This window comes from Alnus glutinosa, chromosome 1, assembly GCF_958979055.1.
Source record: "Alnus glutinosa chromosome 1, dhAlnGlut1.1, whole genome shotgun sequence".
NCBI classification, from domain to species: Eukaryota; Viridiplantae; Streptophyta; class Magnoliopsida; order Fagales; family Betulaceae; genus Alnus; species Alnus glutinosa.
The window spans coordinates 32,392,072-32,464,160 of record NC_084886.1 but is presented as its reverse complement, the minus strand read 5'-3'; the positions used below and the strand labels follow the sequence as shown (position 1 = coordinate 32,464,160).

Here is a 72,089-nt window from a genome sequence, read left to right as displayed (position 1 = left end):
GGACTTAGAGAATGTGGTAATCCATCCCTATGTCATGCTAAGTGCACTTCAATTAATTAGCTGACAGGGCAGACTTGTGGCCACAATTTACCTGCCTGAGGTCACAGTAGACCGCGCAACCCTAGTACACAGGGCGTAATAGTGTACATGGGCCCTATATATGAGAAGTCTTAATTGTTGACGGGTATTTTATGTGTTAAGTAAAATGCCGAATTTTGATTTGTGTTTTAGAAATTTAGATTTCAAGTGTATTTTAATAATTGTTTTAAAGAAAATGAAGTTAACTCAACTGTTTTATGGTTGAGGGTTGTCTTATTGAGCATTTCTCGCTCACCCCTTATTTTTGTTTTGTTTTCAGGTTATGAGCAGAGAGACCTAGGCGGCCGGGATGGGATCTAGACTAGCATTAGGACATTACATCTCAGTACCTTAATAAGTGCACTTGCACAATAAATTTGGTTTTTCTTTAGATTTTCAATTATTGAATCAAACATAATTAGTCTTTTTGAAATAACTATTTCCGCATTTATTAAAGCTCTGAGTTTTAAAATTATTATTATTCTCTTTATTTATTTTATTTAATTCAGCATATTAGCTAGGTTGTTGGCAGACCTTACGAATCTTTGTAATTTGGTGTATAAAAATGGACGAACCTAACCCTTAGCGGTTTGGGGGCGTTACAAAAGTCATCCACAAATCACCAAATCAAAACTCATCTCGAAACCCAAAATTTATTTTCAAATAAAATCATCCATTTTCAATACTGAAACCCAAACCGAAACTCCCCATAGACAATACTGAAACAAAAATGAGAATTCCTAATTTATACTCTAAAACCAACCTCAAAATCACCATACCCATTTAGTCATCAAAGCACCCAAAATCAACATCCATTCAGTCTACTACAAAAAATCCAAAAGAAAGTACCCAACCGGTTTCATCTCCAACAAACCCAGAATTTAACACAGAAAAGTCAATCCAACAAACACAAAATCTCCAAATTGCCCAATGTCCATTTGATTTTTTTTTTTCCCAAATATTTCGGTACCCACTTTGTGTTTTCTACCGAGGCCCCCATAATACAAAATCCAAAATCACATTACCCATTCGTTTTTCCAAGTTCAGCCCTCAATAATTCTCAAACCCATTCGGTTCCTCAAAACCCATCAATTGAAAATCAAAGTTTAAGAATTCTGCTTACCTAAAATGATTTGCTCTTGATTTGGGTATTGAGAAATCACCGGAAATCGAGCTCCCTGTGGCTTCACCGGCGCCAAGCCGTGGCCTACCGGCCCGGCATTCCTGTCCGCTCCAACTGGTAGCTGACCCACTGGCTCTCTCGTTCTCCCTATTTCAGTCTCTCCCTCATCACTGTCTCTTAGTCTCTCCCTCGCCTCTTTCTTTTGGTGTGCGGATAGAAAGGAAAAGAACGGGAAGAAGGGAAAGCAAGGGAGAGGAAGATAAGAGGATGAAAAAAAAAGAAAAAAAGAAGAAGAAGAAGAAGAAGAAGAAGAAAAGGAAATGGGAGACACGTGAGTGTTTATGTGGCTAAAATTTGCAATAGTGTGGTGCATGTTTGAAACTTGTCAAAAGCTTGGGACTAGATATTCCACTTGTCCTAAAAAGGCTTTCTTTTTCTTTGTTCTAGGGAATTCCGTAATATATGGCTTTACAACATACAATTGCTTTATGACCCTTGAAAAAAAAATTAGTTGCCTTTCTTTGATTTAGGTTATAGCATCAAATGTAGTGGATAGGGTGCAAAAATAGAAATTACGACTAGCGAAGAGAAATGAGGTGAACAATATTACAAGCAATCTTATTATTACAATATATATATATTTAGCAAGTGCCCTTTTAAACTTCTTTTAATAATATTTAATATTAAAAAAAATTTCTTTGGGTTCTTAAAAAAAACTAAATTTTTTGGGGTGTTATATTATTAGGGCTTCAATCGAACCCTAACTAAAGTATTAGTTACAACTAATATCGACTAAAATTACATACATACAGAAAATAAATAAAGGAAGAAAGAAAAACCAAAATCCTTCTTGAAGTAGTCTCCAATTCTTCCTCAAAGCTTATGTGTTTTCTTTTCAAAGGTTAGAGGCCTATTTATAGGGATTAGAGAAGCTCTAAAAGCCTTAGAAATCTTAGAACAATTGTAAATAGGTCTCCTAATCTAAATAGAATAAGTAAAAGTCTTTTCCTTTTCTGAAATTTTAATCCAAGTAGGAAAATGATTCCAAATTCATACAAATTTGCGATTCTTTATTGCGGGGTGATTTTGGCATAGTAAACATCCAAAATAGGAAAAATCTATTTGTGACATATTTGTTTCATTTTTTATTAGCCTTCCAACGCCACCAATTTTGTTGCAATATGATACCTCATCCAAAAGTTATGATTAAATTATAGAGACATGCTCATTCTAGATTCTTTCCAAAAATAACGAAGAATGAGAAATTCAAGAAGAAGTTCTCTGAAAGACTGAAGAAGGCCCCCAGAACAAGTGGAGAAGAAAGATCCAAGAGGTCCCAGATATTTTGAGTGCTCAGGCTTTGGGCAATTGCGGGTTGACTATGAGAATCTCAAGCAGGCTAAAAGGAATGCCTACAACGCTACTCTCGGTGATGAGTCAGAAGAAGAAGAAGAAACTCCGGGTAAAGATCAGAAATTTCTAGCCTTTGTGGCTCCACATGAAGACCAGAAGGATTCCCAATCCTACTACTCAAAACGTAGCGATGAAGATGGGGAAAAACTCAAAGAGGCCTATAAAGTCCTCTATATAAAGTTCTTGAAGCTAACGGAGACTCGCCAACAACATGTGCATGAGCTGAACAGTCTGCAGACTGAGAAAAGTTCCTTACTACTCAAGATTCAAGATCTAGAGGAGAAGTTAATGGAGACACAGGTATAGGTGGAGAGGGTCACTGATGAGAAACTCACTCATATGCTATCAATTCAAAAGTGTCCAACTGAAAAGATAGAACTCGGGTATGTAACATCTATCTTTGATATTCCCTCTACTTCAAAGACTGTGTTTGTCAAGCCCATAGTCTTCGAGCCTCCACCCGCCTGTGTGGATAAGGGAAAGGCTGTCATTGGAGGAGAAGGTTCGGTTGATGAAGAATCATTAAATAGCCTCATACCAAAAGAAGCCCTCCCATATGCCACCACTGTGGTGTAAGTGGTCACATCCGACCCAGGTGTCCTCAGTGTCAAGGTTAGAAGAAGCTATCAAGACACGCTACATCAGGCACTAGACCTCCAGCAAGATATCAAGCTCCACAACCCAGCATCAATAGCAGAGATTTCTTCCTGTCAATCAAAAATGGATCCTAAAGAAGGACAAATCAGGACACTACAAGGACACGCTGCAGATGCCCAAAAAAGACCAATTTTATGAAGGGCAGCCTCTTTTCAGTAGTTTTATGCATAGCTTGCTGAGATGGATGGAAAATCAGTTGAAAGATTGACAACCATCACCACAGGGCAGGGTAGGGACAGAAAGGATGAGGACACTCACCTCTCGAGGGGGAATGGACCCACCTAGTTGGTGAGGTCACACATGCCTAGGATTTTGGTTCCTAATCCTAGAGCATGTCAAGCTTGCTTTCATTGCATTGGGTTCTTCCTATCTTATATCTGTTCACATGCTTTGCATTCTAGGAACCATATTTTTTTTATCCCCATATTTTCTCTTGTTGTCTTGAGGAAAAATTTCTTTAGGTATTTGATGGGGATGACAGAAAAAGCACGTCTGGTGGCTGCTTTTCTATCTTGGTAATTATGAATCTCTGTCACCGAGGACAGGTTTGATCTTACCACACATGTTGGGTTTAGATTCTAGTTCTTTACCACAGAGCATTTTTTTTTTCTTTTCATAAAAATAAATAAATAAATAAATTAGGGGAGAAGACGCAGAATTTTTATTTTTTATTTTGATAGCTTTTCAAATATTGCATGTATTTTTGCCTGATATCTCAGTCCGTTGTGCTTTTATTAAATATGTTTATATGTGATTGAGAGTTTATGTATGATATTTGTTAAGTTTTCTTGTTGCATCTTAATGCTAGGTAGTTACTTTTTCTCATGCAATGAAAAATTGTGCACTATCCAAAGTTCCCCTAAGGTACTTTTTTTTTTTTTACTTTCTAGTTTTTAGCTTCTGAAAATTATGATAAGAGATTTTTATTTATTTTTTTATTTTTGCTAAGATGATCAAATTGACCAACTCGCTAGATGAACTTAGAACTCATAAATTCTAACATTCTTTCTAGGTTGCAGCACTAAGTGATAAAAAGCATTTAAATTTCAGTAATTATGGATAATTAAAAAAGATCCATTGCTTATTGTACTATAAATCTGTTCTTAAACTTGTCCCTATAGAAATAGTCAATGACCAAATCATTGTGGAAATAGACGATCACTAAAGGACTAAGTAAAAGAAAAGTACTGCATCTTATGGGAAGTGTATTAGATGGGGGTGGCTCGGCCCTAGTAATATAAGGTTTGACTTTTGACTCATCTAACATTGATTTTCTCTCTTGTTTAGAAAATTCAATTGCTTTAAATTATATCAGCAAACATTATACCTTATTGAGAAAGTTTTCACACACACACACACACACACGTATAGCATGAGTTGAGTAATCTATTTAAAATTTCTAGTTGCAGGGAAATTTCTGCTTATTGAATACTTAACTGTCAATTATATCTTTGCATATTTTTGAATTGCTATTTGACTGTCATATTAGTTATTTATACATGAGTTGTTAGTTTTGTTGGCTGGATTCGGTTGACAAAATCACTATTATGTATTGTTGCTGTCATAATCAGGGATGCCGTATATTTCAGAGTCTTTAAAGATATTTCAAAAAAGTTATTTCAAGTGTTCAAGGAAGATTCTTTGTAGATTCCAACTCAGAGAAGTCCGATCCTATGTTTCTGTCCAGACAGCCCAGTCATGTGTTCGGACGCCCATCAGTGTCGGGAAAACTTCGAACAGTTCAAGGTTGCATCCGTCCGGACGTCATGGTAACACGTCCGGACGCAATTTAGAGTTCAAGAAGATTCCAGCTCTCTTTTGCAGACATGGATTGGGAAGACCGCTTGCACCCGTCCGGATGACAGTGCAACACCGTCCGAACGCCGAGATCCTTGATAAGGAAATTGCGTGCATACATTCTGCATCCGTCCGGATGACAGGGCAACACCGTCAAGACGCTGTCATTTTTATGGCAATTACGTGTAGACAGAGTGCAACCGTTTGGACTCTAGGGCAACACTGTCGGGATGCGGCCTTAATATGAAAATGCGTGAAGCACATTTTGGAAAGCTGGTTGCATAGCTGACCGTTTGAAAGCTAAATCCTTTCGTCCGGACACTGCCTAGAGAAATCAGAGAGAGACTCGATTTAGGTCTTCTTAGCCTATAAATAAAGGCCTCTAGGCATGTATTCTTTATAGAATTCGGTATTGAATTTTCTATTACCTAGAGAGGGTGTTTAGGGAGATATTGTGCAGATCTGCTAGCTCTCAAGCTATTGCCGATGTGTTGTTGCTGTTTCGTGTGAAGTCTATCTTTGGGAGGAGCCCTAAGGTAAAGGAATCCATTAAAGACCCTTCAAGTAGGTGACTTGGTTGGGAGGCGTTCAAGTTGGGTTACGTGTCAGAGTGCAAGATACGATTGCTGCATGTGAGTGTTACTGTCTTTGTACTAGCTTTGTCTTTTGAATAGTGGATTTCCTGGGTTTGGCTGCCCTGAAGTGGTTTTTATCTTAATTGAGTTTCCACTTCGTTAACAAAATATCTATCTCATTTAAATTCCGCACTTTCGATATTTTGTTACACATTGCACACACACCGTAAATTTAGAAGTCAATTTATTTTTCAATTGGTATCAAAGCAGGTACACTCGTGTTTGGATTAATTTCCTGAGTGTGATCCATATTTTTGTTGACTTCTTTTATCATGAATTCTTCTATGTTATCTGAAGAGAATTCTGATAATAACCTTCTTGAGGATTTTCTTAAATTGAGTAAAATTTCTAAAAATTCCAATAAATAGCTCAAAAAGGTTAAGCAAGAAAAAGAGTCTTTAATCATTAAACTGTCTGAATCATATGTGTTAGTATTTTATATTGGCAACATTCTGGTTGACAAAAACACTTTATGTAACGGTTGCTTTTTAAACAGGATTTTCGGTTCTATTCACTTCTGGACGACGAGAACTTTCCGTCCTGACTCCCTTCTGTATCCAGAAGCTTCGAATTGTTCCAAGTTGCATCCGTTCGGATGTCTCAGCAACACATCCGAACGCCTTTCAGTGTTCCACAAGTAAAAGAATTTTCTTTCCAAACACAGATATGGGAAGACAACTGCAACCGTCCGGACATTATCCTTGATAAGGCAAGACGTGTAGAAGATTTACTACCATCCGGACCTCGGTCTACATTGTCTGGAAGCTCTGTCCTTATTATGGAAATTGTGTGTAGTAGAAGTATAGCCGTACGGATGCTAGGGAAACACCGTCCGGATGTGGCTCTATTCAGGAAAGAATTTCAGTGAATTTGGAAAGCCGATTGCACAGTTGTCCGTCTGGATGCCCTCAGCTACCGTCCGAATGCTGCCTAGAGAAAATCGATTCAAACTCGATTTAGGTCTTCTATAGCCTACAAATAGAGGCCTCTAGGCATGTAATTTGTAAGAATTCTGTATTGAATTCCATAGTGCTTAGAGAGTATAATTTAGGAGTTCTTGTGCTGATCAGTTTGCTCTCAAGCCGTTGCCAAAGTGTTGTTGCTGTGTTCTTGTGAAGTCTATCTTTAGGAGTAGCCCTAAGGGAAAGGATTCTATTGAAGATCCCTTCAAGTAGGAAACTTGGTTGGGAGGTGTTCATGTTGGGTTACACGTCAGAGTGCAAGGTGCGATCACTGCATAAAGGTATGTGAGTGCTACTGCTTTGTAACTAGCTTTGGCTGCCCCGGAGTAGTTTTTCTCTTAATTGAGTTTTCATTTTGTTAACAAAATATTTGTGTCTTTTAAATTCCTCTTTTACAATATTTTGTTACACTTTACACACACACATGTTAAATTAGAAGTCGCTTTATTTTTCAATTGGTATTAGAGCTTGGTACACTTTGTTTCGATTTAATTCTTGAGTGTTATCCTTCTTGTTGACTTCTATTTTATTTTAATATGTCTCAAAATCTTACGACTATTCCACCCTTTGATGGCACGAACTATGGCTATTGGAAAGCTCGTATGCATTTCTTCTTAAAATCCATTGATTGTTGGAAAACTATTGAAACTTGTTGGATTGAGCCAGTGGATACTAATATTGAGCTTGCAAATGAAAGTAACGCATGACTTTCTAATGATAAAGCCCTCCATGCTCTATGTCAAGCGCTTTCACTGTCTGAATTTACTAAAATTTCAAACTGTGGAACTGCTCAAGAAGCATGACAAATCTTAGAAACAACGTATGAAGGCACAAAACTTGTTAAATCTACCAAACTTCAAATGTTGATTTCTAGATTTGAAGAGATTAAAATGTTGGATGATGAGACATTCGGAGAGTTTTACTCCAAGATGAGAGACCAAAGAAACTCAATGGTGAGTCTTGGGAAGACCGTCTTAGATCTAAAACTCATCTGTAAAATTCTAAGATCTTTGTCTGAGCGTTTTAGAATCAAGGTGACTACCATTGAAGAAGGCAAAGACTTAGAATAGAGGAAGATTGAAGAGTTGGTGAGATCTCTTCAAACCTATGTGCTGTCCCTACCCACAATCAAGAAGGTGAAGACAATTTCCCTCGAGGCATCTAAAAAGAAATCCAAAGTCTCATCTGAAGAAGACTCTGAGAAAGAAGAAGATGTTGTGGCAATGCTGGCTAAGAATTTCGAAAGATTAATGAGGAATGATCGATTCAAGAAGAAATTCTCTGAAAAACTGAAGAACGCCCCTAAAGAGTCTGAACCTGAGGAAGTTGAGAAGAAAGACCCACGAGGCCCCAGATGTATTGAATGCTCAGGCTTTGGGCATATACTGGTTGATTGTGGGAATCTCAAGTAGGAAAAAGGGAAGGCTTATAATGCGACTCTCAGTGATGAGTCCGAAGAAGAAGAATCTCCTGATCAAGACAAGTTTCTAGCCTTTGTGGCTCCATATGAAGAGGAGGATTCTTACTACTCTGAGCACAGTGATGAAGAAGAAAAAGAACTCAAGGAGGCTTACAAAATCCTCTTTGTAGAGTTAGAAAAGCTAAGGGAGACTCCTAAGCAGCACATGAGCTAAATAGCCTATAGACGGAAAAGAGTTCACAACTTTTCAAGATACAAGACCTAGAAGAGAAGCTACTGGAGACACAGCTTCAGTTGGAGAGGGTCACCGATGAGAAGTTGACCCATATGCTGTCAATCCAGAAAAGCCCAACAGATATGACTGGACTCGGGTATGTAGCTCCACCCTCTGACATTCCCTCTACTTCTAGGACTATCTTTGTTAAGCACACAGTCCCCGAGCCTCCACTCACCATCGTGAACAAAGGAAAGGACATAATTGGTCAAGATATTTCAATCATTCAGAAGCCTCCCACCATTAGATGACCTCCTATATGCCATCACTGCGGCCTAAGTAGGTATGTCCGACCCTAGTGCTCTCTCCTCAAGTCTCAGAGATCAAAGGTCAAAAAAGAGGTGCCCAGACAAATAAATTTTGGCACAAGACCTCCGGGCCAGCATAAGGCTCCACAGCATCAGGCCCCACGGTGCCAGGCTCCTCATCATCAGCGGCCTCAGTAGAGATTTTTTCCTGCCAATCAGAATGGCAAACCCAAGACTAACAAATCAAGGCACTTCCCAAAGAAGCCTCAGAAGATGGAGGATGATCAATTCTATAAGAATTTGCCTATTTGGATGAAGAGCATGATACAGTAGATGGATCATCAGACGAAGTCCTATCAACAACCACCAAAAGGAAGGCAGGAATAGGTCAGAAAGGAGGCAGAAATTCACCCCTTGAAGGAGAATGGATTCATCTAGTTGGTGAGGATTCACATGCCTAGGATTTGGTTCCTAATCCTCAAGCATCAAGTTTGATTGCATTGCATTATTCTCTACATGTCATATTTTTGTTTGCTTTGCAATTTAGGAACCATTGTAATTTGCCACCTATTTTCTCTTGTTGTTCTTGAGAAAATTTTGCAGGTACTATTTGGGGAAGACAGAAAAAGCACGTCGTGCAACTGTTTTTCTATATTGGTAACTTTGATCCCTTCTCTGTGAAGGTTTGATCTTACCAGATGCTAGGGTTATGAGTGTCTTTTTACCCTTATAGCATGTTTTTATTTTTTACCACAAGTTTGATCTTACCACATGTTTTTACTCTACTCATGTGATGAATTTGTGCACTTTCCAAGGCTCCCCTAAGGTACATTTTTTTTTTCTCTGACCTTTTTCCTTTGAAGATTCTTATAAGAGAGATTTTTTTTGTAAGATGGATTAATAAAAAGATCCACTGCTTATTGTGCTATAAATCAGTTCTTGAACTTGTCCCTAAACAAACAGTCAGTGACCAAATCATTGCGAAAATAGACGGTCACTAAAAGAATAAGTAAAAGAAAAGCATTAGATCTTATGGGGAGTGTATCAAATGAGGGTTGCTAGGCCCTAGTAAAAGGTTTGACTTTTGACAGATCTTCATTAATTTTCTCTCTTGTTTAGAAAAGTCAGTTGCTTTAAGTCATATCAGTGAACTTCATACCTTATTGAGAAAGTCTTCACACACACACACGCATTACATGAGTTAATTAATCTGTTTAAAATTTCTATATACAAGGAAATTTGTGCTAATTGAACTCTTAACTCTAAATTATATCTTTACATATTTTTTGCAATGCTATTTGATTGTTGTGTCTGTTGATTATACTTGCGTGTTAGGAAAAATAATTTTTTTGCAAATTTTTCCTTTAGTTTCTGTCTTTCAGTGTGAAGCGTCTGGACAGTAGTCTTCTTCATCTGGACTGGTGCAGCTTAGTCGGCCGGACGGTCCAGTGACATGTCCGGACGCATGCGGTTCTGCCGAAAATGACATGGCAGCCCATGTCCAGACGAGATAAGTGATGCATCCGGATGGTCACCCTACAGGTTTTAAAATCGTATCTCTTTCCCTAGCCGCTGCATTCCACTTTTTTTCTCTCGGGTTTGTCTTGTGCTTTTTGTACTTTTTAGTACTTTTTCTCTAGTTTTTCTCACGAGTTGCATCCATCTGGACGTCATGGCAACATGGCTGAACACATTTCAGAGTCCGAGAAGATTCCAACTGAAAAATGAAATTGACTTCTAAAGATAAACAACAAGTGTGTGCACAAAGTGTCAACAAAAATAAGCACAGCGGAAAGTAAATGACACAAAGATTTTTGTTGACGAAGTCGAAACTCAGTTAAGAGAAAAACCACTCCGGGGCAGCCAAACCCAAGAATTCCACTATTTAGAAGACATAGCTAGATACAAGACAGTAACACTCACATATACCCGATGCAGTGGTCGTATCTTGATCTCTGACGTGCAACCCAATACGAACGCTTTCCAACCAGGTTCTCCTACCTGAAGGGGTCTTCAATGGAACTCTTTACTTTAGAGCCGACCTCTAAGATAGACTTCAGTTGTAGCACAGCAACAGCACACTTGAAAAAGGGCTTCAGAGGAAATATCACGTCTCTAAGCAGTTGTGGAATTCAATACCGAATTCTTGCAGTTCTCAGTGCCCAGGGGCCTCAATTTATAGGCTGGGGGCTCAAATGAGCGTCAGGCAAATTATACCTGGGCGCCGTCCGGACGGTGGACCTGGGCCGTCCGGACGGTGGACCTAGGCCGTCCGGACGGACAACTGTGCGACAAGATTTTCAGAAAATTTCGCGGGGAAATCTTTCCTGTTTAAGGGCCTCGTCCGGACAGTCGCACGTCCGCTGCAAGTAATTTCCATATAAGGCTTTGGAGCGTCCGGACCATGGGGATGAGCGTCCGGACGGCTATTCATCAACACGCAATTTCCATATCTGCAATAGGCGCGTTCGGACCATAATAGACAGTCATCCGGACGGTTGAAGTCGAATCGGCAATTTCCTTCATTGATGCACGTGCATCCGGACCATTGTTGTCAGATGTTCAGACGGTTGATTGATCTTCCTTTTCTTGGAACTTGGAAAGAAATCAGAAACTGATCGAGTACTGGGAGGCATCCGGACGTGCTGCTGAAACATCCAGACGGATGCAAGCTGGCACAGAAACTTCTCGATACAGTATGGGGTCCGGATGGAATGAACACTTCTTCCAGACGGATGATGCTAGTCTGTTTAGCGTCCGGACGGATGATGCTAGTCTGTCTAGCGTCCGGACGGGATGACACATGAGACAAGTGACTATCAAACAAAACAATGAGCAGGGAAAAAACTTTTGTACATGTCAGACTGATGTTTTCACCCACATGTAAGCATAATATATCAATGCTCAACTGACTAGTAAACCAAAAAGAATACATGAAATAGCTGACATACCTTGTGAAAGACTTACCCTGCTATGAAGACTCCCCCTCTTTTTTCTTTTTTTCATTACAACATCATGCTATCAGAGGACAAAGAATTCATCCTAGCATGGAACATCATGTCTAGGACATGGCATAAACACCAATGGCTTTACGAAGAGACTCAAACTTGCTACCATCTAGAGGTTTGATAAGTATGTCAGCCAATTGATTTTCAGTGGGAATGAATGAGAGAGAAACCACCTCAGATTCCACAAGATCACGTAAAAAGTGATGTCTGATGTTGATGTGCTTGGTCCGAGAGTGCTGAACGGGATTCTTTGAGATATTAATCGCACTAGTATTATCACAGTTGATAATCATAGTATCTTGAGAGAATCCGTAGTCCCCCAGTAGTGTCTTCATCCACAATAATTGAGTACAGTAGCTACTTGCAGCAATATACTCAGCCTCAGCAGTGGAGAGAGAAATAGACGCTTGTTTCTTGCTCATCCAAGCTACCAGATTGTTCCCCACATAGAAGCATCCTCCAGAGGTACTTTTTCTAGCCCAATCTGCATCAAAGTATCCTGCAACAACAAGATTTGTTTATCTAGAATACCATATGCCATAAGAGAGGGTATCATTTACATACCTGATGATACGCTTAACTACAGTGAGGTGAGATTTCTTAGGATTTGCTTGGAAACGAGCACAAACACCCACACTGAAAGCAATGTCTAGTCGGCTGGCTATAAGATACAGGAGGCTCCCTATCACACTCCTGTAAAGGGATGGATCAACAGATTTGCCTACAAGATCACTACTGATCTTGACATTGATGCTCATGGGAGTGCAAGCACGACTTTTTCCATCCAACCCAAATCGTTTGACCAGATCCCTAGCATACCTAGACTGAGAAATGAAGATGCCTTCAGCAGTTTGCTTAACTTGAAGGCCAAAGAAGTAGTTCAGCTCACTAATCATGCTCATCTCAAATTCTTGCTTCATTTCCTCAGAGAACTCATGGGCAAGAGAGTCTAAAGTAGCTCCAAAAATAATGTCATCAACATAAATTTGAGCGATGAGTTTGTGAGTACCTTGTTGCCTGATAAATAGAGTCCGATCAGCTTGTCCCCTTGTGAATCCCTTGGCTAGGAGATAAGTGGTGAGACGCTCATACCATGCCCGAGGAGCCTGCTTAAGCCCATATAGTGCCTTTTTCATCTTGTACACATGATGGGGATGATGAGGGTCTTGAAAACCCTTTGGCTGTTCTACATAAACTTCTTCTTGCAGAACTCCATTTAAAAAGGCACTTTTTACATCCATCTGATATAACTTGAAGTCAAGATGACAAGCAATAGAGAGAAGAATTCTGATAGACTCTAACCTGGCAACAGGGGCAAAGGTTTCATCAAAGCCGGTTGCACAAAAGACTGTCCGAACACTCAATGCTTCCGTCCGGACGTCACTTAGAGAACTCAGAGACAGACTCATTTCAGGTCTTGTTAGCCTATAAATAGAGGCCTATAGGAATGTATTATTCACATAATTCGATATTGAATTCTTTATAGCTTAGAGAGGGTGTTTAGGGAGATATTGTGAAGATCTGCTAGCTCTCAAGCTATTGCCGTTGTGCTGTTGTTGTGCTCTTGTTTGAAGTCTATCTCAGGAGGAGCCCTACGATAAAGGAATCCATAGAAGACCCCTTCAGTAGGTGACTTTGTTGGGAGGCATTCACGTTGGTTTACGTGTCAGAGTGCAAGATACAATCTCTGCATCGGGTATGTGAGTGTTACTATCTTTGTACTAGATTTGTCTTCTGATAGTGGATTTCCTGGGTTTTGCTGTCCCAGAGTGGTTTTTCTCTGAATTGAGTTTCCACTTTGTTAACAAAATATCTGTCTCTTTTAATACTGCACTTTTGATATTTTGTTACACGTTGCACACATACACGGTTAAATTAGAAGTCAATTTATTTTTCATTCAATTTTTCATTGCAAAAGAAAAGTAACTATCTAGCATTAAGATACACAAAAAAACTTAGCAGATATCAGTCATAAACTCTCAATCATATACAAGCTTATTCAAGCAATGCACAATGAACTGAGATATCAAACAAAAAGACATGCAATATCTGAAAAGCTATTAAAAGAAAAAATAAGAATTTCTGCATCTTCTCCCCCAATTTTTATTTTTATTTTTATTTTATATATATATATATATATATATTATTTTTATGTAAAAACATCAAAAACATGCTTTAAGGTAAAGAATCAGAATCTAAACCGAGCATGTGTGGTAAGATCAAACCTGTCCTTAAGGAGAGATGTTCAGAATTACCAAGATAGAAAAGCAACCACCCGACGTGCTTTTTCTATCATCCCCAAATAGTACCTGCAGAAGTTTCTCTAGACAACAAGAGAAAATATGGGGACAAAACAAATATTGCTCCAAGCCGCAAGGCAAAAAAAAAATATCAGGGACAAACTAATGCAATGCAAAGCAATAAAGCTAGTACAAAAATAGTAACCCTCATATAAATGGTGCAGCGATCATATCTTGCACTCTAACACGTAACCCAACGTGAATGCCTCCCAACCAAGTCACCTACTTGAAAGGGGTCTTTTATGGATTCCTTTACCTTAGGGCTCCTCTCTAAGATAGACTTCAATATTAGAACAGCAACAGCACACCGACAACAACTTGAGAGCTAGAAGATCTTCACAATATCTCCCTAAACACACTCTCTAAGCTATAAAGAATTCAATACCGAATTATGTAAAGAATACATGCCTAGAGGCCTCTATTTATAGGCTACGAAGACCTTAAAGGAGTCTATCTTTGATTTCTATAGGCGGCGTTCGGACGGTCTTCTCTGCAACCGGCTTTCCATAATGCGCTCCATGCTTTTCCATATTAAGGCCGCTTCCTGATGGTGTTGCCCTAGAGTTCGGACGGCTGCACTTTGTCTGCACGTAATTGCCATAACAGGATTGCGTCTGGATGGTGTTCCTCTGTCGTCTGGACCGATGCAGAGTGAATGCATGCAATTTCCTTATCAAGGAACTCGGCATCCAAACGGCATTACCTTGACGTCCCGACTGGTTCAAGTTGTCTTCCCACTCCGTGTGCAAAGGAAAGTTGGAATCTTCTTAGACTTTGAAGTGCGTCTGGACGTGTTGCCATGACGTCCGGACGTATGCAACCTCAAACTGTTTGGCTTCTTAACATTGATGGGCGTCCTAACACATGACTGGGCCGTCCAGACTGAAACATGGGATCCGACTTCTCTCAGTTGGAATCTGCATAGAATCTTCCTTAAACATCTTGAAAAACTTTTCTGTAATGAAGACTCTGAAATATACGGCATCCCTAATTATGATAGCAAGATTATATGATAGTGATTTTGTCAACAGAATGCAGCCAACTCAAACTAACAAACTCTCCATTTGGCCATTCTGGGACAAAAATCACTTGACCGGTTTACAAATACATTCCCGGTCCAAAATAAAAAATACATACTCGACGGGACAATGGGTAAACAGAGTAGAAAAACCACAGCTATTAAATACTTCCCCTTACTGTCTCAACAGGATATGGGTAAATAGAGTATATAAAATCCAAAGTTACAAAATTTTACAAATATCCAAAAACAGGATTTTAAGTAAAAATTGTCTCAAAATAAACCAATAAAAAACAGTCAATCCCCATCATCATGAGATGGATGATGGTGCTGGAGACAATCCTGGATATCAAGCTGGAACTGCTCAATTCTAACTCTGATAAAGTTGACCTCCCGATGTATAGAGCTGCCATCCCTTTGAATAGAGCTCAATGCAGTCATAACCTAAGCAAATCCAGCATCATAAGGCCGAGGAGCAATGTAAGAAGATAAAGTTCTAGTGGGTAGCTAAAACTGAACTTGAAGAGGCTGAAGAGCTTCGTCTTGACCTTCATGCCACAGTTGGGCATTTGACTTCATGAGTGTCTGAGTCCCATGAGGAAGAGCTTTGTGACCAAGCACACAAAAGGAAGCCCTATAGAGTGATCATCTCTCATCTGAAGCATACGGTTGAGGATGTGCATGCACAAGTAGAAAGGCATCCTCATAGACAGAGCATACAAAAAATGAGCCCTCTTTAGAACTAGATCACTCCTACGAGCTGTGGGCCATAGATTGTTCAAAATAATCTTCGCAAGCAGCCAATGTGGGGGAGAGAAGGCACATATCTTGATGTGAGCATGAGCTCACTCATCACCCTATGGATGAGCATCAAAGTAATCCCTAAGCTACTCAATGCTAGAAAGCTCTATTACCTCTGAGAATGGATTGCCTGAAATAAGAAGCACGGGAACCCCAATGAAGGCACTAATAATCTGTGGGTCAATCTGAATGATGTGCCCCTGAACTGTAGTCTGAAGAATAATCCCTTGGTCATCATCCTGAACTACCTCCAAGAGCCCATTAAATTCACGCTCCAACCGGGGATACGCAGGACATGCACATTGTACAGATAGTCCCAGTGATTTGCCTGGATTTTTTCAGCAATGAAATCCAATGGAGGCCTCATAATATCTGCTCTGAGTACGTTCCTCTCTGGGAGTGCTTGCCTGTTTGCCACTTTAGCCAGGGTGGTAGCCAATCCTTCCTCTATCCTTTGTCAAACTCTGTGCTGGGAGCTGCTAGCAGACATAGTTTTGCAAAAATTTACCCAAATAGTTGACAAAAGATAATACCAATGAAATTAGATTTTATTAGTCCTAGAAAAAATTTCGGCATTATAACGGTAGTAAACTGGATGCCCAAAAAAAATACACATGGAAAAATTACAATCCAAATACATATATAATGTTAAACCAACCCCAACAACAAAAAATAAAAACAATTTAATGCATTATTTATCTCAACAAAAATATTCCAAAAATAGTCTTAATATTCCAACAGTTAAAATAAACTAAAAAGAATACAAAAGATAGAGCAAAATACCTGGAATGGAGACAAAATGCCGAAAAAGACAAAAAAGGACGAGAACTTGTGAGAAGGCACGAGAAAAACGCAAAAAATTGCAAAAACACGAGAAAAACAGTAAAAATGAGAAGCTTGTGCAGCGCAGGGGGAAAAGAACGCAAATTTAAACCTATAGGGTATTCGTCTGGACACATAACTTACCCGTCTGAACGGTCATTGCCATGTCAGCTCTCAGCAAGACCGCACGCGTCCAGACGTGTCACTTAACTATCCGGACGTCTAAGCCGCATGCGTCCGGATGCTTCACACTGAAAATCTAAAACTGGAGGAAAATTTGAAGAAAAATATTTTTCCCTAAAGTTAGCTTCAGAATACACATGTATAATCAATTGATAAAGCAGTCAAATAGCATTTAAAAAATCAGTAAAGATATAATTGAGAGTTAACAATTCACTAAGCACAAATTTTCCTGCAGATAGAAAATTTAAATAGATTACTCATCTCATGCAAAGCGTATGTGTGTGAAAGCTTTCTCAATAAGGTATGAAGTTCTTTGATATGATTTAAAGCAATTGAATTTTCTAAATAAGAGAGAAAATCAAAGATAGATCAGTCAGAAGTCAAACCTTATTTTATAAGGGCCTAGCCACCCTCATCTGATACACTCCCCCTAAGATGTAGCAAAAATTTTCTTTTACTTAGTCCTTTAGTGACCGACTTTTTCCACAATGATTTGGCCACTACAGTTTCATTAGGGATAAGTATAAGAACATATTTATAGCACAAAAGCAGTGGATCTTTTCAAATATCCATATATACTGAAATTTAAATGCTTTTTATCACTTGGTGCTGCAACCTAGAAAGAATGCCAGAATTTATGGGTTTTAGATTCAATTAGCGAGTTGGTTAATTTGACCATCTTAGCAAAAAAAATCTCTCTCATTAGAATCTTCAGAAGCTAAAAATCAGATAGAAAAAAAAAATGTACCTTCAGGAGCTTTGGATAGTGCACAATTTTTCATTGCATGAGAAAAGTAACTCTCTAGCATTAAGATGCACTGGAAAACTTAGCAGATGTCAGGCATAAACTCTCAATCATATATAAGCATAGTCAATCAATGCACAATGAATTTAGATATCAAGCAAAAATACATACAATATCTGAAAAGCTATCAAAAGAAAAAATAAAATTCTACATCTTCTCCCCCATTTTTTTTTTTTATGTTGAGAAAAAAATAGATAGAAAAACAATAAAGACATGCTATAAGGAAAATAAACAATATATAGTCCTAGCATGTGAGGAAAAATCAAACCTGTCCTCAGGGGGAGAGGTTTAGAAATACAAAGACAGAAAAACAGCTGCCCAACATGCTTTATCTGTCATCCCCAAAAAAAAATATCTGCAGAAGTTTCTCAAGAAAACAAGAGAAAATATGAGGATAGAATAAATGGTTCCTCAAATAGAATGCAAGGCATGAGTATATGATATGATAAATAATGCAATGCAAACATACTTGACATGCACTAGGATTTAAGAACCAAAATCCTAGGCATGGTGAGACTGCACCTCTACTAGGTGAGTCCACTCCCCCTCAAGGGGTGAATGGTCTCATCCTTACCCATACCTTCTTTACTTGAGAGGTAGGGTTGTAAGCCATGTCCAATTTGCCCAAACTGACTAAGACATCTTTCATCATGTAGACAAGCCCTTCATAGATCTAAATTTCCATGGGCTTGTGAGGCTTCTCTCTGAAGTATTTGGCCCTGGAGTGGCCATTCTTGTCATTGTGATGGCATGAGGGAGAACCCCTTTGAGGGTATTGCTGCTTTTGCCGAGAAGTATGATGAGGCTTGGAAGGTTTAGCGCTGGACTTACCTGTCTTTGGCTGTTGCTTCTTGATCCAAGGCTTCTCATGCCAAATCTGATGATAGTGTGGCCTTATGTGTCCTGTGACACAACATTGATGGCAAGTAGGCTGTCTTTGTTTGGTGAAATGCTTCTTGACATGCTCTGAAATTTTGGGGTTAGCATTCTTACACAAAATAAAGTTCTTACCTTCTTGAGATAAATGTCTCCCATGGGGTGGGACATATTTATCAGAAGAAGTATTCTCAATTTTGCTTAACCTTTTTGAGGTCTTTATTGGAACTTTTAGAAATTATACTCAGTTTAAGAAAATTCTTAAGGAGCTCATTATCAAAATTCTCTTCAAATAACATAGAAGAATTCACGATAAAAGAAGTCAAAAATATGGATCACACTCAAGAATTTTAATTTACACAGAGTGTACCAAGCTTTGATAACAATTGAAAAATTAATTGACTTTAATTTAACCGTGTGTGTGTGTAACATGTAACAAAATATCAAAAGTGCGGAATTAAAAGAGAAAGATATTTTGTTAACGAAGTGGAAATTCAATTAAGAGAAAATCTACTCCGGGGCAGCCAAACTTAGAAAATCAGTTATTCAGAAGACAAAGCTAGTACAAAGACAGTAACATTCACATACCCATATGTAGCAATCGTATCTTGCACTCTGACACGTAACCCAATGTGAACGCCTCCCAACCAAGTCACCTACTTGAAGGGGTCTTCAATGGATTCCTTTACCTTAAGGCTCCTCACAGTAACAACACACCGACAACAGCTTGAGAGCTAGCAGATCTTCACAATATCTGCGTAAACACCCTCTCTAAGCTATAAAGAATTCAATACTGAATTCTGTAAAGAATACATGCCTAGAGGCCTCTATTTATAGGCTAAGAAGAACTAAAACGAGTAAGTCTCAGATTTCTCTAGGCATAGTCTAGATGGACGCATGGAGCGGTTTTCTGTGCAAAGATAGTTTTCTGTGCAATCGGTTTTCATAACACGGTCCACTCATTTCCATATTAAGGCCGTGTCCGAACGCTGTTGCTCTAGAGTCCAGACGGTTGCACTTTGTCTGCACGTATTTCCCATAAAAGGAGCGCATCCAGATGGTGTTACCTTGTCGTCTGGACGGATGCAGAGTGAATGCACGTAATTTCCTTATAAAGGATCTATGCGTCCAAACGGTGTTGCCCTGATGTTCCGACGGGTGCAAATTGTCTTCCCACTCAGTGCCTACAAAGGAAAGCTGGAATCTTCTCGAACTCTGAAGTGCGTCTGAACGTGTTGCCATGACGTCCGGACGGATGCAACCTTAAATTGTTCAGCTTCTCGACACTGATGGGGGTTCGGATGCATGACTGGGTTGTCCTAATGGAAACATGGGATCCGACTTCTCTGAGTTTGAATCTACGTAAAATCTTCCTTGAACATCTTGAAAAACTTTTCTGTAATGAGGACTCTGAAATATACCGCATCCCTGATTATGATAGCAAGATTACATGATAGTGATTTTGTCAATAGAATGTAGCCAACACAAACTAACACTCTCTGAGTAAAAGGATCGGGAATCCTCCTAGTCTTCATGTGGAGCCACAAAGGCTAGAAATTTCTGATCTTGAGTAGGAATTTCTTCTTCTTCTTCTGACTCATCACTGAGAGTCACATTGTAGGTCTTCCCTTTAGCCTGCTTGAGATTCTCACAGTCAACCCGAATATGCTCAAAACCTGAGCACTCAAAACATCTGGGACCTCTTTGGATCGTTCTTCTCAGCTTTTTGCTCAAATTCTCTAATGGCCTTCTTCAATCTTTCACTGAACTTCCTCTTCAATTTATCATTCTTCATCAGTCTTTCGAAGTTCTTGGCTAGCATTACCACTGCATCTTCTTCATTATCAGAGCCTTCCTCAGACAAGACTCTGGCTTTCTTCTTAGATGCCTTGAGGACAATTGTCTGTCTTCTTGACTGGACGTAGGGAATACTCACAAGTTTGAAGAGATCCTACCAACTCTTCAATCTTCATCTCATCTAGATCCTTGCTTTCTTCAATGATAATCACTTTTATTCTGAAACACTCAGGCAAAGATCTTAGAAATTTTCGGATGAGTTTTACATCTGAGACTCACCATCGAGTTTCTCAGGTTGCCGATCTTAGTGTAAAACTCCCTGAATTTCTCTTCTTCAAGCATCTTCATTTATTCAAATCTAGAAATCAACATTTGGAGCTTGGCAGATTTAACAAGTTTTGTTCCCTCATATATTGTGTCTAAGATTTGCCATGCTTCTTGAGCGGAATCATAGTTTGAAATTCTTCTGAATTCAGATGGTGAAAAAGCTTGACATAGAGCATGGATGGCTTTATCGTTGGCAAGTCATGCATTTTTTTGAGTAATTGGTTTGACAGTTGTAGCCTTTGGCTTAATCCAACCAGATTCTACAATCTACCAAACATCGATGGATTTTAAAAAGAAACGCATACGGACTTTCCAATAGTAATAATTCGTGCCATCAAAGGCAGGAACAAAATTAAGAATTTGAGACATAGTAAAATTAAAGTAGAAGTCAAAAAGATCACATTCAAGAAATTAATCTAAACAGAGTGTACCAAGCTTTGATACCAATTGAAAAATAAATAGACTTCTAATTTACGGTGTGTGTGTGTGAACAATGTCTAAGAAAATATCATAAGTGCAGAATTTAAATAAGACATATATTTTGTTAACGAAGTGAAAATTCAATTAAGATAAAACCAACTCTAGAGCTGCCAAACACAAGAATTCCACTATTTAGAAGACAAAGCAAGTAACAAGACAGTAACACTCACACACCCTTATGCAGCGATCGTATCTAGCACTCTGACACGTAACCCAACGTGAACGCTTCCCAACCAAGTCTCATACTTGAAGGGGTCTTCAATGGATTCCATTAGGTTAGGGCTCCTCCCTAAGCTAGACTTCACACAAACAAAGTAGACATACACCGGCAACAGCTAGAGTGCTAGAGAATTCAATACCGAATTCTGTAAATAATACATGCCTAGATGCCACTATTTAAAGGCTTTAGAAAACCTAATTCTACACTGAATTGAATTTCTCTAGGCCACTTCCGGACAGAAGCATAGATTGTCCGAACGGTGAATTGTGCTACCGCCTTTCCATAACATACTTCCAGACAGAAGCATAGATTGTCCGAACGGTGAATCTGGACAGTGTTGCCCTGTCGACCTAACGGATGCAAGTTGTCTTCCCAATCCATATCTGCAAAGGAAATCCAAATACTTCTCGAACTCTGACTCGCGTCCGAACAATGTTGCCGTTTCGTCTGGACGAATGCACACTAGAGCTATTCAAAAGCTTCTCGGCCGTGATGGGCATCCAGATGCATGACTGGGCCATTCGGACGGAAACATGGGATCTGACTTTTTCTGAGTTGTCAACTATGCAGAATCTTCATGGAACTTCTGAAATTGCCATCTTTGATACTGGTGACACAGAACTTGTCATAATAAGGCTCTTTCTATCCTTAGAAAAATAAACTCTGATAACTGGAGATTCTAAATAATATTGTAACCCTATTTACGACCACAACATGATAGTGATTTTGTGAATAGAATTTAGCCAACAAAACTAACAAATTTGTTCTTCCTGGGTTTGCCATTCTGATTGATAGGAACAAACCGATGTTGTTGCCACTGACACTGAGGAGCCTGATGCTTCTTTGGAGATTTAGTGCCAGGTGTAGCTTTCCTTGGTGACTCCTTCTTGACCTTCAATTTCTGAGCATGGAGAAGTCGACACTTGGGTCGAATGTGACCACTTAAGCCATAGCGGTGTCATCTAGGAGGCTCTCTGTTTGTAGGAGGCATCTGAGTGGGTTCGGCCACAGCTGGAACATCTCCACCAATGACGACCTTTCCCTTATCCATGTAGGCAAGTGGAGGCTTGGGGACTGTGGACTTGACAAAAACAGTCTTGGAAGTAGAAGGGATATTTTAAGTAGAGGCTACATACCCGAGTCTTGTTTTGTATATTGGGCTCTTCTAGACTGATAGCATATGGGTCAGCTTCTCATCAGTTAGCCTCTCTATCTGTAATTATGCTTCCAACAGCTTTTCTTTTTGTCCTCAAACTGTTTAGCTCATGCACGTGCTGTTGGCGCGTCTTCCTCAACTTCAAGAACTTCACATAGAGGATTTTGTAGGCCTCTTTAAGTTCTTCCATGTCTTAATCACTGCTCTCTGAGTAGTAGGATTGTGAAGCCTCAGATTCTTCATCAGGTGCTACGAAAGCCAAAAAATTATGATCCTTATTTGAGGTCTCCTCTTCTTCAGATTCGTTGAGAGTAGCGTTGTAAGCCTTCCCCTTGGCCTGCTTGACATTCCCGCAATTTGCCCTCACATGCCCAAAGCCGGAGCACTCAAAACATATAGGACCTCTTGGATCCTTCTTCTCATCTTCTTCTGGCTTGGCTTCTCTAGGAGTTTCTCGTAGTCTTTCGGTGAACTTCTTCTTAAATTTATCATGCTTCATCAATCTACCGACATTTTTGGCAAGCATGGCAATTGCATCTTCTTCTTCATTGTCTGAGTCTTCATCAGAGGAGGCTTTGTTTTTATTCTTATCTACCTTGAGGGCAATCGCCTTTGCCTTTCCAACTGGGGGCAGGGAATACTCATAATTTTGAAGAGATCCCACCAACTCTTCAATCTTCATCGAATCTAGGTCCTTGCTTTCTTCAATAGTTGTTACTTTAATACTGAAACGCTCCGGGAAAAACCTTATGAAAAATTAAATGACTTCTAATTTACCAAGTGTGTGCAATAGTGTGCAACAAAATATCACAATGCAGAAAATAAAGAGACAAATATTTTGTTGACGAAGTGGAAACATAATTAAGAGAAAAACCACTCCGGGGTAGCCAAACCCAGGATATCCGCTATTCAAAAGACAAAGCTAGTTACAAAGTAGTAGCACTCACATACCCTTATGCAGTGGCTTGAACTCTAATGTGTAACCCAATGTTAGTTTTTGTATTGGCTGCATTCTGTTGGAAAAAATCACTTCTATGTAATGTTGTTGTTTTCACAGGGATGCTGCTTTATCCAGAGTCTACTCTTTAGCTATGTTCTTCAAGAAGATTCTGTAAAGTTTTGAAGCAAGTTTATTTTGGTTCCTTGTCAGCCGTTCGGACGACGTGGTATTCCGTCCGAACGCTCATCAGTCAGCAACATTTGTCCTGACGACAAGATCTTTCCGTCCGGACACCCATCAGTGTCTAGAAAGTAAGAACAGTCCAAGGTTTCATCCGTCCAGACGTAATGGCAAATTGTCTGGACGCTCTTCAGAGTTTGAGAAGATCCCAGTGTTTCAGTGCATCCGTCCGGATGCCATTCAGTGTTTGACAAGCATTAGGGTTTCTGCCTTAAGACACAGTTATGGGAAGATGGCTGCTACCGTCCGGACGATGTGTGATCCCGTCTGGGCGATGTCCTCTATAAGGAAAGAACGTGCATACCAAGTTCAACCATCCAGATGTGAGCCTTCATGGTCCGGACAATCAAGCTTCATATATGGAAATTGCGTGCACCAGTTCAACCGTCCGGACGACCATCCTCCTGGTCCGAATGCTCCAAGCCTTATTATGGTAATTACGTGCAGCCGAAGTGCAACCGTTCGGACGCTAGGGCAACACCGTCCGGACGCGGCCTTGTTATGGAAGCTTTCATCGCTATCTTGGAGAGGCGGTTGTAGTTGACCGTCCGGACGCTCGGCCAAGTCGTCCGGACACCCTCCGGTATTTTGGTCATAAATTTTTACTCAAATATCGGATTGGGACGAAATTGGCGTCGTTGGAAAGCTTAGAAAAAATAATATAAATTGATTGTAAGGACAGCCATTAATAGCTTCCGGACGGCCCTCGTCCAGACAAAAACATCTTGCGTACGGACGGCCCTGCGGAAAATTCTAGAATTACTTTTCGGACAATGAAAACGTTGCCTGTCTGGATGACCCTGGCTCCCGTCCGGATGAGCGTACCTCAGACTCCGTTTTTTACTCGATTTTGGGTTTCCAAAGCCTATAAATAAGAGGTTTGAGGCATGCTTTCAACATAGAATTCGGTGGTGAATTCTCTACAACTTAGAGAGGGTGTTTTGGGAGATATTGAAGACCTCTAGCTCTCTAGCTTTGCCAGTGTGTGATTTGATCAGAGGTAAAATCTATCTTAGGGGTTGGCTCTAAGGTAAAGGATTCCATTGAAAACCCCTTCAGGTAGGAGACCTGGTTGGGAGGCGTTCGTGTTGGGTTACATGTTAGAGAGCAAGGTACGACCACTGCATCAGAGGTATGTGAGTATTACTATCTTGTATCTAGTCTTGTCTTCTGAATAGTGGATATCCTGGGTTTGGCTGCCCCGGAGTGGTTTTTCTCTTAATTGAGTTTCCACTTCGTCAACAAAATATTTGTCTCCTTTAATTTCCGCATTTTATATTTTGTTGCACACTGTTCACACACACTTGTATGAATTAGAAGTCCATTTAATTTTTCACCCAACATGAACGCCTCCCAACCAAGTCACCTACTTGAAGGGGTCTTCAATGGAATCCTTTACCTTAGGGCTAACCCCTAAGATAGACTTCAGTTTTAGCACAGCAACAACACTTAGCAACGGCTTGAGAGTGATCAACTCAGCACAACAACTCTAAAATATAACTCTCTAAGCTCTACGAAATTCAATACTGAATTCTCGCAGTTCTAAAGCCTAGGGACCTCTATTTATAGGCTGCAGGTTCAAATGAGCGTCTGGCTTGAAAAACCTAGGCGCCGTCCGAACGGACAACTGTGCGATCAACTTTTCAAAATTTCACTGAAATTCTTTCTTGATTTGAGCCCTGTCCGGACGGTTGCACCTTCACTGCACGCAATTTCCATATTAAGACTTCGCGTCTCCACACCATAGGAATGATCGTCCAGACAGTTGATCTGATGCATGCAATTTATATATATGTAGCTTGCGCGTCCGGACCAAGGAGAAAGGCGTCTAGATATCTTGATTTTGAATGCCTGACTTGCCTTACGGATGAGCACGTCAGGACAGGAATCCACATCATCCGGACAGTCGCAGCGATTTTCCCATATCTGTGTTTAAGAAAGAAATCCCATAGCTAATCGAACACTCAGTGGCATCCGGACATGCTGCTGAAACGTCTGGACAGATGCAAGTTGGAGCAGTTCAAAGCTTCTTGACATAGAGGAAGGTCCAGACGGATGATGCTTTGGACAGTTAAGCTTCTGGACGGTATGTCACATCGTCCGGACGGCTGCATGGGATTAGAGTTCACTGACTTGTAGACTGTGCAGAATCTTCTAGAAACATATCTCTAAAGATGACTTCCAAAAACATACTGAATCCCTGATTAAAAGCATCATTTTTTATGTTACAGACTGATGATTGTCCAGGCATTTCACTAGGCCGTTCAGACGATAAACTTGGGATCCAACTTTTGCTGAGCTGTAGACTTTGCAGAGTCTTCTTGGAGTCCAAAAATTCCTTTTGACGCTTGTGACACTGATCTTGTCATAATAAGGCCCTTTCCATATCAGAGAAATAAACTCTGAATATTTGAAGACTTTGAACTGATACGACATTCCTGTGAAATCAGCAACATTACATAGAAGTGATTTTGTCCAACAGAATGCAGCCAACACAAAAACTAACACCTTAGAATCTTTTTTATGAGTTTTACATTAGAGACCCTCTTCTCGTGACTCACCATCGAGTTTCTTAGGTCGTTGATCTTGGTATAAATCTCATCGAATGTCTCATTCTCTAGCATCTTAATTTCTTCAAATCTAGAAATCAACATCTGAAGCTTGGCAGATTTGCCATGCTTATTGAGTGGAATCACAATTCGAAATTATTGAGAATTCAGATGGTGAAAGCGCTTGAAATAGAGCATGGAGGGCTTTATCATTGGAAAGTCATGCGCTGTTTTGAACAACAAATAGCTCGGCAGTTGTAGCCTCTACTTTAGTCCAACCAATTTCTACAATTTGCCAAACATCAATAGATTTTAAAAAGAAGTGCATACGAGATTTCCAATAACCATAGTTCTTGCCATCAAAGGCCGTGAAAAATAAAGAGAATTCTTGTTAGTTTGTAATTGGCTACATTTTGTTAGACAAAATCACTTCTATGTAATGATACTTTTAAATCGGGATTCAGCTATTCAGAAGTCTTCTAGAAGATTCTGCACAGTCTACAAGTCAGAAAAATCGGATCCCTTGTTGCCGTTCGGAAGACGTGATATACCGTCCGGACGATAGAATTTTTCGTCTGGACCTTCCTCTGTGTCGAGAAGCTTCGAATTGTTCCAGCTTGCATCCGTCCGAACATTTCATTAGCACTTCCGAACGACACTCAGTGTTCAACCAGCTATGGGATTTCTTTCCAAAACACAGATATGGGAAGATTGCTGCAACCGTCCGGACAATTTGGATTCCCGTTCGGACGAGCTCATATATAAGGCAAGTCGCGCATTCAAAATTTAGACGTACGGACATGCGAGCTACTTATATGGAAATTGCGTGCATCTGATCAACCGTCCGGACCACCATTCCCTTGGTCCGGACGTGCGAAGCCCTGATATGGAAATTGCGTGCAGCTGAAGTGCGACCATTCGGACGACAGGGCAACACCGTCCAGACGCGGCTCAAATCAGGAAAGAATTTCAGCGAAATTTTGGAAACCGATCGCACAGTTGTTCGTCTGGACACCTTATGTCTACCGTCTGGACTGCGCCTAGGTTTATCAAGCCAGACTTTCATTTGAACCTGCAGCTTATAAACAGAGGTCCCTAGGCTTGAGAACTACAAGAATTCATTATTGAATTCTTGAGTGTTTAGAGAGTTATTGTGCTGAGTTAGTCTCTCTTAAGCTGTTGCTGCGCTAATTTGAAGTCTATCTTAGGGGTTGGCCCTAAGGTAAGGGATTCCATTGAATACCCCTTCAGGTAGGAGACTTGGTTAGGAGGCGTTCATGTTGGGTTACACGTTAGAGTTCAAGGTACGACCACTGCATCAAGGGAATGTGAGTGCTACTACTTTGTAACTAGTCTTGTCTTCTGAATAGACAGATATTTTGTTAAAGAAGTGAAAACTCAATTAAGAGAAAAACAACTTCGAGGCAGCCAAATCCAAGAATTCCACTATTTAGAAGACAAAGCTAGTAACAAGACAGTAACACTCACATACTTGGTGCAGCGATCATATCTTACACTCTGACATGTAACCTAACGTGAACGCCTCCCAACCAAGTCACCTACTTGAAAAAGGATTCATTTACCTTAGGGCTCCTTCCTGAGATAGACTTCACAAAAACAAAGTGATAGCACACCGGCAACAACTAAAGAGCTAGCAAATCTTTCACAATATCACCCTAAACGCCAACTCAAAGCCATAGAGAATTCAATACCGAATTCTGTAAATAATACATGCCTAGAGGCCTTTAATTATAGGCCTAGAAGACCTAAAACGAGTTTGTCTCTGATTTCTCTAGGCAGTGTTCCAACGGAAGCATAGAGCGTTCAAACGGTGAATTATGCAACCGCCTTTCCATAATGCGCTTCACGTGTTTCCATATTAAGGCAACGTTTGGACGGTGTTGCCCTAGAGTTTGGACGGTGTTGTCTTGTAGTCCGGACGGATGCAGGCTGTCTTTCCAATCTGTGTCTGCAAAGGAAAACTAGAATCTTTTCGAACTCTGAAGAGCATCTAGACGTGTTGCAATGACGCCCGGACGGATGCACATTGGAGCTGTTCAGAAGCTTCTTGACATTGATGGGCGTTCAGACGCATGATTGGGCCATCTGAATGGAAACAAAGGATAGGACTTTCTCTGAGTTGGAATATGCACCGAATCTTCTTAGAACACTGAAATAGCCATCTTGAAGCTTGTGACACTAAAACTTGTCATAATAAGGCTTTTTTCATATTAGAGACATAAACTCTACATATTGTGAAGATTCTGAAATATACGGCATTCCTATTAAAACAACAACATTACATAATAGTGATTTTGTCAACAGAATGCAGCCAACAAAACTAACAGGCAGGAATGAAATTAAGAGAATGAGACATCATAAAAATAATCAAAAGTCAAAATATCACACTCAAGAATTTAATCTTAAACAGAGTGTACCAAGCTGTGATACCAATTGAAAAATAATAAAGACTTCTAATTTACGATGTGTGTGTGTGTGAACAATGTGTAACAAAATATCAAAGTGCAAAATTTAAATGAGACAGATATTTTGTTAACGAAGTGAAAACTCAATTAATAGAAAAACCACTCCCGGGCAACCAAACTCAAGAATTTCACTATTCAGAAGACAAAGCTAGTAACAAAGCAGTAACACTCACATATCCCGAAGAAGCGATCGTACCTTGCACTCTGACACGTAACCCAATGTGAATGCTTCCCAACCAGGTCTCTTACTTGAAGGGGCCTTCAATGGATTCCTTTAGCTTAGAGGTCCTCCTTAAGCTAGACTTCACACAAACAAGAACCACACACAAGGCAGCAATTAAAGAGCTAGCAAATCTTCACAATTTCTACTTAAACACCATCTCTAAGCTCTAGAGAAGTCAATACCAAATTCTGCAAATAATACATGCCTAGAGGCCTCTATTTATAGGCTTAGAAGACCTAAATCGCCACTAATTCGAATTTCTCTAAGCAGTGTCCGGACGGAGTCATAAAGAGTCCGAATGGTGAACGTGCACCAGCCTTTCCATAACGAGCTTCACTCGTTTCCATATTCAATCCACGTTCGGAAGGTGTTAACCTAGAGTCCAGACGGTTGCAAGCTATCTTTCCCGATCCGAATGAGAATAATACCGAGATGGAAACTCAAGCATATTATGGGTGTTATGCTCGAGGCTCGGGATGAGAATAATACCGGTCTCCCTTTTGGCTGCTTACTTACTCAAATCATCTTGCAGTCTGGCATTGATGTAGCTGGAGAGACGAAGATGAAGATCCAGGATCCCCTCAGTAAACAGACCCTGATGAAGTCCAATGCACAACAGAGGCTTGATGATCAGGATGACAACCTTCCGCCGCCTCCTATACATGTTGAGATGATGGACATTGGTTCTTAATCTCAGACTACTCCGCTGCCTCCACAGCAGGATGCCAGTTATGCACAAGTTTTGGAGGCTTTGGCTTCTCTACAATGGGCATGAGCGCTATGCAGCTGACTGTTTCGTCTATGCAGCAGGCAATGTCATCAATGCAGCAAGGCGTTCACTCTATAAACCTCGGTGTGGAGCAAAGCCAGCTAGACATCCAGGAGTGCTTCAAGCACCATCATCCATCCAGCAGTAGCAGTGATGACGAGGACGATGCGCCTATGGCTGAGGCTGCTTGATTTCTTTTGTGTGTTTTGTTTTTATTTATTTTGAGACATTTTATTTTTTTTATAATTTTTTAAACAATTTAACTCTTGGATATTTATTACTCTGTTTACCCTTGTCCTACTAAGACATTTAGGGGGAGTAATTTATTTGTGATTTTTCTAATACTTTGTTTTACCCTTTGTCATTTTGTGACAAAAAAGGGGAGTATTTTTTGATTTGGACCAGAATTGTATTTTTAACCGGTCAGGTGTTTTTTGTCCCATAATGGCCAAAGGGGGAGTTTGATGGTTTGTAATTGGCTACATTCTGTTGGACAAAATCACTTCCATGTAATGATGCTTTTTATCAAGGGTTCAGCCATTTTCAGAAGTCTTCTTTTTCAGAGATATGCTTCTAGAAGATTTTGCACAAATTTCAAGTCAGAGAAATCGGATCCCTTGGATCGTCCAAACAACGTGATATTCCGCCCTGATGCTCAACTGTCCAAGCATCATCTGTCTGGATGACGAGAACTTTCCCTCTTGACCTTCCTCTGTGTCGAGAACCTTCGATTTGTTCCAGCTTGCATTCGTCTATACTTCTCAGCAACACATCTGGATGCCTTTTAGTGTTCGACAAGTTGAAAGATTTCTTTCCAAAACACATATATGGGAAGACAACTGCAATCATCTGGACAATGTGTGTTTCCGTCTGGATGTTATCCTTGATAAGAAAAGTCGTGCAGACTTCATGGTTCAGACGCTTGAGCCTTATATATGGAAATTGCGTGCATCAGTTCAACCTTTTAGACATCTGAAAATAATTTATTGACTTCTTAAACAAACCAAGTGTGTGTGTTTGTGTGCGAACAAATATCTTAAATGCGGAATTTAAATGAGACAAGATATTTGTTACGAAATGGAAACTCTATGAAGAGAAAAAACCACTTCGGGGTAACTAAACCCAAGAAATCTACTATCCAAAAACAAAGCTAGTTATAAGACACTCGTTCTCACATAACCCTATTCAGTAGTCATACCTTTAACTCTGACGTGTAGCCCAACACGAACGCTTCCCAACTAGATCTTCCACCAGAAGGGGTTTTTGTTGGATTCCTTTACCCTAGGGTCGACCCCTAAGATAGACTTCACACAAACAACGAGCACACACCGGCAACGGCTTGAGAGCTAGCGGATCTTTAGTTCTCGCTAAACTCCCTCTCAAAGCACTATGGAATTCACCATCAAATTCTCTACAAAACACAGACCTAAAGCCCTCTATTTATAGGCTTCAAGAGACCTTGAAAATTGCTGAAAATCAGACTTTATCTGTCGACCGTTCGGACGAAAGTTTGCCCCGTCCAGACAGGTTTCTGCGATATCCTTCAGAAACAGCACATATCTCCTTATCAGGTGTGCATCCGGACGGCTTAACCAAGCGTCCAGACGGTCTTCACTGAAATCCTTTCAACGTTCGAACAGAATTCTGGAGTTATCTGAATTATTGTGTACTGTCCGAACGTGTTGCAGAGTTATCCGGATGGCTTGCAGATAATGAACATCGTCCGGACATGATGCCAAGTCATCCAGAAGGAATACTGAAACTTCCCAATCAGTGTCGATTTCTGAGAACAGACTTCTTGTAGAATACTGATTGACTGAGCGTCCGGACGGTGTGGCTCTGACGTCTGGACATCGTTAATGTTTATGTGTAAGACACTGCGAGGCGTCCGGACGCCTTCAAAGGCCAATCCGGACGGTTGTACAGGAACCGGTTCAATTGACTTGATTTTTGCACAGGACTCTTTATGGATAACTTCTAGAAGCTTGTGAACAGTAGACGTCTGAATATATGAAGATTCCAATTTGAAAACCGACTATCCTGTTAAAATGCAACCATTACAAAAAGTGTTTTTGTTTTAACTAGAATGTAGCCAATAAAAATACTAACAACGTCCTACCTCATGGTCCGGACACTCAAAACCTTGATATGGAAATTGGGTGCAGCTAAAGTGCAACCGTTCGGACGCTAGGGCAACACCGTCCAGATGCGGCTCCATTCAGGAAAGAATTTCAAGAGACTTTGGAAAGTCAATCGCACAGTTGTCTGTCCAGACGCCCTACACTACCGTCTGGACGCCGCCTAGGTAATTCAAGTCAGACACGAATTTGAATTCCTGTAGCTATAAATAGAGGCCCCTAGGTATGTTGTTTGTAAGAATTCGGTATTGAATTCTGTAGAGCTTAGAGAGTTTATTGTAAGAGTTATTGTGCTGATCTGCTCACTCTCAAGCCATTGCCAAATGCTGTTGCTATGCTGAACTGAAGTCTATCTTAGGGGTTGGCCCTAAGGTAAAGGATTCCATTGAAGACCCCTTCAAGTAGGTGACTTAGTTGGGAAGTGTTCGTGTTGGGTTACACGTCAAAATTCAAGGTAAGACCACTGCATAAGGGTGTGTGAGTGCTATTGCTTTGTAACTAGCTTTGTCTTCTAAATTGTGGATATCCTGGGTTTGGCTGCCCCAGAGTGGTTTTTCTCTTAATTGAGTTTCCACTTCGTCAACAAAATATATATCTCTTTATTTTCCTCATTGTAATATTGTGTTGTACACTATTGCACACATTTGTTAAATTGGAAGTCCATTAATTTTCACCTGTTAAGACAGCAACATTACATGATAGTGATTTTGTCAACAAAATGAAGCCAATAAAAGTAATAGATTGGAAAGTGTTTTATGCGATACATGTTTAATGATGATTTATGAAAAAGAATGAGTTGTGATGATTTGCATGTGAGATTGCATGAACACAGAGTACGGATAGTTTTTGAGCACTAGCATAACGAAATCATGTACGTTGAACGAGCCTTGGGGTTGGAGCCTCATGGTTGGAACAAGTGTAAGTCCAGAAAGTTGTAGCTCTTGGCATCAAAAATAAGTCCTGGGGTTGTAGCCTTACAGGCAAAGAAATTAGCCCTGTGCTTTGAGCCTCATGGGTGGAACAAGTGAAAGTCTAGAAAGTTGTAGCTCCTAGCATCAGACACAAGTCCTGGGGTTGTAGCCTTACAGGCAAAGAAACAAGGAAACAAAACAAAGAGCATGCACGGCATATTGATGTATGACTTGATTTGGATATGGATGTTGTGGTAGACATATTAGTATGCATATGCTTCCTGGTATGGGATGGGAAGCATATGTATAGTCATATTCAACTAGTTTTCATAGCATTCTATGAGATCGCATGTATTTGGAGTGTATGTATTACATGAATTCCCCAAAGGTCCGGAATGTCATGTATGCATGTGCGACCGAGTAATGACGTTGAGTAGATTTCATGAGATGGCATATGTTTAGAGTGCTTGTAATACATGAGTTCCCCAAAGGTCTGGAGTGTCAGGTATGCACGTACGACTGAAGTATTACGTTGAATGAATTGATTGAGACGTTGTATATTTGGAGTGCATGTATATTGGAATTCCCCAAAGGCCCGGAATATCTTATATGCATGTGCGGTCGAGTTATAACAATGTGTGATGAACGGTGATGTAAGGTTTGGAATGTACATATGCATGTATTCCCCAAAGGTACAGAAGAAATGCATGTGTATATAGCCAAGATACTACGTTAAATGTTCCCTTGTGATGCCATGTATGGGGGTGTGCATATAATGGGATTCCCCAAACGTATGGATGACTCGTATGTGCATAAGGCTGAGACATAGTGTCAATTATTTCTTAGATACTCTTGTATGCCTGCATTTCGCCAAAGGTATGGAAAGCTTATATACAAGAACATCTAAGTCACAAGATATATATATATATATATGTATTGATTTGTGAACCAATTACCATAGTTTACCTTATCGTCTAAGAAACCTTTTATAAAATCTATCAATCCACAATTAGCCATTATTGTAAATATATGGTAGAAATTTAAAGATTGGCTCATTACAAAAACCTAGTGAGTATGATACTGCTGAGGTGGTGGACTCATAATTTTACATATGCAGACGTGGCTAACACCATGACCGTGTAGATGTTGTTTTATTGTTGTTGCAGGTTTAGACATCAGGCGTGGTTGATCGTGCGCACTTGTATGGACATCAAAGGGATTCCTACGTAGTGTTTTTTTGGGAGACATTGACTTTGCCTAAATCAGTTTCTCCTCATTATGTAATAATTTGTATATTGTATTAGTGATTTGAGATGTAATGATTATGTATAAAGGTATAGATGCTCTGGTTAGTTTATTTGATGTGTATGTGAGGTCAATTCAAAGACAAAAATTATTTAGGTTTTCCGCTGCGATGTGTATTTGAGGTTTTAGAAGTAACATTTTGTGGTTAATTGATTTTAATTTTCCATTCCATCCTTGTATTTTGGGCGGGATGTTACAAAATCAATCTAATAACAAAGAATCCGCGAATTACAAGATGATAATACTCACAAAACCTTTGCAACCGTCACACTCTTGAATTAAAACAAGTGACTCATTTGTTTGCTTCTCTCCCAAGACCTCTAGATAGTTCTTCTTCTTGATCTCCTTAACCGGAACTCCAGTTGGCTTCAATTGTTCAAGGTTGATGGTTAAACAAAAAATCTAAGAGAGATTTAACATTAATATTCCACGTCTAAAACCCTCTTTTAGCACACTGAATTCTAGAGTAGAATCCTTAATAACTTCGTGCCTTGAAGGCCCTTTAAATAGACCTCTAAAGAAAACCCAGTTCGAGTTGGAATAGGATTTCAGAAAAATTAGCCCACATTTGTGAGGTAATTTTGGCATATTAAACGTCCAAATTTGGGAAAATTTATTTCAAATATATTTCTTTCTTGTTTTATTAGCTTTCTAACACCACTGATTTCATTGCAATCTGATACTTGAACCAAAAGTTATGGTTAAAATACGGAGACATGCTCAATCTAGAATTGACAAATCCAATTTTAAATCCACTTAATGAAATTTCAATTTGATCATTTCCTTGATTGATTAGGCTTAACCACATCTTCTAGGTCTTCCAATTTTGAGTGGGATTCAATCTTGGATAAAATTCTTCATTGACTTAACCAATAAACTAAAACTCACAACCAAATAAGTTTTGACACCGAATTTACCAATACTAAAAACCTAACAAACTCCCCCTTTGACAATTTAGTGACAAAACCCAATTACAACAAAAAATTCAAGTTAAAAACTAAAAACCCAACATAAACTTAGATGAAATTACGACTTTAACCTTTTCTCTGAAATATGAACAAACCATTAAATGAATAGGGAATTGAAGTACTAATACTCATATTAACATAAAGACGAATAATTGAACAGATATCCAATAAACACATTAGTATGTTAATCAAACAAAGAGATACTACTCCCCTTATCAAAGATATCAATGACCAAAAACGAAACCAAAACTTTCTCCCCCTTTTTGTCACGAAATGACAAAGAAAATAAATTAGCACAAAGTCCTGCAATAAGCAATTCAAACAAGCCAAATCTATCACCCATGTACATCACAAGAGTGAGTGATGCACAGAAACAAAAGTCCTGTCTAAGAACTTGACATTACTACATCTAGAAACTCTCCTCTTATCCCAACCATGATCATGACCAGTGCATCGAATGTAAAATGAGTGAAATGCAAGACCATGAAAAGTTAAACACATGATATGCAGAATTGAACATTTTGCAGAAAATAAAATAAAATAAAATAAAATCTGTGACGACCCAATTTTTATTTTTTCTAAAGGAAACATAAACATAAATGATTCATCACAGTGGCACGACTACATGTTACTCAGCCAACATATTGTACACATCCCATAATATATACCTGATATTCAGAGTCACATCTATGCAGTGAATAACACAAATTACATAATCTAGATAGCAGAAAGCACATCTATAGACATAGCTGTTAATGTTGCACAAAAGAGCCATTACAACTTCTATCTGTTTAAGGCCTATCAAAATATTATTTACATAACAAAGAATCGCTCACAGATACAAGTTTCACAGGTGACATGAGCCATATGCAAAATATACAAAAAGGGACCTTCCAAGTCCGACTCATCTACGACCCTAGCGAAATGCCTCAGTCGCAGCAACCCAAGTAGTTTGCCACAGGGTCATCATCAACGTATGTGATACCTGCAGCCAAAGCATTAGCATCTATATGGTCATGGTGTTAGCCACGTCCGTATAGGTGAAAGCATGAGTCCACCAACTCAAGATTATTATACACGCTGGTTTTTCGCAATTAAATCACAAACGTATAAACATTTCTAAGCACATCAACTATCCATTAATTGAATCATCACAAACATTTCATACATACTCAACATCTCTTTTTCATCATATTACACATCAACACTTTCACTTTACTTGCTCAACATCATATTCATCACAATATGCATCATCATTTCACAATGCATACTCAATATCAATTTCTATCACATTTCGCAACATCACTTCCTATACATTCTCCACTTATACTTTCATATCTTTATAGTGCCAAAGGGTACGCAGCCCAATGATCTTTCATTCACACATACTCATCATACATTAACATTCTTATCTCATTATACATCATCACTTTCATCTCATTTTAATGCCATAGGGGACGCAGCCTATTGGTCTTCCTTTTCCTTACTTTACATTTCATCTTTCACTTTCATTTCTTTATGCCAAAGGGGACGCAACCCGAAGGTCTTCATTTGCTTTGCCCAAGGGGACGCAGCCCAATGGTCTTCCTTTGCTTTGCCAAAGGGGACGCAGCCCAGTGGTCTTCCTTTGCTTGGCCAAAGGGATCGCAACCCGATGGTCTTCATTTCCTTTGCCAAATGGGATGTAGCCCAGTGGTCTTCATTTGCTTTGCCATAAGGGACGCAGCCCGATGTTCTTCCTTTGCTTTGCCAAAGGGGACGCAGCCCGATGGTCTTCATTTCCTTTGACAAATGGGACGCAGCACAGTGGTCTTCCTTTGCTTTGCCATAGGGGACGCATCCTGATGGTCTTCCTTTGATTTGCCAAAAGGGATGCAGCCAAAAGGTCTTCATTTGCTTTATCTCTTTTTACTTCACATTTTCTCTTTTCAATTCACAATGCCAAAGGGGACGCAACCCAATGGTCTTCATTTCACATTTTCTATTTCCATGCACATATTCATCATCACATACTCTCTATCATCATCATACTCACAACTCATTCATCATCACATCAAATTCTCATCTTAATATCATTTCATAATCACTTCATAATCAACATAACATATTCATATCTCAACGTTCTTTCATTGTCACTTCCCATTCATCATTCTATAATCATATCTAAAACAATATTTCATGATTCTATTTCAAATCCACAATTCATGATCATGTTATTCACACAGTTCATTTTCACACTCATTCACTATCTCATTTTCACTTCACAATCCTCATATCAATTTCACAACTCGATCATTGTAACAAATTCTCATCTCATACATCATTCTATTTTCACAACTCAAACATCATTTCATAATCATACTTCTATCAACATTTCAGAACTATTTCTCAGTCAACATTTCAGAACTATTTCTTAGTCAACATTTCATAATCATACTTCTATCAACATTTCATAATCATCATCTCAATATCACTTCTTCAAAAAAAAAAAAAAAAAAAAAAGGCACATAATCAGCATAAATAACAATAGTTCAATTATAAATTCATAACATAAAACTCCTTAAGTTCTCAATAAGTAAAATATTCACCTTAATTGCACGGATATTAGGCTCAACTATGGTTTCCTAGCCCATGACTTGCAATGTATCACTTTGAATTGACACATTGCAAAAAACTTAGTATTTTGAACTCTAAACAACTCAAATAGCACTTGAATCGCTCAAAATGCTACACTCATGGAATACCCATAGATTTTCTAGGGTTCCAATCAACTACCCAATCACAATAAAAACTAACCCATAAGATAATCTTAGGGTTAGGCACTAGAAATAGGGTTTTGAAAACTTACCAAAATTCACTCAAATGCAACCCAACACTTGGAGAATGTTTAGGAAGCTACAAAATGCTCAAAACCTAAAGAAGAATCAAGATCAAACTCATATATCTTAAGATTTAACCCAAAATTTCAAAGAACAAAAGTTTACGAAATTGCCTCAAACCAATCCGTCAAAACATAAATCGGGCTTCATAGATCACATTTTCGAGGTTAGATTTTAGGTGGGAGGCTTGGATAATCGTGGATCAAGGGTTTTTTATGAAGAAACCTGTATAAAAATCGTGTAGAGAGGTGAAGAAACCGAAAGAAATGAGTCAAAAAGGCTCATTCTCGCATTTATCTCATGTGTTGTCCGGACAGGCTAAGTGAGCGTTTAGACGCGCGTATTTTAAATCATAGGCATCCTCAAGAGAGTCCAAACGGGTTGCGAACTCCAACCTACTGACTTGAGCATCCCCAAGAGTGTCTGAAAGGTCAGCAATCGGTAACTCACTGACCTCAGCGTTTGCAAGAGGGTCTGGACGGTCTACAAACGCTTCCAATGAGGGTCCGAACAGCTTGCAAACGAGTTGCAAACTCTACAACCAGAATGTCCATTTGGGCATTCTTTTACATCCGAACTCGACAATATATGTTTTCTAGGTGTTTTTTAAGCATTTTCTTAACATCATACTAATTCTAATCATGTATCTAATTTAATTTACATTTTAAATATTTAATTAATATCTCAGATATTACAAAATCTCCCCCTCAAAGAATGATCAAATATCCAGAGAGTACACAAGAAAATTACATCACTAGCTCATAAGTGTTAAACAATGAATTTCCAACACAATAAAGCTCAAAGTGTGCAAAGTAGGCATGAGAATCAAAAGATGAATGGTTCAAATTTTTCTTTAACAAAAGCAAAGCAATATGGCACTCAACGCATGCTTGTGTGTTGCATGTGATAACATTCTATTGAGCAAGATTAAAACCTTATTTGGTGAGGAGAAAAGCTTAGAAAACCAAAGCTCATAAATCCTCATGAGCAAGCAATAATTTGACACTGAACTTTACTTCATATATCTTTTTTTGAGAAAGTGCTTAAATCAGATGGAAAAAATGCATGAATTTTTAGGTCCTAGGTTCAACTAACGAGTTGGTCAATTTGATTGAAAAGCTAGTCGACCTTCCACACATCGTTGCCTAACAAACATCACCCATGCAATCAAGCTTGCTCAAATAAAAGCTTTAAAGTGCACAAAAGATTAGCATATGAGAAGTGCTCATGCTTAGGCAAAGAATTTAGTCCATTAAAAGAATAATCAACTCATGCATAATAAGCACATTCCAAGCGATAATTATGAGTTGAGTTCAAGGAATTCATATGAAAAATTAATGAACTTTCAAGATGCAAAAGCCAAAGCTAGGACGAAGGCAACAAATTTTAAAAAAAAAAATTTCATTTTTTGTTTTTGTAAATTTAACAAAAAGTGGAAATAAAACACAAAATTAATGCAATGCATATGCAAAACATAAATTAAGTAAAACACAAAATTAATGCAATGCATATACAAAACATTACTTAAGTAAATAACAACATAAACAAAAAAAAAAAAAATGCAATGGAAAAAACACTACATGCTCTAGGATATGAATATGCATGAACAATGATCATAGACATGCCATGTGACCACCTAACTCTAGGTGAGTCCACTACCACTCCCCCTCAAAGGGTGAATAGTATCAACCTTCCTAACCCAAGCCTTCTTACCACTAGGTGCAATTTTGTGACTCATGTCCAACTCATCCAACCTAGTTAAAACAACCATCATCATGTTGCACAACCCATCATAACATTTCCTAGAATAGGAACTATCATACTTATGCTCACATGGTTTCAGGTTGAAACAATTAGATCGGATATGACCAATTTTGCCACAATGATGGCAAGTAGGGATAAACCTTTGAGAAGGTTGTCTCCTATACGGAGGGACATATTTAGAAATAGAATACTCTACAACATCTTTTTCTTTCTTAGGAGCATCCTTCTTATTCCAAGGTCTTTGAGATTTCAACTGACAACAATTTGGTCTAATGTGACCAACAATCCCACAATGGTGGCATCTAGGAACAAACTTAGCTTGATTTTATTTCTGTAAATAAGCCTTGAATTGAGCTTCACACAATTATTGACACAAGAATTTTTGCCCTTATCCAAACAGACTATATTGGCCTTGGCTTCTTCAACTTTCATAGGCTTAACAAACACAGTCTTTCTAAAATTAGAATTAGAAGCATGTCAAGTAGAGGCAACCAAGCTGTCAACAATCATACTAGGCTTGTTAGAAACATGTTTTTGAACACAAAACAAACTTTTCAGATTATGACTAGAGAGTCTATGTGAGAGTTCCTTAGAGTCTTTCAATTCATTCTGAAGTGATTTATTATTTTCAACAAGCACAGTATTTTCAGATTTTAAAGAGTTAACTAAGGTATTTCAAAGAATTTAGTAACCAAAGAATCTTTTTCATGCTTAACATCTTTAAGCTTTTTAAGAGAAATTTTATAGAATTTCATCATAGGCCATTTGAAGGTCATACTCATCATTAGAATCATCCTTAGATGACTGAGAAGTATTCATAACAAAAAGAGTCACGGATCTCACTCAGAAATTTACTCCAAACAGAGTGAACCCACTTTAATACTAATTGAAAATATAAACCAAACTCCAAACAACACCTAGAAGGGGGGTGGAATAGGTGTATGACAATATAATGCGGAATTAAAAATTTAATCAACCACAAACAAACAATCACAAAAATATGAAAAGCAATAAAGCAATTGACACAAATATTTGGTGATGAAGTGGAAACTCTTTAAACTCAAAGAGAAAAAACCACTTTAGGGTAACCAACCCAACAAATCAATCCAATAATAAAGAATCCGCAAATAACATGTTAATACTCACAAAACCTTCCTACTCGTCACACTCTTGAATTACTACAAGTGACCCACTTGTCTGCTTCTCTCCTAGAGAGTTCTTCTTTTTGATCTCCTAGAGAGTTCTTCTTTTTGATCTCCTTAAAAGGAAGATGGTTAAACAAAAACTCTATGAGAGATTTCACATTAATAGTTTAGGTCTAAAACCCTCTCTTAGCACACTGAATTCTAAAGTAGAATCCTTAATAAATTTGTGCCTAGAAGTCCCTTTAAATAGACATTTGAAGAAAACCCAATTCGAGTTGAATGGGATTTCAGAAAAATTCACCCAAATTTTTGGTCCTATATTACGGGGCGATTTTCTAGCATAGTAAACATCCGCATTAGGGAAAACCTATTTCTGAGATATTTGTTGCCTGCTGTGTTAGCTTTCCAACACCACGGATTTCATCGTAGTCTGATATTTGAACCAAAAGTTATGCTTAAAATACAGAGACATGCTCAATCTGGAATTGACAAATCTGATTTTAACTCCATTTAATGAAATTCCAGTTTGCTCCTTTCCTTGATTGATTAGCATTAACCTATAACGTACAAGACAATAATTAAACGTTAAAAGCATGAATTAGAGTAATTAAATGAATAAGTAAAATGAGGAAGAAAAACACTTAGAAAATGTTTAAGATTGAATTTATGAGTATTGCGTCCGGACAGACCATTCTTGTGTCCGGACGGGTTAATCAGTAAGTTAGTGGTAACTTTCGATGTATCGCGTCCGGTCAGACCAAGAAGCGTGTCCAAATGGGCTTGGCAGAAGGTTTGTGTCCTCTGTCGTGTCTGGACGGGCCAGCAGACGAGTAAGTCAGTGAGTTTCAATTCTCACGCATGTCCAGACGAACAAATCTCGTGTTCGGACGAGCCTTACAAAAGGTTCAAATCTATGATTCCTCATGCACATGTCCGGACAACTGCGTTTTAAAATTGAAAATGAGCTCATTTCAGCTCATTTTCTCCAAAAATTCTCTCTCTCTCTCTCTCTCTCTCTCTCTCTCATACAAAATCCTATATCCCAGTTCTTGAAGCCTCCAATCTCAAATCCGACTTCGGAAACGTGATCCTCGAAGCAAGATCTACGTTTTCACCGATTAGTTTGAGGTAAAACTGAACTTCTAGCTTTTCTAGATTTTGTGTAGACTTCTGAGGGGTTGAGCCTCTCTCAATTTTCTTTAGGTATTGTGAGTTTTGGAGTCCTCTTGTTCATCTCCAAGTATTGGCTTTTGTTTTGGTGAGAAATCAAGGTAAGACCCAAAACCCCAGGTTTTGTCTAAGTGTTCAAATTAGTAATTTTTGGTGTCTAACCCTAAGATTATCTTATGAGTTATTGTTTTGTTAATGGATTGCCAAATGGAACCCTAGAAATTCTATGGGGTTTCCATAGGTTTTAGTTCTTTAGCAATTCAAGGCCTAAGTCGGGATTTAGAGTTAAAAATACTATGTGTTAGTACTAATGTGTCATCCAATGTGATAATGTAGTGGAACATTACAAGGCTTTTGTTAGAAATCCATCATTAAGCCATAAATCGAGCAGCCAAAGTGAGTATTTTACTCACTGAGAACTTTATAGTGTTTTATGCAAAGTAAATAATATGATTTGATCATCTCGAGCCAATAGTATTTTCATATGATATATGCATGTGGATTGCTTTGATTATGTTAAAATGATGTTTTTATGAAGTATGAGCTCATAAGTTATGTTTGAGAACATGTGGATTAAGAAAAGTTATGTGATGCATGTTTTGATGATGGTTTATGAAAAAGCATGAAATGGGATGATTTGCATGTGTGATAACATGAACACATAGCACAGTTAGTGTTGATGCACTAGCATAACGAAATCATGAATGTTGAACAAGCCCTGGGGTTGATGCCTCACAGGCAGTGCAAGTGTAAGACCAGAGAGTTGATTCTCCTGGCATCGAAAATAGTAAGACTAGAGAGTTGATGCTTTTGGTATCAAAAACAGTAAGACTAGAGACTTGATGCTCCTGGCTTCAGAACAAGTGTAAGGCTAGAAAGTTGATTCTCCTAGCAACAGGTTGATGCCTTGCAGGCAAAGAAACAAGAAAATAAAACAAGAGCATGCATATCATGGTGATGTGTGGCATGATTTGGAAAAGGATTTCATGCTAGACGTATTAGTACGCATATGTTTTCTGGTATGGGACGAAAAACATATGTATAGTGATATTTGACTAGTTTGCATTTGCATTCTATAAGATGGCATGTATTTAAAGTGCATGTATAACATGAGTTTCCCAAAGGTTCAGAATGTCATGTATGCATGTACGACAGAGTAATGACGTTGAGTAGTGATATTCGACTAGTTTGCATTTGCATTCTATGAGGTGGCATGTATTCGGAATGTCATGTATGCATGTGCGACCGAGTAATGACGTTGAGTAGATTTCATGAAATGACATGTATTTGGAGTATACGTATTACATGAGTTCCCCAAAGGTTTGAAATGTCATGTATGGGATGTACGGCCGAGATACAACGTTGATTGAATTGGTTGAAATGTAATGTTTTGGAATGTTTTTCCTATGATGCCATGTTTGGAAGTATGCGTATATTGGAATTCCCCAAAGGTTCAGATGACTTGTCTGCGCATGAGGCCGAGACATAGTGTCGACCATTTCTTTAGATATCCTTGTATGCCTGTATTTCCCCAAAGGTTCGAAAAGCTTGTATACGATAATATTTGAGTCACATGATATATATATATATATATATATATATATATATTGATGTGTATAATGTAGCTTATTTGATTTATGAACCAAATGTCACGGTTTACATTATCAGCTAAGAATCCTTTTATGCAAAATTATCAATCCGCAAGTAGCCGTTATTGTAAACATATGGTAGAAATGTAATGATTGGCTCACTATGAAAACCAATGTGTATTATACTACTGAGTTGGTGAACTCATACTTTCATCTATGCAAACATGGCTGCCACCACGATCGTGTAGATGTTGATGCTTTGCCTGCAGTTACCGCAAACGTCGATGAAGACCCTATGTCGGACTCGGATAGTCCACTTTTGTAGACGTTTTGTATAAGGCTTGTGTCGCATGTGACACGTGTTTTGTATAGCCATTCTTGTTGTAATTAATATTTTAATTAAGCTTTAAACAAATAGACAAATGTATGGGTCTCATGTTATAATTAACACTTGTTAGTTTTATGAAATTAGTTTCCGCTGCATAGTTGTTGATCTCTGGTATATCATGTACATATTATGTTATATAAACGTTGAGTTGGCTTTGTGACTAATCGTCATGCCACTGTGATGATTCCATTTTGTATTAAAAAAAAAAAAAAAAAAAAGAGTGGGTCTTCACTAAACCACATCTTCTCGGCCTTCCAATTTTGAGTTGGATTCAATCTTGGATAAAATTCTTCACCGACTTAACCAGTAGACTAAAACTTACAACCAAATAAGTTTTGACACCAAATTTGCCAATACTAAAAATTCTAAACACGACTTAGTAAGTAATATTATACATGGTAACAGGTTATCATGTAGTCAACTCAGTTATTTATAAATCACATACAGAAATGCAATGTTGCAGTTTATACTTTGACAATGTCATCATAAATGCAATATAAACATAATATATCTTCTAATAAACGAAAATCATGTCATAGCTCAAACAATATTGTCTACCCAAGACATTAACCCCTTCCTTGCAAACTGTCCGGAGGGACCTCTAATACGACACCGATGTCCTGGATATGTACGATACCATCCATCATTAATAGCCTGACTAAGTCTGACCTTGGGTGGCCCACACTGCTAATAATGTTTGTAACAATGACCCCCATTCAAGCATAGTGCACGAGTCACAAAAAAACTATTGAATCCAAGGCCAAACATAAAAATAAATAAAACTTTAACAGGGTTAATTTGTATAGTAAGCCCGTAGCTGTTATCCTGCACGTACCAGTGTGCCATGTCATACGATACAATTTAATATTCACCTTGCAGGAAAATAATAACAAGTATCCATGTGAGTTTTTACTCACTTGTATTGTAAAGCTCCAACGTAAAGTCCCCTTAAGGCTCCACAACCTTGAAATCTGATAAAAACCTATCATCAATTCTAATCCCGACCTAAAACTGATTATATGCCCCTAATAAGTTCAAACTGGGTATTCTGCCTGACCCACAAACATTTGTGATATGATGCTCGAACGTTCAACTCATGAGGAACGATTGTTTGAAGCACGAAGATCAGACGTTTGTTCCATGCAGAAACCCATTTCGAACCAAAACTCAAACGAACTACTTCTAAGCAAATCCTACGGTCTTACACCAACATATCAACCCAAAACTCTACTCTCCTAATCAAGATAGATCGTTAAGGTTGACATGTTATATTCTAGATGAATTTTTCAGTTCCATTTAAGACTATGAACAATCTTTTATAAATTACAAGGACCGATGACTATGATCTTTTGTGTCATAATCTCATTACTCACACCATAGTCAAATACAATGTAACTTAGGGACCTTACACGTATATAACATGAAACATATATGTAAAGACCAAGAAAAATAAATGGAGAATTTAGTAATAATAAATTATATTTATTAAATAAGATGGATTAATATTAGGTTCTAAGTGATAATATCTATATTATCCAAAATATAGTAAGTTTAAGATAAAATAATGAAAATTGGAATAATAAAATACTACTAATGAGTCTTTAGGAAATAATAATAATGAACTCTAGTGGAATAAATAATTAATTGTATTGATGAAATATAGTTAGATTAAATGTAGGGTCAAATATTAGTTATTAAAATATAGGATTTTAATATTGTGGGGTCCTAGTGTAAATTATGAAAGTCTAGGCATTTAAATAAAAAGAAAATCTCACCCTGCCACATGTCAGCACCAGATTGGCTAGGAGAAGATAACCTCATCTTCTCCCAACCACCCACACGGTGTGTAACGACCCAAGGAAAAGCGCTAGCCACATCTGCGCTATTACTCCAAAAGGACTAGTCAATTTGGAGCTTTCCTAGAATCAATTATAAAGCCCAGTTTCACCTAGTAACTAGGCAATGTGGGACTTAGCACCCATGAGTATCTTTATAAACTACTCACTCTGTGAACTATTCATCTCTTCCCAATATGGAACTGGGGTGTTACAAACTCCCCCCCTTAAACCCCTGATGTCCTCATCAGGGCCATGTCATGTAGTGCTCCAGTACCACATGACCTGGCGTTACTAGGTGGCTCTGATACCATTTGTGACGACTCAGGAAAAAGCGCTAGCCACATCTGCGCTATCACCCCAAAAGGACTAGTCAATTTGGAGCTTTCCTAGAATTCATTATAAAGCCCAGTTTCACCTAATAACTAGGCAATGTGGGACTTAGCACTCATGACTATCTTTATAAATCATCCACTCTATGTGGGCTACTTATCTTCACAATATGGGACTAGGGTGTTACAAACTCCCCCTCTTAAACTCCTGATGCCCTCGTCAGGACCATGTCATGCAGTGCATTAGTACCACCTTACCTGGCGTTACTAGGTGGCTCTGATACCATTTGTAACGACTCAGGAAAAAGCGATAGCCACATCTGCGCTATCACCCCAAAAGGACTAGTCATTTTGGAGTGATAGCGCAGATGTGGCTAGCGTTTTTCCCTGGGTCGTTACAAATGGTATCAGAGCCATTGCCCAGCCTGAGATGGTGGGAGCGTGCACAAGCCAAATGAGGGACACCAGCGGGGACGCTGAGTCCAAAGAGGGGGTGATTGTGACGTCTCACATCGCCTGGGAATGAGGATGTGCTTATATGTATAAATGCACTATTTATGACACAACGCGTTTTAAAGCCGTGACGGTTATGAACCTATCAGAACTCCGCAGTTAAGCGTGATTCTGTGAAAGCAATCCCAGGATGGGTGACCTTCTGGGAAGTCTGGTTTGAGGGAGCCAAAAGCGGACAATATTGTGTCGATTGGGGTGGGTCGTTACAAATATTGTGACGTCCCACATCGCCTGGGAATGAGGATGTGCTTATATGTATAAATGCACCTTTTATGACACAACGTGTTTTAAAGTCGTGATGGTTATGAACATATCAGAACTCTGCAGTTAAGCGTGCTTCTGCGAGAGCAATCCCAAGATGGGTAAACTTCTGGGAAGTCTGGTTTGGGGGAGCCAAAAGCGGACAATATTGTGTCGTTTGGGGTGGGTCATTACAAATGGTATCAGAGCCACCTAGTAACATCAGGTCATGTGGTACTGGAGTGCTGCATGACGTAGCCCTAACGAGGACGTCAGGAGTTTAAGGGGAGGAGTTTGTAACACCCCAGTCCCATATTGGGAATAGATAAATAACTCACATAGAGTGAGTGGTTTATAAAAGATAGATGAGTGCTAAGTCCCACATTGCCTAGTTACTAGGTGAAACTAAAGCTTTGGATAGCCTTCCTTTAGTGCCATCCTCTTTTTCTCTTGACTCTTTCACCTCCCACCAAGCATACAAACCTTGCTCTTGGAAGAGTAATTGCAGACATGTATTTCCCCTAGTACCATCTCCCTCTCTCCCTCGTAATATTTCAATTCTCCTCATCTCTTCTCTTCATCATGTATACTTTTTCCTTATATTGTCTCTTCTTGATATTTCTTCACACAACTCGGTTAGGCGGTTGTGGTATTCCATTCTCTTTGTCTTTTGTTGTAGTTCAATATGGTCATCTTTTGTGTTTGGAGTCCGTATAATTAGATATAATTAGACAGTATTACCCGATAGAAAATGCAGTTAGATCGTCTTTGAGGCAAAGTCCAAGATTCGTGGAGATTGAAGTACCGGTCAACGGCGATATGTTGCTATATGGAACCTCATACTGAGGGAAGTGTAGGCCACCGCAATATTGGGACGAAGTGGATGGAAGCTACTAGAGCTAGAAACTATCGGAAAATATATGAGAAGATGTCAGTAAACGAACAAGGATTGACAATGACTCAGAGTCGTCGGAAGAGCTATGCTAATGTGAGATGACCAGAATTGAAGTTTGAAGTTGGAACACAATTTTCTCAAAGTAAAGGAATTACGCGCATTTTATCCTAGATTTGTGAGATCCTCGAGAAAGCTGGAGCGACAACATACCGATTGGCGCTACCATCGAACCTTTCCCGAAATTCTCAACGTGTGTCTTATACCAACGTGGAAGAAGCATATCACGGATTCGACTCATGTCTTGTTTTCTTGAGAAACAAGAGCAATCCCAGGATGGGTGACCTTCTGGGAAGTCTGGTTTGGGGGAGCCAAAAGCGGACAATATTGTGTCGTTTGGGGTGAGTCGTTACAAATAAAAATCTCATTCTTATAAATTATTCTTATTCCTTTGATAACTCTGGAGGTAACGTGTGGGGTGGGTTTTTGCTCTCCTTTTCTCATTAATTTCAAAAAGCTGTAATTTCCCGTCTTGGGAACTAACTAAGCAATTTACTAATAATTAGAAAATTCTTTATAACCAAAGCTTCTCTTAAAACTATGATTTCAAGAATAACATTTATACCGACAACTTTTATCTCAAAACTATTTTAAAACAGTCATTCATGCATTAATATAATTTGAAATACGGAACAAGAACAATTAATTTCAAATATGCTAATAAAAGGATAAAGTAATATGACATAAAACAATTTGAGAAGGGGTAGAGGATCCCTTACATCTCTAATTGCAATAAGTCGTTGGACTATCTCGACTGCTAAGTAGTCACCTGGTACAGGTTTAAATAAATTAATAAATTAATACCTTAAGCTAGTCGCTAGACTGCACACTGACACCACTAGACTTCGTCTTGCTAACCTACTGAGAATGGATTCCCAAGAGATAATTAAATAGATTTAACTTATCAATTTCAATCCATTTGCGTCTTGTGTACACGTGTCAACATATATTAAATAAAGTATTAAAATGTGTTAGCAACTGTAATTTTTGTAAAACACAGGTGTTTCAGAGCTATACATATATAAAATGTTCAAAAAAAATTATTAAAAGCTCCAGGATTTTAATCAATTTATAAGAGTGTTAAAAAAACAATTGACTTAAAAACTGTTTTGTTTCACTGTAAAACAAACTTAAGATAACTAAATAATAGAAGCAGGCCATGGAAAGACTTGTCACGGCTACCGTTAAAGTAGAAGAGGAAAAATATAACAACTTGTAGGCGTCAGCAGAGAGAAAGAAAATAAGATAAAAACAAAACAAACAAATGGCAATTCTTTTCGGTGGCATTCGGTTGTATTGGCAAAAAGGGAAAAATAATTCTTATGGATACAGACTCAAGGCTTGCTATGGATTAGCCAAGAAAAGAACATAACAAACATTAACTCTTATGTGTCTAGTACAGGAAAAGAAAAAAATTCAAACAAAGGACCCTTTGGGAATGACACTCAGTTGTAGCCAAAAAAAAAGAAAAGGAAAAAATGATACAAAATGATAATATCAAGGTTGAAAGCAATTTATGCCTAGAAACCTGCTATGGTTGAAAAAAAGCAAAGGAAAAAAAAGAATAGAAAAGAACAACACTTGTCAGGGCTACACAACAAAGTAAATTCTCGGCTATAGCAAAACTACTACAAGCCGACTGCAGTACGAGAGAGAAAGAGAAGGAGAACAACTTCCAAGAACAGGGACTTGCTACCGTCAAAGAAAGGATGAGACAAAAGAGACAAAAATAAATAATGTTTAAATCAATAGAAGTCGAAATCACACAGTATGACCACTCCTATTTCCCACACGTTAGAGAGGCAGCCGAAAAAGAAAAGAATTGTGCATACCTTTGCACACCCAGTAAAGCGACGGCTTGCAATACAATTCTGAGACGAGAGGAGAGAGTCACGGCAAAAACAATTATTTATAGGGTTAGGGTTTCACTCTTTGGCTGCTAGGGTTTTTACGTATTACAAACATGTATTTTTTAATAATAATAAAATTGAACATTTCATATTTAAAATTATAAAATATGGTCCTCATATTTTAATATAAATATAAAATATAAAAGTGGAACTTAAATTGATATAAATTTATTAAATTTAAAAGCAAGCGTTTTAATAAAATATAGGAGTGGTTATTTAATATCAAGAAATAAAAATTCATATGTAAAATCAGGTGTTTATTATTCCCGTCTAGTTATCCATTCTCATAGGTGGTAAAGACTATTCTACCCTCGAAAAGGGGTCGGGGTTATTACAATCTCCCCTCCTTATAAGAATTTCATCCTCGAAATTCGATAGTCAACTACAACGGTAGCTACGAAAAAGTACCTGAGGTATCCAAGTCGAACTCGGGTCCGCCCACAATGTCCACTTTGTCCTGTGTGACGTAGACGTACATATCTTCTTCTGAATAGTACTCGAGGAGGGGGTCCTCCTCTGAATCAGCTTCCTCTTCTTCTGGTACCCATACCGGGCCTTCTTCAAAGCTAAAGTTAGAGCAACGTGTACTCCCTTCGTCAATGTCATCATCGCCTAGGATTTTTATTTGCTCTTCCCAACGCAAAGTCTTCATCTCGTTCTTGTCGGTAGGCAGATCATACTGAATGGCCTCAAAGGTAGGGCGCTCCCTACTTAGTATGTTCTTCAACTCCTTAATCAATCGTTCCCGTGCCTGACGTGGTCGGGAACTAGGACCGTGCGCTTTGGTTCGTCTGGTGTACGCCCTGAGGTCGTTATTGCACATGTTAATCAAATAGTTAACAAGTAGCCATATTCCATTCCACTAACTACAAAAAGAAGGGGGAGAGAAAAATATCGATAACTCTACGGAATTTATTACATTCAAAATTAGTCTTATCTACCTCAACTTCCTTATTCGGTTACTAGGCAAACAAATGCGGATATTCGTCACGCATAGTCTCTTCCAATTCCCACAAAGCTTCCTCTGGCGATTGGTGGTTACTCCACAATACTTTGACCTTTGGAATTTTGTAACACCCCGGTCCCATATTGGGAAGAGATGAATAGTTCACAGAGTGAGTAGTTTATAAAGATATTCATGGGTGCTAAGTCCCACATTACCTAGTTACTAGGTGAAACTGGGTTTTATAATTGATTCTAGGAAAGCTCCAAATTGATTAGTCCTTTTGGAGTAATAGTGCAGATGTGGCTAGCGTTTTTCCTTGGATCGTTACAAATGGTATCAGAGCCATTCCCCAGCCTGAGATGGTGGGAGCGTGCACAAGCCCAATGAGGGACGCCAACAGGGACGCTTGGTCCAAAGAGGGGTGATTGTGACGTCCCACATCGCCTGGGAATGAGGATGTGCTTATATGTATAAATGCACCATTTATGACACAACGCGTTTTAAATCCGTGATGGTTATGAACCTATCAGAACTCCGCAGTTAAGCGTGCTTCTGCGAGAGCAATTCCAAGATGGGTGACCTTCTGGGAAGTCTGGTTTGAGGGAGCCAAAAGCGGACAATATTGTGTCGTTTGGGGTGGGTCATTACACGATGACACATGCCCCACTCATTCTCGTTCTTCCCTTTTCTCATTCTCTTTCCTCTTTCTTTTCTTTCCATTTCTCTCCCCCTCTCGTGGACAACACCCTCTCCCTTTTTTATTTCCCTTTTTCTTCCTTCCTTTCTCCTTCTCCCTCACTCACACTCTCCCTCTTCTTCCTATCTCCTTTCTTTTCCCTTTTCTTTCTCCTCTCCCTCCCTTCTCACTCTCAAGCACATACACATAGTGAGTTGCCGAGAGAGAGAGAGAGACACGCGGAGTTGAGAGTGAGATGCTAAAGAGAAGAAGGAGAAGATGGTGAAGGGAAATAGATTTTCGTCCATGGGTTTTCATGAGGCACGTAAGGTGGAGACTTCAATTGTTCTCCAACAGTGAGTTCAAGGTAACTAGAACATGGGGTTATTCGAGTCATAGGTCCAATGCAGCCAAGGTGAGTATTCTACTCACTAAGGGATCTTAGGAATTTAGATATATGAACTGCTATATTTAGTTTAATTTGATGTTAATTCTATTGTGATGATTTGGTATATGTAATTATGAGCTATATTGTGAATATGATATATGTTGATGAATTGATATTAAAGGATGCATGAAATTTGTGTTGTAAATAGGATATATTGTAATGCCCCGCCTTTTACAAAAAGGCGTAAGTGAAAATTTTGATTTTCACGTGACATTACGACATCATCAGAGTTATAAATTGGCAGCAAAATATATATTTTTTTAATGATAATACATCAGAGCTTCTAACAAAAATACTTCAATATATTTATAGAAAGAGTGTAATTGAGTAATTACACATTAAGATAGTAATTGTGCCACATATGGCATGGATAATTTACAACCAAAGCACTCATAATATTATTATTACATACTAACAGTAATATAAATATTGTTTTTCGAATATAATACTAATAATGGACTAGACATAGTAGTCCACAAAATGGGAGGAATCCCAGCCTCAGACACTGCTACCAAGATCACTTAAAGGTCTGGACAATCCTGATACTCCTCTTCTTCATAACCTGTATTAATATATATAATACAGAGAGAAACAATAATACAAAAATACCTAATGAGTCCATTGTTTTCAATAATGATATAATTACTGATTTGTTTAAGTAAATGCAACACAATGAAATAATATAAAGTAATGACAGTTTTATATGCACAGTCTTATTATAAAATAAATAATGAGCTTCTTGCATTCAATTTTATAGAGACGTAACTCTAACAATAGATTCAAGGAAACGTAATTCCATTATATAAAATCTAAGAGACGTAACTCTTGTCTAACGTGTTATAGGAGAGGTAACTCCCGTTTAGCGAATGATAGGAGACGTAACTCCCGTTTAACGAGTTCTAAGGAGAAGTCACTCCTCTAACAATTTATTATCTTTTTGGCACAGGCAGACATCACTTCCAACTTTGTTATAATTAAATTCATTAATTAAAATAAAGAAAATATGCGAAATCCACATGCGCAAACAATTAAATAAAACAGAAACCAAAACATTATGGAAATTCAGCATCACCCTCAGTGAGTAAGAAATACTCACAGTTATTTCCCGCTTCAGAAAGTGTTTACAAATAAATATTCACTACAATAATTTAATACAAACAGTAGTGAATTAATATAATTCGCTGACAATACATTTTAAAATTATTCTCATTTCTAACCTTTAAACCTTACTATAATCTCTAACATTATCTAGACATAGTAACGGCGTATAAATTAGTTTAATTATAATGCCACATATGTTATATGGGCATTATAACAATATTTATAAATAATGACCAAAATACTCTTTTGCATTTTAAAAATACTTATTTTCATAAGGATCGTTTACCAACACTTTTAATCATAAAAGCTATATATTTATATAACATAACCAATTCCAATTGAGGTTAGTAACAACATTAGTATTAGTAATGTTTAAAAATACTTTTAGAATGTTGGGCGGCATAACGACATAATTATGTATAATTCCCTTTATAAAATTTGGCAGAACAACGATGCTTTTATAACTAATGCTTCAAAAACCTTTCAAAACTTTTGATAACATAACGGCACATTTATGGAATACCCAATTGAATTTGGGCATCATAATGACTTATTTGGTAAATAAGTGATCAACTTTGAACATAAACACATAATGAACATAATCAAGCTTAAACTAATGAAATGAAAACCTAAAGCAAAAAATCAATGAAACTAATGATTGGACGCTTACCAAAAGACTTCCTAGAACACACTCCAAGCCTTGGACCACACAAAACCAGACAAAACCACACTTTTCTTCTCTCTTGGCCGTGGGTGTGTGTGTGATGCTTGATGGATTTTTGCATCCTTCACCTTTAGTTTTATTTATAGGAGAATGAATGGCTAGGATCAAGTAGACGCATTTTGATCTAATGGATGGGAGTTAGCCTTATCCTCTAAGGCACATGGGTGTCATTATTACTTAGATAAATATCCACATGCATTTGCATTTCATATGAATTTACATTTCGTGTGTATTTTGGCACATGGGTTTTATCATTACTTAAATCAAATAAAATCAAATAATATCTAATCTAATCATAGCAAATTCCATTCTAACTAGATTTGGCATTTGTCTTTACTAAGAGATGAAACTAAGTTACAAATAGGACTAATTGGTTACAAAATATCACAAAATCAATAGGGTGACGTGGCAGAATCTACACATGCATGCTGCCCAGTCCAGGGGCAGTAGGTTCACGGACAATTTCGGCAAAACTATAAAACTCTTATTTTTATGAAATTTTATGTGTAGATAGAGGACTCCAAGATGAGCGTTCTGGCTTTTGAATCGACCAAAACGGAGTTCGTTTGACCATATTTCCATCGTTCTAAAGTTTAAGGTTCGTTTGAACTTTTATTAAACTAAAACTATAAACACTTCTTAATAAATTAATATTTATCTTCATAAATATTCATATTTATTCTTTTGCCTTATTATTAGGTCATAAATTATATTTTAAGATGTTTTATTCAATATCTTAAAATATAGGGTGTTACATATATGTTGATGAGTTGATATTGAAGATATGCATGAAATTACAAGTGAGTGGATAACATGAATGATGTTGGATATATATATATATATATATATATATATATATATATGTGATTGAAATTGATATGTTTAGAATTGTTGGGGATTGAGTAATATGAAATTATATTATGAATATGGTATGCATCGGAAGGAAGATGAATGAGAGTAATACGATTGAGTTGTGGATCATGGGAATTGAATATATGGCTTTACAGGCGGTTTTAAAGGTAAGTCTAGGGTATGTGGCCCTAGCACTTGTGTATTGTTGCCCTGCGGGTATATGCCTTTACGAGCGGTGTTAAAGGTACGTCTAGGGTATGTGGCTCTAGCACTTGTGTATTGTTGCCTTGCGGGTATGTGGCTTAACGGGCGGTGTTAAAGGTAAGCCTAGGGTATGTGGCTCTAGCACTTGTGTGTTGTTTGCCCTGCGGGTATGTAGCTTTACGGGCTGTGTTAAAGGTAAGTCTAGGGTACGTGGCTCTAGCACTTGTGTATTGTTGCCCTACGAGTATGTGGCTTTACGGGCGGTGTTAAAGATAAGCCTAGGGTATGTAGCTCTAGCACTTGTGTGTTGTTTGCCCTGTGGGTATGTGGCTTTATGGGCAGTGTTAAAGGTAAGTCTAGGGTACATGGTTCTAGCACTTTTGTATTGTTGCCCTGCGGGTATGTGGCTTTACAGGCGGTGTTAAAGGTAAGTCTAGGGTATGTGGCTCTAGCACTTGTGTATTGTTGCCCTGTGGGTATGTGGCTTCACGGGCGGTGTTAAAGGTAAGTCTAGGTTATGTGGCTCTAGCACTTGTGTATTGTTGCCTTGTGGGTATATAGCTTTTCGAGCGATGTTAAAGGTAAGCCTAGGTACGTGGCCCGAGCACTTGTGTATTGTTGCCCTGCGGGTATGTGGCTTTAAGGGCGATGCGTGTTGATATTCTTGTGTACTATGCGTAAGTCCAGAGTTATTGCCCCTAGCTGTGAAGTTGGTAAAATTCTGGGTATTGCTTATGGTATGCGTGGAATATTGTAATACCCGGGAAAGACACCCTACTTAAGTTATTAAGATATGTGCATAAGTACAAGGCTTAAGAATTGCTAATAGTCTAATAAAATTATGTATTTATGCATGTAAAGAAATAGATCAGTAAAGTTGAAATCGATCGAGCGACTTTCTGGTCGATCGAGCGATTATGGGTCGATGTCGATCGATCGACTAATTTTGGATCGAGCGACTTTATCCAGTGCGACGCAGCTTACGGGTAAACAGCAGAGAAGTGATTTTCTACCTTTGATTTTGAACCCATTGCTTATGGACGGCTCCAAATGATTGAAACTTATTTAGTTGGCCTAAGTTAGCTTAGTTTGGTTGAAATTGAACTAGATATGGTAGTACAATCTAATTATGACACTAGATATGGAAAAAAAAAAAAATCTAATATTAGATATTACATGATCTTGCATGGATATCTCTCCCTCTTGCTGTCAAAGATCCGACCATTGGAAGAAATTGTGCTGGCTTGATCTCAGCCATTCGAAGTTGTTATATATAGCATGCATGGGACATCAAAAAACTAGCTAAAGCCCTCCCCATACCACTCACGTAAGCCTCCCTTCCCTTCACTGTTTTGATGCTGGATCTTCCATGGAAAATCTCTCTCACTCTTCTATGAAAACCAGCACTTATGAGCTAGAAATAAAGCCTTAAATCTCCTCTTGTTTCTCAACAATACACCAGAAAACCAACATCTGAAATCTCACTCTGATTCTAGCTCAAAAACCAGCAACTGTTGTGCAAATATCTACCTAAATAAATAGATAAATATTTGTATGTTTTACTCGCAAGTGCACAAGATCAAAACGATAGTATAGCAGGCAAATACGAGATCATTCCCACGAGGATTGGTATAAATTGTCTTTAAAGAGAAATTCCTAAAAGCGATATGTTGAATAAGACAGGATAAAAGATTGAATTAAAAATACTATGAAGAAAAGGTAGGGCTTCAATATCCACCGCTAATCATACTCAAATAAGATTCGCAATATGCACAATACTACAATCATAACATGATGCTTAATGCTTACCAGCCACAAGGGAATGGTATCTTCTCCTAAAGCTATTGATTTCCCTAAACAACGAGTTAGGCATGGTATCTACTCTAACTCTTTTCTTCCTTGAAGGATTTAGCATGGTATCTACTAAGTTGTTCTTCAAGAAAGCATAAATCTATGGAAATCGGTAAACACACTCAGATTGGAATATGGTATCTATTCCAATTGTCTTTATGTTGATTAATCCAAGAACCTGTGTTGAACCTGTGTTGGGGTTCTTCCGTTACTCTATTATGCCTAGGACTCGGTCATCCAAATTGACATAAATAACAAATCCATACCACAAGAATATGCTAGCTAAACATAAACATGCGAGGAATTCAAGAAACTAGAATTAATCAAGTTAAACATCAATATATAAATTGTAGCAAGGCATATTGAAAAACTTAAAAAGACATGATTAGGGCTTCAATTGAGCCCTAATTAAAGTATTAGTTACACATAATTTGGATGGAAATCATCCTCATAAGAAATTATAAAGGAAAAGAAAGAAAATAAAAACTATAAAAAAACCTCCTTCTTGATGTAGCCTTTGATTCTTCCTCCAAGTTTGTGTGTCTTTCTTCAAAGGCTAGAGGCCTATTTATAGGGATTAGAGAAGCTTTAGAAGCTCTAGAATTCCTATTACAATTCTAAGTAGGTTTTCTAGTCCAAAAAGAATAATTACAAGTCTTCTCCTTTTTCTGAAATTTCTATCCAAGTAGGAAAAGGATTCCAAAATTCGTACAGATTTGCAGTCTTTTATTGCGGGGCGATTTTGGCATGGAAAACGTCTAAATTAGGAAAAACGACATATTTGTTTCTTTTCTTATTGGCTTTCCAACGCTACCAATTTTGTTGCAATCTGATACTTGAGTCGAAAGTTATGATTAAATTACTGAGACGTGCTCATTCTGGATTCTTTCCAAAGATAACAAATTTTTGCCAACTTCTCTTTCCTTAAATTCAAAATTGATTTGGAGTTTGAATCTATCCAAAAGTGAGTTTGCTGACTTCATTATAATCTTGGAATTTGATCGGTTTTTCTTCTAAAACCTGTAAAATATAAGAAAACACAAAAACAACACAAAACATCAAATTATAACAAAACTAAGAGCATAACATATGTAAATTAAAGGGCTTGAATGTGTAACATTCAACACTTATCACACCCCCAAACTTACATGTTGCTAGTCCCTTAGCAATGCAGAATTGAAAAAAAATGAAAACTAAAACAATGACTACTCTACCTCTTCTGTCGCGGGAAACACGATTGCATTTAGCGTATGCAATAAGCCTTTTAAACCCCTAGGACTCCCTAGTGGACGAGTGAAGTCTCGTGAGGGTTTGCCATGAATGATACCCACAAACATTATGCCAAAATTCATGTTTATTCCAAAGAGTTAAGTGTCACCAAAATTATGATTCTCATTCATTAGCAAGCTTAGAAAGATAAACTCATTCTTCAATATAAAATAGAATTCCAAAGTCTAACCACTTACAAACGACAAGCTCAGGCATCATAAGTTTAATTCAGTGTAAGGTGAACTAACACATAATCATGAGGCTTCAAATTAATTCCAATGTGCAATGATTCAATATCTCAAAATTCACTGGGATCCCCATCAAATTGAATAACCAAGGCATAATAGCAAGAGCTTTATTTATTTATTTATTTATTTTTATTATTATTTATTTATTATTATTATTATTTTAATTTTTTTCAGACTGTGCAATGCTTAGTTCTCTTAAGCTTTCTAATTGACCCATGTAACAAGTGTTAGGCTAATGCTCCCAAACCAGATGGTTTTAAGGCATTAAGTGTTGAAACACCCCTAAGAGCATACTACCTCGAGTCAAAAAGGCTACAGAACTAAACTAGTCATGACTTTAACCAATCTGAATTTCTCACTTTTTGACGTGAACATTCACTGCTTAATGAGGCAAGAAGTCCAGTTACTCGGTGAAAGCTTCAAAAATGGTTTTTATTATTATTATTATTATTATTATTATTATTATTATAAATATGCCAAGGTATCCATTTAACAAGTCACCCAGCTTCACTTAAGACATTGAAAAATACACAATGAGGTTCATATATCATACCTCAAAAATTATATGCTAATGTGCTTGTGATAGTTTAGATTGAAACAAATGAATCCTTAGATGCCAAAAGTATGTAGTAGGACTTTAGCATCAATTTCAAATGATTATGTGTTTAACATTCTAAGCTCACCAATGAAATTTAAATCACAATTTTTAGATCAACCAAAGTCTTAAAAATAACATGAACGTGCAATTTCTTTTTTTTTCTTTTTTTTAAAAAAAAAAAAAAAAAAAAATTAAAAGTGTGTGTGTCCTATACCCCCAAACTTAAATTACACATTGTCCTCAATGTGTAGATAGAATGGAAAGATCATACCCGGGAGATGAGAAAATTGGTTGGACTAGGTATGGCTCGTAGCACACCCCCAAACTTGAATGCAGAAACACTTTTCCTGAAAAACAAAACTAGGAAGGGAAAAAAAAAAATTATGACAAGATGGGTTGCCTCCCATGAGCGCTAAGTTTAACGTCTTCAGCCAAACAAAGGAAAACCAAAAAGAATAAACAAAAATCAAAACAAACAAAAAGTTTAAAGGATATGGCAGTGTCAGTGCATGATGTGGCCTTAGTATCACTGATCGAGGTAGATGCGCTCGAGCCTAGTCTAAATTTCGCTCCAGAGCAGGATAGGCAGTGTTCAGAATTGGATGTAATTCCAGATCTTCTTCTTGAGGCTGAAAGTCGGTCTCAAAGTAAGGTTTCACTCTATGCCCATTCACCACGAAAGTGTGATTTTTTTCTTTGTTATGAACTTCTAGTGCTCCATAAGAGAAAACCTTAGTAACAATGTAAGGGCCATACCACCGAGATTTAAGCTTACCTGGAAAAAGTCGTAATCTGGAATTGTATAGCAATACCTTTTGGCCTACATGAAACTCTTTTCGAACAAGTTTCTTGTCATGATATGCCTTAGTTCGTTCCTTGTAGATCCTTGCATTTTCATAGGCATCATGTCTCAATTCTTCAAGCTCAACCAGTTGCAATTTTCTCTTTTCACCTGCTTGCTTCATATTGAAATTGAGTTGCTTTATGGCCCAGTATGCTCGATGCTCCAACTCCACAGGTAAATGGCAGGCCTTCCCAAAGACTATCTGATATGGTGACATACCAATTAGAGTCTTGTAAGCAGTTCGATAAGCCCATAGTGCATCATTTAAGCGCAAAGACCAATCCTTTCTGTTATTGTTCACCGTCTTCTCTAGGATGCTCTTGATTTCTCTATTGCTAATCTCCACCTGTCCACTGGTCTGGGGATGATATGGAGTACCTACCTTATGTGTGATCCCGTACTTCTTTAGAAAAGAAGCAAAAGGGTGATTGTTAAAATGGCTTCCTCCATCACTAATGATCGCTCTTGGGGTCCCAAATCGAGTGAAAATATAATCCTGCAAGAACTTCACAACAACTCGATGATCATTAGTTTTAGAGGGGACAGCCTCGACCCATTTAGACACATAATCAACCCCCATTAGAATATATAAAAATCCACAGGAGTTAGGGAAAGGGCCCATGAAATCAATACCCCATACGTCAAAGAGTTCGACCTCTTGAATATTCTGTAATGGCATTTGATTTCGGGAAGAGATGTTCCCTGTTCTTTGGCATCTATCACAAGCACTGCAAAACCCAAAAGCATCTTTAAATATAGTAGGCCAAAAGAAACCTACTTGTAATACCTTCAGTGCTGTCTTCTTTGCTCCGAAGTGTCCTCCACAAGCAAGCTGATGGCAATGCTGTAAAATGTTGGTATGCTCTTCCTCGGGTACACATCTCTGAATGATTTGATCAGGACAGAATTTGAATAGATAAGGTTCATCCCAATGGTATTGTCTAGATATAGATATTAATCTCTTCCTTGCTTGACTAGACATACTTGGGGGAAAAACCTTTGTAGTGATGTAGTTCACAATGTCTGCATGCCAAGGAGGGTGGACATTGATGGCAAATAATTGCTCGTCCGGAAATTGTTCGCCTAAGGGGAGCTCACTCCCTTCTTCTTCATGAAGCAACCTGGACAAATGATCTGCAACCACATTTTCACTTCCTTTTTTATCCCTTATTTCTAGATCAAATTCTTGCAGTAGTAAGACCCATCGAATCAATCTAGGTTTTGCATCCTTCTTTGCAAACAAGTATCTAAGAGCAACATGATCAGTGAAGATGATGACTTTAGATCCAATCAGATATGATCTAAACTTTTCCAATGCAAAGATGACTGCTAACAGCTCTTTTTCAGTGGTGGAATAATTTAGTTGAGCATCATTTAAGGTTCTAAAAGCATAATAAATAGCATGAGGTACCTTATCAACTCGCTGGCCTAAAACAGCTCCCAAGGCAAAATCGCTGGCATCACACATAAGTTCGAACGGGAGGTTCCAATCTGGTGCCATCATGATTGGTGTAGATGTAAGTAGTTTTTTCAATAAATTGAAAGCATCCATGCACTCGTCAGTCCATACAAACTTTGCATCTTTGGCCAACAGTGCACAGAGGGGTCTAGAAATCTTGGAGAAATCCTTGATGAATCTTCTATAAAATTCGGCATGCCCAGAAAACTTCTTATACCCTTTACTGTCATAGGCGGAGGGAGTTTAGAGATGATGTCAATCTTTGCTTTATCAACCTCAATACCTTTGCTAGAAATACCATGACCCAGCACGATGCCTTGTTGTACCATGAAATGGCACTTTTCCCAATTAAGCACTAAATTGCAGTCTTCACACCTTTTGAGAACAATCTGTAGATGATGGAGGCATTCATCAAAGTTAGAGCCAAAAACACTAAAATCATCCATAAATACCTCAATGAATTTTTCCACCATGTCTGAAAAAAATGCTCATCATGCATCTTTGGAATGTAGCGGGTGCATTGCATAATCCAAATGGCATCCTCCGGTAGGCAAATGTGCCAAAAGGACATGTGAATGTGGTTTTTTCTTGATCCTCCGGAGCTATGGCAATCTGATTGTACCCACTATACCCATCCAAGAAACAATAGTAGTTGTGACCAGCTAACCTTTAAAACATTTGATCAATGAAAGGTAGAGGAAAGTGATCTTTTCGGGTCTCCTTGTTTAGCCTTCGATAGTCAATACATACCCTCCATCCAGTGGTAATTCTTGTAGGTACCAGCTCATCTTCTTCATTCTTCACCACTGTAATTCCACTCTTTTTCAGCACTACTTGAACTGGACTTACCCATTTGCTATCTGAGATGGGATAGATAATGCCAACATCTAGCAATTTGAGAACTTCATCTCTAACCACCTGCTTCATGTGTGGGTTAAGTCGTCTTTGTGCGTCCCTGGTTGGCCTTGCTTCATCCTCAAGGAGAATTTTGTGCATGCATTTGGAAGGGCTTATGCCTTTAATGTCGGCAATAGTCCATCCTATTGCAGTTTGATGATCTCTAAGAACCCTTAAAAGCTTATCCTCTTCCCCGAAACTTAACTCTGCAGCAATTATTATTGGTAGTGTCTCATTGTCTCCCAGATAGGCATATTTCAAATGGGTCGGAAGCTGCTTCAACTCTAAAACTGGGGCTTGGACAATAGATGGAACAAGAGTAGTATTAGTTGGCTCAAGCATTTCAAAGGGAGGTGCATACTTACTTGAATGTGGTGGAGATGCATCAAGGAATTGCACGGCTTCAATGATGTCAATAGAAAAGTCCTCAGAATCGGGCTCAATGTCTTGTATCTTGAAACTGTGAGTGAGAGTGGCTTCCAATGGATCAATATGATGGACCTGAAAAGCTTTCTCCACAACAATTTGAACTTCACAAACATTAAAACAATCAAGATGATCCTGGGGTAATTTTAATGCATCAAAAACTTTGAACTCTATTTTCACCCCATTTACTTTCATACTTACAATGCCCTTTTTCACACAAATTTTTGTATCTGCAGTTCTCATAAAGGGTCTTCCCAAAATAATAGGTAAAGGCAATGGCATAGGAGATTCTTCCATATCAAGCACAATAAAATCAGCAGGTAAAATAAATTGATCTACCTTTACGAGGACATCTTCCAAAATACCTCTCGGCCTTTTAATGCTTCTGTCTGCCAATTGTAAGGTGATTGAGGTTGGTTGGAGCTCCCCCAGACCCAATTTCTCATATATAGTGTATGGCAATAGATTGATACTTGCTCCCAAATCCAGTAATGCACGATCAAAAAGTTGGTCACCAATCCTGCAAGGAATAGTGAAACTACCTGGATCTTTCAATTTTGGTGGCAACTTTCTCAATAGCACTGCACTGACCTCTTCTGTTAAAGCAACTTTTTCATGAGCCTGAAACTTCCTTTTATTAGTGCAGCAATCCTTTAAAAATTTAGCATAAGAGGGAATTTGCTTAATTGCATCTAGTAAAGGAATATTGATTTCAACTTTTCTCAAAGTCTCAAAAATATCTAGGAGTTGCTTTTCTTTCTTTGGTTTTACTAACCTCTGAGGGAAGGGTGGTGCACTCACCTTCTCTTTTTCACTTACCTTGGAGGTTGTGGCTGCAGTTGGAGATGCTGGTATTGTCTCCTCAGTTCCCACCTTGTTATCAATGGTCTTCCCACTTCTGAGGGTTGATATAGCCTTGAGTTGCTCATGACCTCTTGGATTGGGTAGTGTTTGGGATGGAAATTCACCCCTCTTTCTCTCGCTCAGCTCTTTGGCCAATTGCCCCACTTGTGTTTCCAACCTTTGAATAGCTTGATTGGTCTGAGTATTGGTTTGCTGTTGTGAAGTTATAAATTGGCATAGAACACTGTCGAGGTCATTCTTCTTTGGTTCTGGATTGGTTGGACTACTTGTGGTGGAGCTTGATAGTTATTTCCTTGCTGGAAATTTCTTTGCTGCCCTTGTGGATTCTGCACATTCTGATTGTAACTCCATGAAAAATTGGGGTGGTTTCGCCACCCTGCATTGTAAGTGTTGGAGTATGGATTGTTCTTTGGAGGATAGTTATTCTGTCCCACATAGTTTGCTTGCTCTTGATCTGTAAAAGAAGACATGGGGCAAGTCTCAGTGGTGTGGTCAGAGTGAGAACATATGGCACATACCTCAATTTGAGCAATCTGTTGAATGGGAGAGATGTGATGAGTAGTCATGGCTTTTACTAGCATGTCCAGTTTCCTCTCCATGGTAGCCATCTGAGTTTGAACGCCATTATTGACATTTACTTCATAGACGCCCTTTCCTTTGAGTCCTTGTCTTTCTCGGGATGAAAACTGTTTGGAGTTTTTGCTTAGAGTCTCAAAGAGTTCGATGGCCTCTTCGCTATTTTTCTCCATTAGCACGCCTCCACAAGCTGAATCTACAAGACTTTTGTTAGAATTATTTAAACCTTCATAAAAAGCTTGTACCTGATCGTCTTGAGATAGATTATGATGTGGGCATTTTAGAAGTAGCTCATTGAAGTGCTCCCACACCTCAAAGAATAGGTCTCCATCTTTTTGTTGGAAGGTTTGGATCTCCCTCCTCAATTGCCTAGTCCTTTGGGCTGGAAAGAACTTTTTCAAGAACTTTGTGGCCAACTCCTCCCAATTATGAATAGACCCTGCAGCCAAAGAGTTTAACCATAACTTAGCATTATCTTTCAAGGAAAACGGAAAAAGAATTAACCTGATTCCTTCCGCATTTAAGCCATGGAATAACGTCTGAATTCTGAGATCGACGACCTTGCATAGACAGAAAATTCTGTAACCGTGGATAGCAGCTTCAGTACTGCTGTTTGGAAGAACTGTGCTCGAGCGTATATGGCTTGTGCGCTCGTCCACAATACCAAATTCGAAATTCTGCAGAAAAGAACTCAGAAAAGGATGAGAATTTTTTTAATTTTTAATTTTTAATTTTTAAAATTTTTTTTTAAAAAATTTTTTAATTTTTTAATGAACAGAAACAAAAATACGAAAATAAAAGGAAAGACTTTTAAAACACAACTAACACAATCTCCGGCAACGGTGCCAAAAACTTGTTGTGCAAATATCTACCTAAATAAATAGATAAATATTTGTACGTTTTACTCGCAAGTGCACAAGATCAAAACGATAGTATAGCAGGCAAATACGAGATCATTCCCACGAGGATTGGTATAAATTGTCTTTAAAGAGAAATTCCTAAAAGCAATATGTTGAATAAGACAGGATAAAAGATTGAATTAAAAATACTATGAAGAAAAGGTAGAGCTTCGATATCCACCACTAATCATACTCAAATAAGATTCGCAATATGCACAATACTACAATCATAACATGATGCTTAATGCTTACCAGCCACAAGGGAATGGTATCTTCTCCTAAAGCTATTGATTTCCCTAAACAACGAGTTAGGCATGGTATCTACTCTAACTCTTTTCTTCCTTGAAGGATTTAGCATGGTATCTACTAAGTTGTTCTTCAAGAAAGCATAAATCTATGGAAATCGGTAAACACACTCAGATTGGAATATGGTATCTATTCCAATTGTCTTTATGTTGATTAATCCAAGAACCTGTGTCGGGGTTCTTCCGTTACTCTATTATGCCCAGGACTCGGTCGTCCAAATTGACATAAATAACAAATCCATACCACAAGAATATGCTAGCTAAACATAAACATGCGAGGAATTCAAGAAACTAGAATTAATCAAGTTAAGCATCAATATATAAATTGTAGCAAGGCATATTGAAAAACTTAAAAAGACATGATTAGGGCTTCAATCGAACCCTAACTAAAGTATTAGTTACACATAATTTGGATGGAAATCATCCTCATAAGAAATTATAAAGGAAAAGAAAGAAAATAAAAACTATAAAAAAAACCTCCTTCTTGATGTAGCCTTTGATTCTTCCTCCAAGTTTGTGTGTCTTTCTTCAAAGGCTAGAGGCCTATTTATAGGGATTAGAGAAGCTTTAGAAGCTCTAGAATTCCTATTACAATTCTAAGTAGGTTTTCTAGTCCAAAAAGAATAATTACAAGTTTTCTCTTTTTTCTGAAATTTCTATCCAAGTAGGAAAAGGATTCCAAAATTCGTACAGATTTGCGGTCTTTTATTGCGGGGCGATTTTGGCATGGAAAACGTCTGAATTAGGAAAAACTTATTTCGTACATATTTGTTGCCTTTCTTATTGGCTTTCCAACGCTACCAATTTTGTTGCAATCTGATACTTGAGCTGAAAGTTATGATTAAATTACTGAGATGTGCTCATTCTGGATTCTTTCCAAAGATAACGAATTTTTGCCAACTTCTCTTTCCTTAAATTCAAAATTGATTTGGAGTTTGAATCTATCCAAAAGTGAGTTTGCTGACTTCATTATACATTATAATCTTGGAATTTGCTCGGTTTTTCTTCTAAAACCTGTAAAATATAAGAAAACACAAAAACAACACAAAACATCAAATTATAACAAAACTAAGAGCATAACATATGTAAATTAAGGGGCTTGAATGTGTAACATTCAGCACTTATCAGCAACTTCCAACTCATTTCAAGCACTCTGTTTTGGAGTTATACCCCTTCCTTTTATCCAATCTGATGGGTGCGAATTTTGGTAAGTAAATCTTCCTTTTTACTCTCTAAAATTCAGTATGTGTTCCATAGGATCATGGGTAGTTTCTCCTCTTGAAAGAATTACACTCATGAAGTTTTAAGCAAGCAAGATAGTAGCTTTGCTTTAATATTTTGTGTGGGGATGAGCTGCTGAAACATAGGTGTGTTGATTAATAAAAAGGAATGTGTGAAGTGAATGGTGTGTGTGTGTGTGTTGTATGCTGGAACTCCCTGCATGAATGAGAATATTAAGTATAAACTTAGTAAGTGAGTGTAAATGGGTATATGGCTAATGTTGTGTGTGTGTAGAAGTATTATTTTGGCCTCATATGGGTATGAATGGGAGTTATATAACAACATACTAGTTGGAATGAATGGCTAATAAAAGAAGATGTCTTAGTTTCATTATTCAATAATCTAAGATGGCATTCAATATCTTGATTAAGAAAACCAAAACGGAAGTATTAGGACAACGGTTAAAATAATACTTTAAGGATAAGTATAGTAAACATATTTGTAGCCTCTTTTCACTAATTTAGTATTACTACATGATTGAAATTATGCAGTTATAGAGAAAGACTTTTGAAGCAAAAACTAGTAAGTATCTCTATACTTACTGAGGACGAAGCTGGTTGACTTTTCCTATAATATATGCTTACTGCTTTATTTACTTGTTTGCGCATGTGGTTTTGCATATTTTATTATTTCTAATAATCTGTCTAATAACAAGCTGTTGGATCAAGATCCACAGTGGGTATGCGAGGCTTCACATGAGTTCCAAGGTTCTCAGTGAATGAGGAGGTACCTGAAAAGAATAATAAATACAAAAACTGGTGTACCAAGGTCACTAGGGAAACCAAGGTTTCCAGGAGCCAAGGCTCCCAAAGATTATAATTAAAAGTTAAGTGAGGAAACCAAGGTTTCAAATAACACGCTAACCATGCCAAGGCCAACAGAGTAGTGGAAAAAGGGAAATACCTAAAACTCTACACTTAAAACTGTAATTGCTTTATGATTACGTTTATATTCATTTTATGTCTATGATTCGCGATCATAGATTATATTTTGTATATACATGTGATTATATGGCCATTGCATTATGTTGCATTAATTAAATAAATCAGCACTCATATTATTATTGGAAACAGCGGACTCACTTTGGTGTTTATGTTGTTTTCTTCTCTTTGTATGGTATTTGTAATGGTTCAGGCTATGAAGAAGAAGAAGATTATCAGGACTATCCCGACACATAGACAGTTCCTAGTTCAGTTTTTTGTAAGGCTGGATAGCCTATATTTTGGGACTACCCTGTTGTAGTTCATTAGCCTAACTTAAGACAGTACTTATAATTTCTCCAGTATATGTAGATATTTGGCTTGTATGATTGCCTAACCCTGTGAGGCATGACTGGTATTACTGTTTGTATAGTTATGCTGACTGACTTATTATATATTTTGAGGTATTTCAGTAGTAGCTCTGAGGTGTCATTCTATTCCCAATCAATATTACATTTATTCTGTTGCCAATAATTACCTCTGATAAGTTAGTAATGTCTTGTGAAAATTCAAAAAATTTCACTTACGCTTTTTGTAAAAGCGGGGCGTTACAAATATTGTTAGTAGAAACTGTGATAATATATAAGTGTGTGATGAACAGCGTGACTTGTACTTGAAATGTGTTGTTGTGTGAACTTAATAATTTGTGAATAACGCTGTTGAACCCTGCATGCATTTATGTTTGTGTATGTTGTATACTTAGTGAGTTTTATACTACTGAGGCCTCAGCACTTCTTATTGAGGCGGTGAACTCATACTTTCACCTATACGGATGTGGCTACCACCACAACCGTATAGATGAAGTTCCTTTGAGTTCAGGTACTTCGGTCATAGTTGATGGTGTTATAGAAATGTACTTGCGATATTATGACCGAAGCACGTCGCGACGATTGTAATTGTCGGACCATAGGTGTCCACTGTTTTATAGGTTTGGATTTACGGCTCGTGTCGCCTGTGACACTTGTATTTATGAGCCAGTCCTTTAGTATGTATTTAATCATTATGTTAAACCCCAAACAGATAGACATTAATTGGCTCTTTTGTGTAATGGACAGTTTATGATTATGATGTTGACTTCCGTGGTTAGATTTTGTATTCCGCTGCATATATTATGTAACTCTAATATATCAGGTACATGTTAAGGAATGTGTACTATGAGTTGGCTTGTGACACGTTGTCATGCCACTGTGATGACTCATTTTTATGTTTTCAACCAAAAAAAAAAAAATGGGTCGTCACAATATATGTACATGTAAAACAATGATATATATGTCCAATGTTCAGTATTATACAATTATAGAAGAACATCATCAATGCAATTGAAGTTTTAGACACCAGTCTCAACAATCTCCCACTTGTCCTTAATTCCAATTGGACACTAATCTGTAATCATATTTACGAAGTGAAACATCCAATGTTTCACCAAAGCAAGTAACTTGTGAACAAGATATAACAAAACTTAGTCACAATCGAATCATGCCACCTCATCACCTCACTTAGAGATTCTCCCAAAGAGACATCTTCTCACTTGAGATAACTTTTGCGTCTCATTGAGTCGCAAAACATTCTTGGCCTAGTTTGGAGTCAACAACCCTTTTTGTTGCTATACCTCCCCAACTAACTATCATACCTGGAAAAGTAAATTCTTTTACTTTTAAAGAAAAACACAATGACAACTTGTCAACAATCCATTCATCCAATGTCTAGATTTTCGACTGATGATAGTATGCCTACATCATCATCAATGATTAAGGTCTTATCATTTCTATGTATTATCATTTTACTTGATATCTCTTGTACTTAAGGTTATATCATAGTCTTAATCTAATATTTGACTTCTTATATCAAACTTGATATTCCAATACTTGGATGCATGCATAAGTTCAACAAAGTACTTTGCATCTTGCATATTACATGCCTCTAGATCCTTACTAAATTATATGTCTGACTATATCTTACAGATACATTTGTCATGGTGATTATTTTAAAATAGTCCACCTTAGACTTTAATCTTGAATAGAGATCAAGCATGGTTACAAGTGAAGAATTTTTTCATAGTAAATCCCTTTCTTTCTGAGAAAGATTCTTAACCACCATCGCTTCAAATGTTTTATCCTTCCTGTCTATTCAACCTTTACTTGTGAACTCAATTACAACATCTAAGTTTTAATGCCGTTAGGCGCCTCTACAAGTAGTCAGACTTCATTGGAATACAAACCAAGTTTTACATAGCCTTGATCTATTTATCTGCATCCAAAACCATTCCATTGTATTCTTTAGGATATGATTCACCCAATGAATTATCTATAATGTCTTCAAATAACTATTAAATTATCCCTTTCAATATCTTAGCATTCTTTTAGAATCTCCATAGTCATTCTTTAGATTTACTCATATAGTCTTAATTTTTAGGAACTTGGTGTGAACTAACATCTTCCTAACAAATAGCACTATATAGTTTCCATAACATTTCTTTCTTTAAAGAAATTAGGTAGGGTATCACCTTTATTACGAAAAATTTTATTCCTCATATCCCACACTATCTTTGGTGTGAACTAAGGTGTAATCAATTGGGATACCATTCATATTTTTATGAGTTATCTTTAAGAGATACTTTGATTAAATCAAAAGTTCTATATGTATCTGGAAACTCAAAGAATTTTATACATAAACATCTCTTCTTATAACAAATCAAAATATCCTAACCAAAACATATACATTCGTCATGCTTTCTTTTCAAAAAAAAAAACCTCTTGTTCATATTATCCTCCAAGAAGGATTCTTAGACTAAGATCTTATCTAGATCCAATGGGCCTCTAGAGCCCATCCCTAATTAGTCTTTGGATCATTAATGGATGAACAAGTATAATACAACTTTGGCAATACTTATGTTTTGTTAGCTCAAGAATAAACATCAAAGTAATAAATGATTCTAAAATTAAATGTCATTCATATAAATCATAAATGATCTAAATATGACAACTTTAGAATTTTCATTCCAACTCCAAACTTTCAAGGTTTGTCTTTTCTTTTCTTGGTTTTCTGTTTCCTAGAACCCTGGCAATCCAATTGCAAAGATGTATTAGTAGCAAATCCACACACCAGGAATTCTGGTGGATTCTTACTACACATGTATCTCAAAGCCAAAAGAAAACTTTTACCTAAATATTTGAGTGCCAAAGACTTAGGACAATTTCTCGTCCAATGTCCATCCTCCTTGCAATAAAAGCATATTCCTTTGGCTTTGTCTTTGGACTTATGATGTGCAAATTATAATACTCGCAAGCGCACAAATCGTTTGCAATATAATGTGTGCAAGTGCGAGGTCGAATCCACAGGAAAATGGTCAAATATTGGTGTCTTGTTTAATCAACCTCATTTTAACCTAGTTCCAAAGGTTTGAGGATTGATTCAAGAACAAAAGACTAAATAAAAGAGATGAAATGAAATATGCAAATTAGAAGGAACTAAGGCTAAGGAATCTACCAAACCAAATCCAACAACTCACACTTTTGGTTTCCACTTGAACACCCAAAGAACATTAAGCTTTGGATGTCATTCAAGTGTCTTAACCACAAACTCTAGAACCATTAAATGAATCCAACTCAAAGATAAATCACAAAGAGTACCCATTTGAAATCAAATCATCCAATGTATCCATTCAATGAACAAATCACAATGGATATCATCATTCAAATCGATAAAACAATGTATCCATCGGTTGAAACACATTAAATGTCCTATATCTACTAACAACCACATTCATTGCAAAAGATAAAGCATTTAAATGAATGGAACTTGAACAACAAATATGATATATCATCAAATGTGCAAGTAGTACAACAAGAGTGTGAGTGTCATCAATGGAAAGGTTTCATCCTCAACCTTAGTTAAGGTTACTAGCCTTCCATGACTAAGAACACCACAAAAAAATGAAGAACAAACATGGAAATAAAAAAAAAGCTTTACAAAGAGAAAGTGTCTAAGAACAAAAGCTACTGAAATACACTACAAAATGCACGAAATTAAACCTATCTACTGTTCTCTGAACTCCCCAACAAGGAGGCATGGCTATGGCTTTTATAGAAGGAAATTAGGGCTAGAAACCCATGTAAAATGACTCCTCTAACCCCCTATAGGGTTCCTCTCTTGCTAGAGACAACCAAGGTCACGAAACCAGCGTGTTCTGCTGTGAAAATCAGAGGGAGAACTGCTTTTTGTCGTGGAGAAGCTCCTGATTGGGTGTTCTGGCGCGCTTCTGCAAAAGTAAGTTCTAGGAAATTTCGATCGATCGACTTCGGGCAAAATTCGATCGATCGAATTTAAGTTCGATCGATCGAATTTAAGTTCGATCGATCGAGTTCTTCAGAACTTCCGAATTTTCCAAGCAATTCCACATGAATTTTGCCATTCCTCACTTATTGACCTACAAAACATAAAAACACAAAAACTAACCAAAGCATCAGAAAATAACAAGGCTAAAGGTCTAACTAATGTAAATCAAGGGGTCCAAATACACAATATTTGGCACTCATCAACTTGCTCCAAGCTTTATTGAACCTATGACAACAACTTTGCCATCTTCTTTAGTCTCATTCTTCTTTTCCTTACCTTTCAGTTCTGAGAAATAAGTTTCACCAACCATTATACCAGACTCTAGTTCCATCATGCTATATGCTGCTACACTCAACAATTCAAACGAAGAGCAAACCTCTTTGCCTTTAAGCTTAGTTTAAATTCCTCAAAAGAGTGTATAATGGATTTGAGAATTTCATTAATTCTAAATTGATCATAAAACTCAGCATCTAATAAACCCAATTGTTCGATTTCAAAATCACATTGTGAATTGAAACTACTTTAGTCATCTTAGTATATGTGTCCTATTCGAGAATAATGATATTATTCCCCAAACCTTACTTCTAGATATCCCCAACATAGCTGAAGCAACCTTACAGTTTTGCAACTTTACATAGAGCTCAGGTGCTAATGATGTCA

At 37.9% G+C, this 72,089-nt stretch overlaps 1 non-coding gene across 1 annotated transcript; it reads left to right on the top strand.

The window, feature by feature from the left end:
- Positions 1-63,890: 63,890 nt before the first annotated feature.
- LOC133858984 (small nucleolar RNA R71) lies at positions 63,891-63,997 on the top strand. Its single transcript, XR_009898654.1, has one exon. It is a non-coding gene; the product is annotated as a small nucleolar RNA R71 (small nucleolar RNA).
- The last annotated feature ends 8,092 nt before the right edge of the window (positions 63,998-72,089 follow it).